The following is a 72,089-nucleotide window of genomic DNA, read 5'->3' on the forward strand; positions in this document are numbered from 1 at the left end:
CCTTCTCATTCTAGGATATTATAAACGACTATTATGCTGCCCTTCTCATTCTCTATCTCAACTGCTTTTCCAGAGAGAGAGAGAGAGACAGAGATAGAGACAGATAGAGAAATAGACAGACAGAGAGAGAGATAGGTAGACAGATAGACAGAGAGAGAGATAATAGACAGACAGATAGATAGACAGATAGACAGATAGATGGACAGACAAACAGATAGAGAGATAAATAGATAGATATAGATAGACAGACAGACAGAAAGAAAGAAAGATAGATAGATAGATAGATAGATAGATAGATAGATAGATAGATAGATAGATAGATAGATAGATAGATAGATGGATAGATAGATAGATAGATAGATAGATAGATAGATAGATAGATAGATAGACAGACAGACAGATAGAGATAGACAGGCAGACAGGCAGAGACAGACAGACAGGGAGACAGGCAAATAGATAGGCACAGACAGACACAGAGGCAGGCAGGCAGATAGATGATAGATAGATAGATAGATAGATAGATAGATAGATAGATAGATAGATAGATGAATAAATGAATTAATAAACAGATGAATCAGTGAATAAGTAAACCTACAATTGAATAGATAAGCAAATAAACTACTAAATAAATAAAAATAAATACATGAATGGGCATATATGTAAATGAATACATACATACTCACACACAGTAGACAGAATAGCTGAAAGTGAATAGGAAAGGATGATAAAAGAACTGGATCATGTCTTTGACTATTTCCCATATGTACAAGCTGTCATTCTCTTTCTCTCTATTGTTTTGGCCAATGAGCCAATATTCTGCCCTATGACCTGCCTCACAGAGGTTAAGCATTTACATTTTTTCAAAGGCTGCTTAAGTCCACACTGAGAGATGTTGACTTTAATGGCAAGAGACACTAAAATTATTTTGTCATCTTACTCATCTCTCATATTTAGATGCAACAACACATACCATATACATGCTACATGCATGTACATTTATACATACCATACATACAATACACATGCATGCTCACTCACACATACATACGCATGCCCACACATACCATACACACATTAGACAATGCATTTTTAATAAAGTTAAGGTAACAATTCAACATTTGATCCTCAACTAATTGATGCAATTGTTTATTAAATACAGTTTAAAATATGCATATTTTAAGATTTACCATGTGTACATTTTCCAAATGCTGTGTAGAACTTTCCCTGAGTACCCATTGTTCACACTGTTGAGAATGGAATCAGCCTTTCATTTCAGCAACTAAAGTCCATCTGCAGAGCTGGGGCTATAAACCAATGAGATTGATTTTCATTCATTCATTCAATAAGCATCTCCTATATATAAAGTTTTACACGAAGTATTGCCGATACTAAGGTGAATCAAAAAATCCTGGCGCTCAAGAAGTTTGCATCATGCTGTAACCCCAGGGATCATTATCCTCCCCCCAAGGTAGGAACATTGCAAATGATTCTAATAATTCTGTCTTCTTTTCCAGTGTTTTGAAAACACCTGTTTTAGACTTCCCTGTAGACTCAATTTATAAGTAATATAATAAAATCATTGAATTATTGGTTTTAGAGTTGGGGATCTCTTACAAATTATCTAGAATTTAGGTTTTGGTGTCAAACCCAAATAGAAATGGGGCTACTAAACCATATGTAAGGATCCTTACAAGTCACATGTTGACTTAGAAAACCACATAGTATCATTATCTGTGCTTTATCATGTTTTTTTTTAACTTATTTGTTGAATGTTTTCCAATTATATTTTAATCTAGTTCATCCTTTTAGGGAAGAATTGTGGGCCACATATATTTAACACTCCTGATCTAGATCAACTTCTGTATTTCATAGATGAAGAAACGGAGGTCCACAGAAAGCAAGTGACTTTCCAATGGTCACATATCTAGTAGTAGGAAAGAAGCTTGTGTTCAAATCCCTGTTGGGCTATTTGGAACTCTGGATGAGGTACATAACTGCTCTGGGATTTAGTTTCCTCATGTGCAAGTAAAGACATTGATTTAAATGGTCTCTGAAGTTCCTTACCGTGAATTTCTATTTCTTCCAACCCTCTTGATTCCTTAGTTCAATGATAATTCCACTGTATGAGACTGCTGTCTCATTACCTCATAGTCATACTTCATTTGTTCCCAAAATAGTCAGAACAATAGCTGACTTTTTCTATACTGCTTTAAGGTATATAAAGTGTTTTTTGCATGTTGTCCATATCTTGATAGAGATGATGAATTCAGGATGCAAAATAAATCATACGTTTGTGATAATAGCCAATGTAGAAATAAGTTTTATTTTACTATGTGTTGGTTACAAAAGCTTTGTTTTTCTTTCTTTTTTATGAGATGAAAGGAGGAAGATAGGGAGAAGAAGCAAAATTAAAAAAAAAAAAAGAAGACGGTCATTGAGGCATTTCTTTAATGCAGACTAGACCAGAGAAAGGTCAGAAAGAAATAAAGACAAACAGGAAAAATCTGAAAGCTACATGTTGAACTTAATTAAAAAGAAAAGCAAGCTACAAATCACAGAGATATGCAGTTTCATAAACCATCTCTTTTTCTTGTTCTGCTATGTATATGGAAATTCCCACTTTGTTATTTGTTGAGTTCAGAGAAAAATAAAATATTTTATATGCAATATTTCATTTTATTCTCTTGACACACTTTAATCCTCTATTTTCATGATAATTCTGTTCTCCAAATAGCTTATGTCCATTTCCAGAAAAAAATCAAATCTACTTTCATAAAAAGGAAGATTTCTCATCCTTTGGCTAACAAAAATGAATGTGCCATGGAGTCTTCACGCACTGCCTTAAAAGGAGCCCACAAAATGGAACAAGTAGACATTTTCTCAAGATAACTTCTTTGAAGAGCAAAACCTTGATTTGGCTGTTGAAATTCTAATCTATTGGTTTAAAAAGTTTGCACCTTATATGGCACACAAACTTAACAGACTCCAGAACATCAAGATAAGCTCCTTAATATCAAAAATTGTTTTGTCTTTGTATCCATAAAGTCTACCACTGAACCATGCATATGGTATATACTTAAACACTTAACATGCATTGGATTTTGTTGACACAAATCTACCATGGAACCCAGGACCAAAATGATAGGTTAGGCCTTTATTTTAAGCCATTGAGTTCATTCCATGATATCTATGCCATTAATCATGGATTTACCACTAAGTACTGTTCTAGGCACTCTTCATTTTTCTCCCCACTATCTTGGTCCTTTTTAGTTCACATGGATTTAATTGTCATCTACATGTCAATAGTTCCAAGATATATTTATCTATTTCTAATTCTTTCCCAAGCTCCAGTTAAACATTACAAACTTCTTCTTGTACATTTCAAAATAGATGGAATCTCATAATGAATCTGATTCAAAACTCTTTATCTTTCCCCAAAACCTAACTCACTCTAAAAGTTCTTATTTCTTTCAATGGACCAAGAGTCTTCTAGTCACCTAGGTCCACAGCTTTGATGGCATTCTTGACTTTGACTTCTCACTCTCACCATGTGCATCCAGTCATTTGGCAGATATTGTTGTTTCTACCTTTAAAATAATTCTCATCTCTCCCCTCCTTTCTGATAACACCACTAGCAACTTAGCTCATGTCCTCATTAGCCCTTACCTTGACTATTACAATAGCCTCTACATTAGTCTTCCTTACTTAAATCTCTCCCATTTTGATTCATTCACCAAGCTGATTGGTAAAATCACCAGTGATTTCCATAAAGTACCTATCTAATCATATCACTCTCCTATTCAATGAACTCCAGTGACTCCTAATTACCACTAGTATTAACTACACATTTCTCTCCTGGGCACTTAAAATGCTTCACAACACAGTTCCTATCTACTTTTTTCCAGTTTTACTAACATTACACTACTCTATTAGCTTCCCGATATTTTAGTCTAGACACATTGGCCTTCTTCCTCTTTCTCAATAATTGCTTTTGCACCACCTAGTTCCCATTCCCAAAATATACTTCTTCCTCACTTTTGCTTCTTAAAATCCATAATTTTCTTCAAGGTTCAGATCAAGTGCCACTTTCTATGGATGACTTTCCCTGGTTTCTGCAACTGCTAGTGCCCTCCCCCAATGTTTCGTTTATACCTATTTATGAGCATAGTATCTCCATTTGCTAGATTGTAAACTCCTTGAAAGCAAGAACCCTTTCACTTCACGGAGTGGTGAATGAATGTTGGTTGGTTGATTCATTTATTATAGAAATGTTTTCACAAAATAGGTAGTTCTCTGTGGAGAGGGCACAGAGAAAAAAGTTCATTATATAATGCATCATTTCTTTCACTCACTCATTTATTCATTGGTTAAGGCTGTACTAGGTACATGGCATTGTGCAAAGGACTGTGGGGGATCCAATGATGCATAAAGCAGCATGCCAGGACCACAGGAGATGGCCTCTCTGTCCCTAGGAACAGAGAATTCCCTATCCATGCAAGATGATGCCCAAGAGACTCTGTGCTAGCAAGAGCACACAGCTGCAATAATGTTTCATAGGATCATAGAATTTAGAACTAGATGTCACCTTAACAGTCACCTTGTCCACTTGTTTATTTTACAAATGATGAAATGGAGTCCTAGAGAAGAGAAGTGGCTTGTCTAAAGTCACACATTAAATGAGTAGATGGCAGGGTTGGGATTCAAATCCAAAACTTCTAACATATTCTTCTTTCATATCTGTGGTAAAGGGGTAGAGAGAAGACTTGGGAGAATGAGAAGGATGTCGTTGGTGCCTGAATAGTACATAGTGCCTTAAGAATTACAAAATACTTTAGATAAATTATTTTCTTTGATTCTCAAACCATCTTGTGAAGTAGAATGAGATTTCTATTTATTTCGTGTGTTATGACAGATGTCCCCCACATGCAGCATGGCTGTGTTGTTGAAAGACTTGAAGAGAGGCATCTCTAGACATCTTGAGCCTCTTTTCCTTTGCCACCCACCTTTTATCAAGGGAGATTTTAATTCCTGCTAGGAGAGGAAATAGAGGGATAAGGCTGGAAGCTTTCCTCTCTTTGGAGAAATGATTTTTAATTAAATTCTAGTCACTTTTATTGTTGGGCAAAAGAAGGATCTCAAATCCTGTATCTAAGGTTCGGCCCTTTTCCCCACCCAATACCAGTTCCACAATGAACACACACAACACAATTGTCAAAGAAACCTATTTATCAAATTCCATAGCAAAATAGAAATTGGAGCAAGTATACATAGGAAAATATATAATGGACAGTACAGAGTGAAGGAGCTCACCCATTGGGAGCAAGGTAACTCAGCTCAACCAAGAGGAAGGGACTCAGATCTAACCCAAGGGGAAATTCCCTGAAGTCTCTAGTGTAGCGAGCTGGGAATAAGAACATGATAGAGACCACAAGCTTCTCAAGTGTTGGCTTCTTCCTAGAGTCTTATTCTCTCTTCAGCAACCTGAAATGGCCTTGACCTTATTCATCTTATCTCTCAAAGGTGGAAGCCAGAAGCAACTTCAGAGTCTGAAGCAACTCAAAGAAAAATTTGATTGAGGTCTTCTGATCCCAAGTCCAGAGCTCCTTTGAGCAAGCCACAAGAACCATGCTAATTATTATCTAATCCTTCCTTTATATATATATATACCACAATTGGTACAAAACATAGATTCAGGCACTTTATTTTAACAAAGTCCATTATGACAGCATATCACTACAGTGAAGCCCCACAGTCCTCAAGACTTGACAACTTGTTATATTCCATGCAGTCTCCAGGACAGAAAAATTTCATTATGAGAAAAAGAAATCTGGACACTTTCCTGGTTGTTTTCTATATTGACATTTCTCCCACATAAGAAATTACTTCAGGAAGGATTTGTGGACAAGAAACCATCAAATAGAGGGCAGCTGGGTAGCTCAGTGGATTAAGAGCCAGGCCTAGAGATGGGAGGTACTAGGTTCAAATCTGGCCTTAGACACTTCCCAGTTGTGTGACCCTGGGCAAGTCACTTGGCCCCCATTGCCTAGCCCTTACCACTCTTCTGCCTTGGAGCCAATGCTCCAGTATTGACAGTATTGACTCCAAGACTGAAGATAAGGGTTGGGAAAAAAAAAAAGAAACCATCAAATAAAGCCTATCAAGTAGAATCTTCTCCCTTCTCCTGCATTGTTGCCAGATTAGAATTGTATAGGATTGCAAGTATGAAAACGTTGCTAAGAACAGGAAAAATGTGTGGTATAGTGGAAAGAATGCTAGATCAGAATTTCAGAAGATGTATGGTCAAATTCCCATTCAACTGCTCACTAAGTAGGTAAATTTGGACAAGTCACTTGACTTTTCTTGGCCTCAGTTTTCTGATCTATAAATTGAGAGACTTAGACTAGTTGATCTTTAGGATCTGTATTAGTTTTAAATCTACAATCTTATGACTATGCCTGTTTACACATACTAAACCATTTGGGGAAGGAGATTTACCCAAATATAAATGAGAACCAAACAATTATTTTCAAAATACCTAGTTCTCTTGGTTTTATCAATTATGTTTCTTCCTGCTAAATCTGACCAATATGTGAAAACATGCCAAAGAGAATGGTGACACTAGGCTATACAGACCAGCTAGCATGGCTGGATCCTGTACTACGTGACCTTCTGCCCCATCTGCAATGAGTGACTCCCCCAGAAGCATCCTTCAGACTTGCCCAGAGAGACTTATGGCAAAAATGGATGACCCAGCTGTTAAAAGAATAGGAAATTACATTATCTAATCTCCAGAGGATAAATGAGAATACTGAGGATTAGAATTGGCAAATAGCATCAAGGCAAGTATTAACAATGATGCTGCTACATATAAGTCATCAGCAGCCCTAAATGTATGCATAGGATCATTATCAGATCCCTCAAATATTGCTGACTTGAGCCATTTTTGTGAATATATGTTCTTCAGGGAATGAAGAAATATCCAAAAAAATGACAACAGCATGTAAGGAATTTGAATGTTTTTACTAGTGGAAAACATATCAACCACTATTCAAATATATTACATATACACTTAGAAGATACCATGGCCAGATTTGTCCAGTTTTTTTCCTCTTCCCTTTGTTTGATGAGAGAGACACAGAGAGGTGTAAATGTACTCTGCCTTTCACATGTGGGCAGTAACTGAGCCTTCTGTCTTAACTGGTCCTTTTATTTGAAGTTGATTATTTAGGAGGAAGTCTTAGAAGGACAAACTATCTTAAGGCAAGGAATGTCCTAAAAAAGGTTTACCAAATAGTTCTCTGGGTAGAAAAAAAAAGGTAGACATAACATACTTTTAAGTTTAATCTGTATTATTGACTTTTTTGCCATCATTTTCTTAAATCTAGACATTCAACAAAACAATGAATAAATCAAGCCCAGATTTATAGTATTTTCTGATTTCTATGTAAATCTTTACATTGAAAATTTAACAATTAGTTCTTGTGAGAGGCTTCATGCTGGCTCCAGCACACCCTTGTAAGCATTATTCTTCCCTCCATATAGCCTATAGTCAAATTAGTTTTGTTGGTGACATATCAATTTTTTGATTCATATTTAGTTCATAGACATTAAAATGTTCAGATCTTTTACAGACAAATGACAGTCTTATTTTGTCTTTCCCATGTTATATTTGTGAAATGGAATTTTTTAAATTAAATTGTAGACTTTACATTTAGCCCCATTATATCTCATCTTCTTAAATTTAGATCCACATTCTAGTATATCAAAATCTTTTTTGATCTCAATTCAGTCATTCAGGGTGTAATCTACGCATTTTATGCCATTTCCAAATTTAATTAGCATTCTATCTCTCCCATTATCTCAGTCACTGATAAAAACACCAAATGACACAGAACCAAGCACATATTTGTAATGCATTCCCCAAGAGACCTCTTTCCAAACTAACATTAAATCAATGATGACTACCTTTTGGTTCCAGCCATTAAACCAATTCTGAATTCATATAATTGTACTATCATCTAGCTCACATCCATTCTTCTTTTCTACAGGAATAGGATGAAAGTTTTTATCAAATGCTTTCCTAAAATCAAGATAAATGCTATCTACAGCATTCCTTTAATCTAGCCATATAGTAACCCTGTCAAAAGAGAAAATGAGGTTAGTCAGGTTTGGCCTGTTCTTGATGAAATTATGCTATGATCTTTGTGATTATTACTTCCTTTTCTCTATATTCACTAATTATCTCCTCAATAAATATATTCTCACAATTTTCCAGGAATTAAAATAAGCTCACTTACCAGTGGCATGACAACTCCTTTCTCTATAATTTTTTTGAAAATTGGGAGAATATTTGTCATCCCATAATGAAGCATCTCTCTTGTTCTCCACAATCTTTCAGAGATCAATGACTGGCTTGGCAATCACATCTGCAAAAATGTCTAAATATCTGATGGTGCTGTTCAATAGGGCCAGGTGACTCATAATTTTCTTTGGATCCCAAGAGTCTTAAGTTAAATAGGTCCTACATAAATTCTTGTAAAAAATTATTTAATTTGTTGAACTATAATTTTGTGTGTTCCTTTGCCTATGAGACCTTATGTCTATCTGCCAACAGGTCCTAATCATTAATCAACAAGCATTAATTAAGTACTTATTCTATTCAAGGAAGTGTGCTCATTCCTAGTGATATAAAGACAAAAAACAAAGTCCCTGGTTTCAAAGAGCTTACATTCCACTGAGGGATAAACATTTACATATATAAATATAAGCAGAATAAATGAAAAATAAATACAGAGTGGTTAAATATGAGGAGATGAGCAGAGAAGACATGAGCAGTTGGAGAGATCAGAAAAGAGTTTATATACAAAGTGATACCTGAGCTGAGACTTGAAGGAAGAAAAAATATTCAAGTGAGGAAGGATTACATCCAAGGGAAATGGTCAATACAAAAACACAGAAACAGGACATGGGCTATTATGTGTGAAGAACAAAAAGGCCAGTCTTGTTGGGCTGAACTGAGGAGAATGGGAAGAAGAATGATTATTTATAAGGCTGAAAAAATTTATCTGATAAAGGTCACTTATCCAAGGCATATAAGGAAGTTCTTATATGTAAGGAAATTCAGAGACCTCAAAAGGTAAAAGATCCAAAGACAAAGGCAATTTTTAAAGGAAGGAATTCAAGCTGTCAACAACCCTATGAAAAAATGCTCATCATTAAAAATCATAAAAATGAAAATTAAACAACCCTGAGGTTCTACCACAACTATCAAATTGGTCAGAATGATGAAAGGAAAATTATAATTGTTAGAGGAACTACAGAGAAAAGAGGTATCATTAAATATACCATTGGTGAAACCATGAACTGGTCCAATCATTCAGAAAAGCAATTTGTAATTATTGAATTAAATTCCTAAAGTTACTAAACTGTGCATGCTCTTTGACTCATTGACTACTAATGTGCCTACATCCCCAAAGATCAAAGAAAAAGAAAAAAATTCATATGTACAATACTATATATGACATTTCTTTTTGTTATAGCAAAAAAAAAAAAAACTAGTATCTAAAGTGGGTACTCATCAACTGGGAAATAGCTAAACATATTATAGCCTGATCAGAACTCTATATTAAGAGATGTTCAAGCCATGATCCATTTCAATCAGCACTCAACTTTCTGAACTTCATTTCCTCTTCTTCCTTGCCAACTAACTGCCTTTCCTGTCTGTCAAGATCCCACTCTCCTAGTCACCTTCTCCCTTTTTCAGCTCCCATTTTTGAATTTTCTTCTTTTATTAGAGTTCCATAAAAACATACACTGTCTCACTTCCTCTGTGTTTGTATCTCCAGCATTTATCACAATGCTTGGCATATGGTTAGCCCTTAATATATGTTTAATTTTTCAATCTACTTGTTGATCATCTATCTATCCACCCTATATATCTGTCATATAAATGGAATGGAATATTGTTGAACCATAATGAATGGTAAAAGGTATGAAATATTATGTTAAGTACTTTGCAAACCTTTAAGTGCTGTATAAAAGCAGCTATTATGATGTCAGAGAAACATGGGAAGACTTATATGAATTGATGTAGAGTGAAGTAAACAGAATGAGGAAAACAATTTATATGACAACAATGTGAAGATGGAACAAATTTTAAAACTAAAGAACTCAGATCATTTCAATGACCAAATCAAATTCCAGAGGACTAATGACCGAGAGATTATGAACTCAAAGTGTAGAGTAAGACATAATTTTCAACATATGGATTTCTTTTGCTTGGCTATGTATGTTTGTTGCAAAAATTTTGTTTTTCCTTTATTCTTAATTTAGTGATAGGGGAAAGATGGGGGCTGACAAAAAATTAGTGAGAAAAGAGTGTCATTGAAGCATGTTTTTAAAATATACAAAAGACAACAGAAGGAAGGCCTGAAGGAATCAAAGACAAGCAAAATAGCTTTGAACCTCACAAGTGGAAATTATGATATACTTAAAAAGAAATAAAAAATCTGTATATGTGTCCCATTCCCAACCTTAGATTTATTTACAATTCTTTCTGTTCTACTATATATTGATATTTTCATTTTAGTTTTATTTTTGTTCAGTTCAAAATGTTAAGTATGACAAAGCAATACATTGAAGCCACAAAGGTAAGTTAAAGTCATGTTATGAAGGGTCTTAACAGTAAAACAGAATGTACAATTGGTCATAAAGGCAACTGGAATTTAAGGAGTGTGGAAGTGACATGTTCAGAACTGTGCTTAAGAAAAATTACTTTGGCTACTGTGTGAAAGATGGATTGGAATGGGGAAATACTTTAAACTGTGGGGGGAAATGAAGAGGCAATTATAATAAACCAAGTGAATGGGTCAGATTGAGAAATCTTGCAGAAGTCAAAAATGGCAATGTATAGAAATTGGTAGGATACATTGGCTGGGGGAGATGGAGGAGTCCATGATAATGCCAAGGTTACAAATTTTGGTGACTGAAACAATGGTGAATCTTCATAAAACATCAAAAGATCATATAGTTAAATGGACTTTTTCTGAAAAATAAATATGAGAGATCTCTTCAAGAAGGAAAAATGTCTCCAACAAGTCAAAGATATTGTTCTGACTACTCTGGGGAAATTATTATGAGTTATAAATTGACATTATAATTTTTGTTGACTGAACTGAACAACAACAATGTTGACTGAAATTACATATCCTTGAGCACTTACTCAAGTTTTCTCATCCTCAAAAAAGGGGGCTTAGACTACATAGCTCTAAGGTCCTTTCTGTCTCTGATTCTATGATCTTAATGATCTCAGAATGTGAATTGGAAGGGAGCTTAGAAAGACAAAACATCCAACTAAACCTAACTAAAAATCCACTCTCTACAATATAGTTAAACAATGGTTTGCTAATTAGCTATTGATTAAAACACCTCCAGCAAGGAGAATACTTCATCTCCAACACTTAGTAAAGATACCTGGAACCTAATAAGGGCTTAATCAACACTTTATCTATATATTAGGATAACCCATTCAACTTTTTGACCATCTTTAATTTTGGAATCTATGGGTTGTTAAGGGAGGACTAGCGCCTCTGCACAGAGGTTACTGAGCCCTTTTCAGGGCTGCTCATCTGCCTTTGGTCCCTACCTTTCACTCATTTCTCACATGTGGCTCCAAGAAGCTATAGCATGTACAGTGGCCATGAGTTGGTACTACCATCATGGCAAATAGGCTAAACCAAATTGAGGGTAAGTGGCAGGTCTCAAACACATTAGTGAGTTAGAGGAGTGTCTATCCCAAGCATGTGAAGACTTCCCCTAGAAGAATGGGCAGATAAGAACACTTTGTTCCAACAGCCAAGAAAGTAGCTAAAGCAGGTAGTGTCTGGTAAATCATCAAAAATGCCAAGGTCATCCACTGAATCCCAGGCCATCAATTATCCTCCTAACTTTTGTCTTGCCATTGGATATGGATGACTCTGAAAGAGAGAGTGACTAATGGCTTTGTGCAACTCTTAAATCCATCTCACAGACATGTCAAGACATGATGTTATAATCCTGTTCAAAACAAAGGGAGAACAATCCTCAACCTGTATTTTTAAGGAAGCATTTCCTTGCATAAAGTAGAAATCCTTCCCCTTTGAAAGTTTTACTCCTTATTTACATCTCATCCCTCTAAAACCTAGCACAACACATCTAATCACTTTTCCACTTCAAATCTTTTCTTCTTCAAAATAAACATCCTCATAGCCTTTTATAAAAAAAAATAGGAAAGCCTATAAGTGGGGAAATCTAGAGAAGAAAGATCTAGAAATAATCCCTTACATTAGTCAAGTTTTCAAAAAATATGAGAACATAAACTTTTGGAGATAAGACTCTCCACTTGTCAAGAACAGCTAAGAAACTGGGAAATCATTTGGCAGAAAAAATGATTTAGACTAGTACCTTACAACATATACCACAATAATTTCTAAATGGACAATTAACTTAAATACAAATTTCACCTCATATTTCTTTGAAAAGATTGAAGTTGAAAATAAAGTAAAATAGACAAAAAGGAAGAAAACTTGAGGCCTTTCAGCAATAGTTCCCTCTCTTCCTTCCTTATTTCATATCACCCAGATGCCTTCTGCCATTATCTCCTACTTCTCCACTATCTCATATAATGGAATGGTCATTCTCCTTAACAGGACAAACTGTTCTATATGCTAAATGATTCCATTCTATTCCATCTTCTTCCCCATTTATCACTGCCACCTTACTTCCTTTTCCACTTATTTGTAATTTATCTACTGGCTGTCTCCCTCCAGCCCTACAAACATGTGCAGGTCTTTCCATTCTCAAAAAACACTCACTTGATCCATCCATCCCCACTGGCTATTGCTTTATACGTCTCCTTCCTTTAATGGCTAAACTCCTTGAGAATGTCATCTAAGATCGGTGCCCTCACTTTCCCTCTTCTCATTCCTTTTACTCCTTCTAGTCTAGCTTCTGACCTCAACCAAAACTACTCTCTCCAAAGTTATTAATGATTTCTTTATTTCCAGGTCTAATAACCTTTTTTCTCAATCCTCACTTCATTACTTAGTAGCCTTTGATACTACCAGTTATTCTCTTCTTGATATTCTCTTCTCTATAGGTTTTTATAATACTTCTCTCTCTAGTTCTCTTACTACCTATCCTACTGCTCTTTCTCAATCTCTTTTCTGCATCTTCCTCCAGATCATGACTGCCAACTGTGGATTTCCCTCAAAGATATGAATTGGGTTCTCTTCTCTTCTCTATATATATTATTTCATTTTCTGATATCACCCCCATAAACCTTTACTAATGATTGTCAGTCCAGTTCTAACTTATCTGCTGACCTCATATCTCCATCTGCCTATTGGATATTTCAAACTAAATGTCTCATAGACATCTTAAACTCAACATATCCAAAATTGTACATCTGTCTTCCTTCATAACTTCCCTATTACTATCAAGAATATCATCGCTCTCTTAGTCACTCAGGTTTGTACTCAAGATGCCATCTTCAACCCTTTCCAATCTTTCACACACACACACACACACACACACACATACACACACACCCCATTGAATTTGTTGCCAAGACCTATAAGTTCTACTTCTATAGCATATCTAATATATGTTCCCTTCTCTGCTCTGACACTGCCTCTATTCAGATGCAATCTTTCATCAGCACATGACTAGACTTTTACAGTAGCCCACTGACTGGTGTCATTCCCAACTTCATTCCAGCTGAATACTCAACTGTTACAGTGATATTCCTTAAGTGCAAGTCTTATCCTATTACTCTCCAACTCAATAAATTCCAGGGGTTCCCTATCATCTCCAGGACTGAATGTAAAAATCCTCTTTTTCATGTTCAAATCCCTTCATAACGTGACCTTTCCCACTACCACCTTTCCAGTCTCTACATCCATGCTCCACATACTCTACCATTCAGTGACACTGGCCTTCTTTCTAGTTCTCACAAGAGATATTCCTAACTAATGGGAATTTTCATAGGTTTTCACCATGCCTGTTGTGCTCTCCCCTTTCATCTCTGCCTCCTGGTTTCTCTGATTTCCTTCACATCCCAGCTAAAATATGAAATTCTTCCTGATCCACCTTGATTCTAATTCCTTCACTCTATTGATTAGATCCAATTATTCTTTTTGTAATTTATTTGTGCATAGTTGTTTTCATGTTGTCTGTCCCATTGAATTTGGAAAGCCTTGAGAACAAGTATTGTCTTTTGCCCTTTTTTTGTAGCCCCATTGTTTAGTATAGATCCTGACTCATGGGCAGTTAGTTCAATCAAAACTGCATATGTAAATTTGAGAATCATCAGTAAAGAGATGATAATTTAGTCTATGGAAATTGATGAGATCACCAAGTGTAATGGTACAGGGGAAAAAAAGAAATTGGTCCAGAACAGAGCCTTCTCAGCAAACCCCAATTAGCAGCATGACCTGACTAAAGATGCAGCAGAGAAGACTAAGATAGAGCAACTGGGTATATTTAATAATACCAAAGACCAACTGATTGACATGGCAGACAATAGGAGACAATTTCTTTCACAACTGTAGTTAGATGGGAAATATGGAACCAAACAACATATAATAACTGTAATAATAATAACATAATAACTGTAAAAGATATGAAACTTTATGATGAAACTTTAAAGCTTTTGCAAGAAAATACCAATTCCACTAGAGTAGAAAGCAACAGAGGAAAATATCTTTGCATTAGGTATCTATAATAAAAGGCTGATAGTCAAGCTATGTAAGTAATTAACCCCATATATTAGAGCATGAACCATTCTCCAATAGATCAGTGGATAAAGGACATGAGTTGTCAAAAGAAGAGTTGCAGTTTACCAACAATTATATGGAAAATTGTTTCAAGGCACAAATAAAAAGAAAAATGCAAATTTAAAGAGCTATAAGATTTTTACCCAAAACTCATCAAACTGGCAAAGATAATAATAGATGGATATGCTAGAATGTTGTGGGGGGAGGGAGGGCCCCTTGGAAAAACATGCAAAACTAATAGATTTTTGTAGATGTAAACTAGTCCAGCTGTCACAGGGGTAAGGGGAATAGTTTGGAATTAGGTGAGAAAAATTGCAAACCTATTCATAATCTTTACCTAGCAATCATATCTTTGAATATATATCATATCCCATGGATGAATATGATAAAAGTATATGTATCAAAATATTCAAATCAGTACTTTTATTGGAAGGGGGAAATGGAAGAAAAATGTATACAAATAAGTGTATAAGACTTGAAAAACATTATGTAAATGTAAGGGAATATTGTTTTATTTAATATTATTTTAATGGAAAATATAAGGAATTGGTGAAAACATGGGAAGACTCATATGAATTGAAATAGCACTTGTATGAAGTAAGCACCATCAAGAGGGCAGTATATGTAAAGACGATAATGAAGTAACCAAAAATATCTCTAACAGTATTTTTAAAAAGCCAAACTGATTCACTGTAATGGCCCATAAGAAAACATCCCTCTCTCCTTTTATTGTTGTTGTTCATCTTTATTTTTGGAGAGGACCAATGACATCATGGGTGATGTTGCTTTTAACAGGGAGACAGAAGACTATAGCTGCAAAATTTTGTATATATTGTCAGTCATGTCAATTTTTCTTAACTGCTCTTTTATACAATGAAGATCTCAGAGGAGGTTCATTGGCAAATAACATTAGTATTATAAAAATAAAGAATTATATTCAAATACATTTAAAGTAAAAGTGAATATCGGTGTGTATAAATCTATGCCAAAATATACATATGTGTGTATGTGATATACAAGGAACTAGGGATATACATATGAATTGGACATGTATATGAGTATATGTTTATCCTCAATTTCTTCCACTGACCCTTCTATGGTGTAGTCACTAGTCTTCTCACCATTCCAGGAACAAACTTAGAGACAAACTGCAGATTGTCCATATTCTTTCTAAAATGAAGTACCTAAAACTCTTTTAATACTCCCAAAGTGATCTAAGGCGAATTTGCTTATTAGCTCCTGCTTTCTGAACACCATGTTTCTCTTCGTGAGACTAAATTCACATTGACTTATTTCATTTTTCACATCACACTAGCAACTCATTATTTTTAAGGTCCTTCACCACGATATTTTTTTTACACGAAAGGGAAGAAAAAAACAAGGATTTATTTAGTATCTACTATGTGGCAAACATTATGCTTTACAAATATTATTTCATTTGATTCTCACAAGACCCCTTGGAGGTACATACTAATATTAACCCCATTTTACAGTTAATAAAAATGAAATAAACAGAGGTTAAATGACTTGTCTGAGGTCACACAGCTAGTAAGTCTTTGAGACTAGATTTGAACTTGGATCTTCTAGGCCCATCTCTGTGTCTACTGCACCATCTAGATGCTTCAACATGAGATATTTAGTCTTCTATTATAATAATTAACATGATTTTAAAAGAAAATTTCTATTTATAGCTTTATATGTGTTCCTGACAAAATTTACTTTATTAAATTCAGGCCCATAAGTCTAGACAGGCTGCCAAGGATCTTTTAGGATCTTGATTCTGTTATTCAGTGTGTTATCTGTCCTAGTTTCATGTCACCTAGAAATTTGACAAGTATATCTTCTGTGCTTATATCCAATTTGTTCATTTTTAACTCTTTGACTTAGGTTTTCCTTCTACGTGGGAAAAACCTAAGCCATTCATAATTTCTCATGCTAGAGCTTGGACCTGTGGTCTGATTGGTATAAGGAACTCCAAGCACAGCCACTCACTCTACTAATACAGGCCTGTATCTTTCCAACTTGGAGAATGAGAGTTTCCTATGACACTGAGAGAATAAAGTGACTTACCCAGTCATATAGCCAGTATGTGTTAGAGGCAGGACTCAAACTCAGATCTTGATGGCTCAAAGGCAAGCTCTCTATCCACTCTCTCCCATGCTTCCTCTTCACTACTTTGTAATAAATGCACTTCTTTATTTTTCCAAAGAGGATCCACCTGATTCCTCTAATCCATTTAATACTTTGCAGATGCCAGGACAACAGTCTGGCTAGCCGTCTGTTCTCCTGAACTTTTGCTGCATGTTCTTCACACTTCCCTCTTAATTCATATATCTTAATGTAGGCTTGAGCTTCACTGCACTAAGTCTTTTGGGATACCATATATATCCATTATGCTTTTTTCCATACATATAAGTCATCACAATTTCTGATTTGATCACCTAAAACCTTGATTTTTCTACAACATGATTCTCCGTCTGAGAAAATATTAGAGTTAAAAGGGTACATTTTTCCAGAAAAAAATAACTTAAAGGACTGTACAATTTCCCTAATTTGATCTATCCCTTTCTTTTCTTCATCTGAGGAGAAAGTTCAACAACTATCCACAATGCCTGCATAAGGTATGACACTGGTAGACTAACTTAAAGTAAATTATGAGGAGATAGGAAAAGGCATACCAGTCAAATAAAGGGGTAAGGGAACATAGTGATTAAAATTGCACAGAGCCAAAATATTGGGCAATATTTATCCCAAGAATTGAGGCAAACAATTATGAGAGTATTTTTGTCAATGTTATACCAACCAACCAGTATGACTGGATCTATGAATGCTCATTGACGACAGAATCTATCCTAAAATATGTGATCCCAGGGACACTTACTTAAAGCAATTATAAAAATAGGCTAATTTCAAACAATCTGTTCTTTCCGTTTTGGCTCTGAAAGAAGGCTACCATGAAAAAGCAATATAAGGATGAGGTACCACCAAATGCTGAACCAAAATGAAAAATTATGTACCCAGAAACACCACATTACTTGCCGTGGCATCTTCCCTTCCCAATGAAATAGTGGCATTTGCAACTAAGAACAGTGGCAACTTGAATGCATAGGAATCAAGAATGGGGGCCAAAACCATAGACTTTTGGAAAGATGATCCAGTGGGGAAAGCAGATATTCACATCCTTAGGATTATTGATTTAGAGGTGGAAGGGACTTCAGAGATCATCTAATCCACTCCTTTAGTTTTGCATACATGGAAACTATGTTCCAAACATAGAAAAAATGTTCAGACATTAAGCGATTTTCCTATGTTCATATAATGAGTAGGATTTGAACCCAAATTTCCTTGAGCCAAAGTCCAATACTCTACCCACTACATAATGCTGCCTTATTTAGTATGTGCTTCCCTTTTTACTTCTACAACCACCACACCACCACTATCCTTTCTCAAACTCTCTTTCATTAAAAATAAAGAACACTTTTCCCTTTTCCTTCCTGTTAGTTCTGCTTAATAAAACCTCAGGACTGAATGGGAAGAAACTACCATTTCTACATTACCATTATAGTTTACATTCATTGAAGGTGAGAAATAATTTCCAGGCACTGACATGTGATCATTTCCTATTATTTCCTGTTATTCTTAATCCTGTTAAGAATGGTGTCCATCCAAAAATCACCAACACTAATATGAAAACTCAGACCTCAACATGGTATTTATTAGTCAAGCTGTTGATGGAATGAAAGAAAGAAGTGAATTCACTTCAGAGCAGGAAAGCATCTCTCTAGTGAGCTGAAATTAGTGATAAGGAATCATAAATCCAGGTTTCTGGACAGAGTACCAGTGCCACTGCTTTGTATATGTTGAATACTCAATGAAGACCTATTGATTGATTGATTGGTGTGAGAATTTTCTTTGAGTTAGGAAGACAATGGACAACTAAAGTTAAAAAATGAAGAACTTTTCATATAATGGATGCCTGAAATCCACTCTTCCCTGAGAGCTCAATTGTTGGACAAAAGTCACTTTGGGACTTTTGGTTATTCAGATAATTGACTTAGTTACCCAATTCCCTCTAATGTGGTAGAATTCATCCATGTTTGTGCATCATTTTTTGTTAAATAATTGTTAAGTAGAAAGCTTTTCATCTGATGTACTTCCTGTAGTCTCATTGCCTTGTTTATATACTTTATGAGTTAGACAGCAAATACTGTTCCATGTAATGAGTTCAGGTTGACAAAGCACTTGGAGATCATCAAATTTAAGGTGATCTATAATGACAGTGCTGCCTTTCCCAGTTCGTATGATCAGCACAAATTAATTTTCACATATCATAAAGCAACATGACCATCACCTGCATGGTTAAGACAACATGTATTCAACCCAACAGTTTCATATGAAGTTAATACATAATTTACCTTGGTTGGGTCATTTATAAAGGACAGTTGGAAGCAACCCTTTGGGGATTGTTTTTGACAGGAACGGGTTAATCTTCTAACCTTTTCCCTTCTTGTTCCAGTCTCAAAGTTGTCAAATGGATAGATAAACATGGTGCTATTTTCCGGTTTTGTTTCAGTATCTGTCACGAGAGTGGGCCAATTTCATACCATTTGCTGCTTTCATTACTGTCTCAAGGTTGTCACAAGAATTGATAAATTTCAGACTGTTTTTCTTGTCCTCATTACAATCTTAAGGTTGTCATGAGAATGAATTGATTTTGTGCCATTTTCTGTTCTCATTACGGTCTTTGTCATGAGAATGGCTTCATTTGGGGCCATTTTTGTTCCTGTAACACTCTTTTGTCATAGGAGAAGGGAGTCTTCAATGAAAATGAGAAGACATCATCTCAGACATTGATATTCAGAAAGAACTTGTTCTCGTGACAGAGATCATAACGAGAACAGAAAATGGTACAGAATGTTTCCATTCTCGTGATGATTTTAAGGTTGTGATTGTGTGACCCTGATACTATCAGGGAAGGCAGACAAAAGGCAGCATTTCCATTTTTACTGCTGTTGTTACAGCTGTTTCTGCCTGTCTGGTGTTGGGAAGGAACCTTCCCATGTTGGTTTCAGGGAGGTCATTCTGTTAAATTAACAGGAGGCACAGAAGGAAAGGTCTACAAAAGAAAGACAGCATCTATTATATTTGATAGGTAAAAGCTCCAGAATAGAGAGCTGTGGCAGATCTTGCCTCCAAGTCAACAATCTTGCTTTCATTATTGCCAGAAGGAGCATCCATGCTAACTTCTTGATTGAAGTAAGTGGAGACATCATTGAAAACATTTGCAAGATGTTCAACCTGCCCATGGTACTGCAACCTTTGGAAGGAATTTACCATTCTTAGTTTCTTCCTTGGGGAGATAATGATTAAGACCTAGTGAACTCAAGGAGCTTCTGTCAGGGAGATAATAAATGGGGAATTCTCCCTAAGATCAACTTTGAGAGCACTTGAATGTAGAATACACTTGATGATCTGTAGTGTTAGAATTCATAGTGCTGAGAGAAAGATCAATGTTCCAAGGTTTTCTGGGATTTTTCTGTTTAAGGATTAGATTTGTAGCTTTGAAAGGAAATCTAAGTACTTTCCATCTATATGAGGCTCTAAGATCAACTCTTATGACTGAGCTTAGAAACCATTGAGTCCATCAGTCAGTCCAGATGATCATATGGTACTTTAAAATTTATAAAGCACTTTTCCTAACAAAGCACATCCCCAATGAGGTAGATAGAACAAGTATCACTTCTTCAATATATCAAGGACATATGATGCTTGTTGGAGTGGGTGTTCCCACCTCCAACACAAATAGTAACTCTTCAACCTATATTTATGTGAAATAGTGAGGCAGTGCTAGGCCTGGAGTCAGCAAAACATGAATCAAACCATCCTCCAGTTGATAAATGGGCAAAAGATATGAACAGACAGTTTTCAAAGAAATCAAAGCCATATTCAAGTATATGAAAAAAATCTCTAAATCGCTACTGATTAGAGAAATGCAAACCAAAACAATTCTGAGCTATCACCTCACACCCATCAGACTGGCTAACATAATGAAAGGGCAAAGTGACAAATGTTGGATGGCATATGGGAAATGGGGACACTAATGCACTGTTGGTGAACTGATCCAACCATCTTGGAGAGCAATTTGGAATCACACTCAGAGAATAATAAAACTGTGAATACTCTTAAACCCAGCAATATTATTGCTGGATCTGTTTTCCAAGGAGATCAGGGAAAGAGGAAAAAAAACCCATATGTTCCAAAATATTTATGGCATCTCCCTTTTCTTCCAGAAAGTGAACAGAACAGTGAAATATGAAAGATTTAATTTATACGACTATATTGGCCATCTTGACAATATCTTTGGTGATACAGGGAAGGTAGGGAAGGAGTGGGACACTAGTGGACAGGATTGTAGACATGAAAAAAGTAAGCTAAACATATAGGAGATTTGTGCTTTCATTTGTGTACTATCTTCTTTTTTCTTTGTATATAGAAATGCTTACTTCATTTGGTTTCATAAAATTTGGAATTAAAAAAAAAAACAAACATGAATCAAAATCCCACCTCAGACACTCACTGCTTGTGAAATGCTAAACAAGTCATTTAGACTTTGTCTGCCTTAGTTCCCTCAACTGTAAAATAGGGAGTATAAAAGGACTTAATGCATAAAGTTATTGTAAGGAACAAATAATATGTGTGTAAAGTGCTTTGCAAAACCTATATAAATGTTAGCTAGAAGAGGAGGAGAGGAGGAAGAGGAGATGGACTTCAGTAGTTGTGAGGGGGCACCTAGGTACCTCAATAGATTGAGAGTCAAGCCTAGAGATAGGAAGTTGAAGGTTCAAATCTGACCTCAGATACTTTCTAGCTGTGTGACCCTGGACAAGTAAGTCATTTAGCCCCCATTGCCTAGTCCTTACTGTTCTTCTGCCTTGGAACCAATACATAATATTGATTCCAAGATGAAAGGTAAGGGTTGAAGAAAAAAAAAGAGTTGTTGTAGCTGAAAAATTCATCACCATGTAGGTAACTAGGAAATGAACTTTTCTGAGCTCAGCAATGCCAGAGGAATTGCAGTCTGTTACTCAAAGCCTTTTCATATTGGTAGACCTTTCAGAACAATAGTCTTGCCTTAAAACTCAGTCATCTCCTTGCTATGTATGATAAGGTGTTGGAAGTATAGTAAAGTATAGGGATCATCATCCCATTTTAAAGATGAAGAAACAAACTCATAGAGGTGACTTGCCTATGACTAATAAGTGATATACCCAGGGCCCAAAGGCAGACTTTCTGATACTAAATTTAGCACTCTCTCTTCCACACTATGAATATAACTCCTTTCCATAAAATTGCATTGGTGTATAAATACGGTTTTAGACAGAGTTAATTAAATGGCTCAGATTATTGTGCCATGGACCTAGAGTTAGGAAAACCTGAGTTTGAATAGTGCTGCTGACATTTACTAGCCTTGTGGCCATGGGAAATGTGGGGATCAGTTTCCCTCATTTGCAAATAGTGAGGGATGGACTCAGGGTTATCTAAGACCCTTCTAGATCTAAGTATGTTCCTATGGTAAGAGGCAGACAGACATTATAAATGAATAAGAATACTAAGAAGAACCCTGCAAAGATGAGAGTCCAATATAGATAACAAAGCAATTGAAAAGCCATTTTAAAATGTAGCTTTAAGATTGTTATAATTCCCCCTTATGAATATCAGGAGTGATGAGAGATGGAAGTTTAAAGATAGGGAATGTCCTCAGAAAGGAATAAGTCAGTTTTACAAAAAGAGGAGACGCGTGATAAAAATCCTGCTCATTGAGATGTCAGAAAGAAATCAAGTTCTCAGTGAAACTGAGGAAGACTTTATTGATTAATTAATGGGTAGGAGACGAACAGGAAGACAAAGATGTGAGAATGAGCCACAATTATGTAACAAGATACAGGTTACCAGGAAGTAAATTACAGGTCCTGTTGGAGATAAAGACAATGAGATTTTCTTGAAATAGACCAAAGAAAATCTACTTCCCAATAGAATGAATGCTGAAGATTCCACTTGACCTTGAGATGGTCTGAGGAGGCATGCGAGACTGGTGTCCACATTTTCTAAGGCCTTCCAAAGGCTTTGCAATATTAAGGGAATTCAAGGTGCATTGTAATGGCTTAAGGCTTTCACCTTGACATAGAGAATAGACAACAAAAGATCTTATAAATATAAATATGGAAGACTATAGTCATCAAACAAAAGCTGTTGCTATATACATGGACAGCCACATTTGGTTAATTATTTGGTCAATACTAGTTATTAATTAGGCACATTTTAATAAGGAGCAAAGATGACTTGGTGACAATAAAAATTCAGAAAAGCTGACAGACAGTATGGAGCAGTAGAAAGAGATCTGGACCACCCCTTCAGAAACTTTCTGGCTATGTGACCAGGATCAGATCTCTGGATAGCTTTGATCATCCATTTTATTATCTATAAAAAAGAGAATATTAATATTTTTACTAATTATCTCCCAGGATTATTGTAATTTTATCATATAGTTATTATTAATAATAATAATACATTTTATTGTTTGGTTTTTATTTGTTTAATTGATTAATAAAATAATTTTTTATTATTGTAACTTTAAATCTGAGTGCTCTATAAACATAAGTTGTTATTCTTACAGACCAAGGAGATATTAAATAGGAGAGAAATTTCGAAGTTACTTCCAGAAAGTCAAGAAATGGCATTCCTGGTGGTGGTTAGTGTTCTGGCCAGATGATTCAAATGGCCTCTTCCCCACCAATCCACATCATCTTATGATATAGATCATCTCTGCCTGGCTTCCTTCTTTCTTCATTAGTACCCCTAAAGTGGCAAACCAGTGATATCCAATATGTACAGAGAAAAGAATCCCAACACTGAAGCTGAGGAGCCAAGTTCAAATCCTACATATGACTGTGTAGACATGAGACTATAAGGAAATCACTTAACTTCCTTGAACATCAAAAGATGAGGAAACCAGACTCGATGAGCTCTAAGCTTCCTTCCAGCTCTAGACCTATGATTGTACTGAGCATTTAGAAAGTGGCTGGGATAAATATTTAACCTTAGATGCCTGGAGCCCTGCACACTGTACTTCCTGCATCATGCACTCTTAACATCCCTGAGGTGGAATGACCTCACAGTAGCTTATTGCTTTTCATTAATTCCTTCGCGTAATTGTACACTTTAGAGCATCTCATTTATCAAACTGTTCTGCTCTTTATGGTATCAAAGGGTCATGTGATATGGGAGAGATCCTCCAACACATCCCCCATTCACAATTCTCCTCCCAGGACCAGAGATATTAGGAGGACTTCGCCAAGCCAGCACATTTTCTCTGTGATAAGTGGCCCTTTTTCCCCTACCTTTGTCCGCTTCAGAAAGCTGTCTGCTCCTTAGAAAGAAGGCAATAATACCTAACTAGCCAGGCTCTCTGGATTGCTAGCTACCCCTAGTCAGTCTGCAGCCTGGGAAGGGATGCACTTATATCAATGATAGATAAATCCCAGCTAGAAATACAGGTCCCTGACAACCTAATCACTGAAACCCTGTCAAGTAACCCCTAATTTTGAAGCGAGTGGTTAATTCCCAGCAAATTGATTTATGCACTGTTTGAGGTTTGGCGAGTCGTGTTGTTCATCTGTTATTACCAGGAACTCAGCTCAGCCTATTCATTTAGACCACTGACACAACACAGTGCATCTCCCAAGAAAATTTCCTTTGTCAGCACATCTAGAATTTGCTAATTAAATCAACGATGACATTATTCACTTTCTCTAGGAAAAAAAAGTCACTCCTCCCCCCTTCTCTTTCCTTTTCTCTCTCTCTCTCTTTCTCTTTCCTGGTCTCTCTTTCAAATTTGACTCTTGTATGCATAGTCTATCTAAAAGTTTTAGTGACCTTTCTTCACAGACATATGGTGCTTTATTTTGTCTGCCTAGCACAGGAAACTGATAGTTAGTTACCCTAGCCAATTTGGTGTTGTTAAACATACACACACACACACACACACACACACACACACTCACACACTACAGTAACCTTTGGGGGGAAATAATATAATGGCTCTACTCTGAATGTTGTTTTTTCTTCACAAACGAGAAGTATGGATTTCATTTACATGATAAGGCTGGCCAGGGAGTATTTTTATTGCCTGTATTATTCCAAGGGAAGCGACTTCAGAATGCAAGGGAGACCAAGTTGTCCTCCAGACTATGTAATAATGGGTTCACAGTATCCTAGCTTCCCTTTCTGTAATTTAAGCTGTAAGAAATTGCAGATGGATCAGAATAACCCATTTAACATATTGAAGAAGTTTCAAATAATAGGGTTTTTTTTTCTTTTCTTGGGCATTTCTCCTCTTTAATTTTTTAAGAGAAAAAAAGCAGAAATAATGATAAAAGATTCTGAGTAGGTTTAATTTTTTTACAAGGAATACCTTCCCTTTTTTAGGACCAGGAGATCATAGAATTTAAATCTGGAAAGTATCTTAGAAAATAGCTAACCTAACATTTTTCTTGTAACAGAAAAGCAAAGATGAATGTTAGAAATGCATTACTTGCCCTAGGTCATGTTGGCAGAGAATCACAAATCCAAAATTTTAACTAAGGACATAGGATCATAAAGTCAGTTAGGAAAGATCTCAGAGGCCAACTGTTCCTTTCTCTCTTCATGTTCTTCTTTTACAGGTAAGTACTAAGAGCCAAAGAGAAGTAAATGATTTCTTAAAGTGTCAGAGGCAGGATTTGAACCCAACTCCTTTGACTCCAGGAGCAGTGCTTTTTCTTGATTACCACCACACTACTTCCCACTATACTATGCTCCTGGGAAGAAAAATATGAGTGCTGAATGAATTGAATTCCTCATGTGAGATATCCCCATCTCTCTATTTTAAAGGTCTCTGAATTTTTAAACCTTTAGCAAATAACAGGATTTTTTTTTAGATAACGGTTAAATATCATCATCAATTTACATTAATTGAATTCTCATAGTGCTCACAGACTGGAGGCATGATGAAAAACATCTATGAATGAGATGGCTAGACCGTTAAAGTTCCTTCCTTTTTCTCCCCTTATGATCTCAGGATCCTGCACAATCTAATTTTAGGCAAAATAAGAGACCAGCTGCCTGATGAGGTATATCAAAAGCCCATTTACTCAAGCATATCCCTTCCAAAGACTTGCTACCCCATCTGAAAATTTCATCTTTCAAGTCATTCCTTTGAATTAAGGCTACAACTTAAAATTCAAATGGGTTACTTAAGCTGTGATCCATTTATATATTATATTATATTATATTATATTATATTATATTATATTATATTATATTATATTATATTATATTATATTATATTATATTATATTATATTATATTATATTATATTATATTATATTATATTATATTATATTATATTATATTATATTATATTATATTATATTATATTATATTATATTACATTACATTACATTATATTACATTATATCATATCATATCATATCATATCATATCATAATATTATGTTATATTGTATTGTATTGTCATTATATATTATTATATTAGGTATTACATAGTAAATATTCTGAGTAGAATCATCATACTATTTACCCCAAAAGGAAACTAGGTTGTATGGTGTGTGTGTGTGTGTCTGTGTGTGTGTGTGTGTGTGTGTGCATGTTTAGCAACACCAAATTGTTAGCATTGTGTAAAGTAATTAGTATATATAGTATACTGGGGATATAAAGAGGAGAAATTGCAGCGGCTTTGTGTTCAAGAAATATACAGTTGAAATAGAAGATAGTGTGGCACATTAGAAAGATCACTGACTATGAGATCACAGGAGTTTGGCTCCAAACCTGACACTTTGTACCTGGATAACTTTAGGCAAGTCACAACCTCTCTGAGCCTCAGGTCCCTCTTTATCTGTAAAATAAGGAAGTTGGACTAAATGACCTTCAAGGACCCTTCAACTTTTAAATCTGTTATCATAATAGTAGAAATAAGAAAATTACTCAGATCAATATGATAGAAGGCAGACTATAATAAGTATAAAGGAAAGGTCCTAACAATGTGTTTTAAATTTTTTGAGGCAGCAAAATGATTCACCTGGAGGGAGAGAGGAGGAAAAAGAGAAGACTTCATGGCCAGAGTGGATTATAATCAAACCATCAAGGTAAGAGTGAAAGATTTCAACAGACAGAGATACGGATGAAATGCCTTCAGGTACAGAGGAGCAGATTGTAAATGAACAGAAATGTTAGAGGGTAAGATGAAACTTAATTACTTTTGCAAGTAAGCAAGTAGCCTGGTTTACGAATGTACAGTATATTTTTCTTATTCTCCTTTCATACTCAAAGAGGACAAATGAAATCATGTGGTTGGAGTCAGGGTACGGTGTGTTCAACTACGGCTGAGCAGTCCAACATGAACTCGAGAGGCTCAACTACGGTCAGACCAAAATAATCCATTTGAACTTTGGGGATAGAAATGTCTCTAGATTTGTACATCTCCTATTTCCAACATGCTAGTAAGATTCTGCTTTGAACAAGGAGCACAGTACCTTCTTTGATACAGGGATGCCATGCCATCCAGGGTGGTCTTGTGCCAGTATTCAGTGCCAGCACGTATTAGAATATAAAATATATTTTAAAAGTAAAACTGGAAAGGAAAGTTGAAGCTAGATTATCGAAGACCTTAATTATTAGGTTTAAGTAGAATATATGTCATTGAGGAAACCATTTTATTCAGCACATGGTATGAAGGATAGATATTGTTTTCTCATTCCTCTGACTTGGTTTGACCTATTTCCAAAATAAATGGTCTTGAGATAAGTCTCTATCTATTATTCTTTTTTTTTAATTTAATATTCTATCTGCTACTGCATAGACTTACAAAATCACTGCTCTTGTAGTTGAATCAAATAAATATTGGAGTATTAGCTCATCTTCTATAGAGATACTGAAAGTAGAAGGCTGACAAATCCAGGAGCAGATAGGATGATGAAGAGAAATGTACCTCACTCTTTTCCCATATGATCCTCTGGGATCCTTTTCTTCATCTACATCTTGATATTTTAGAAGACTTTTATTCAAAGGTTAGACACTATTAGTAGTTGATATTATAGTTGTTGTTATCCCTTTGTATTTAATGTTTTTCTGTGTGGGTGGAAAAATTCCTTTTTTTAAATTTAATATGAGTAGGGAGATGCAAGTTCATTTTATGTTGATTCACAGAAAGCATCTTTGAGTCAACTCCAGGACCTGACTGGATAAAAGGAATGACATGACCCTTATCTTGCTCCCACATAGTTTTAAATTCTATTAGGTCTCTATATTTTGAAAGCTTTTCATTCCATAAAGATTGAAGAGTATTCATACTTGGCATGATAATATCTATTTAAAATGTTGTTTTTAATTTTTTATGGACAAATGTTAGGTTCAAGGAGTCATGGGTAATAATTCTGCCAGTAATAATGCTTTAATTCTAGTACAGTTAATATGTTAGATCCTCTAGGATAAAACAGGCTTTGTACTCACAGTATAGGGATTGGTATTCTGCTCATTCATAAAGGTCAGTGAACTTCTGATATAAAATTCTAGCCACAGGTAATGTCTTCCTAGGTATGGATCAATGAAATTTGCTCTATGGTTTCTACCAGTTATTTTCACAATCTACATTGATCAATAAATCTGACCTTCTAAAGTAGGAGTGGGCAAACTATGACCCACAGACCAAATCAGGCTCACCATCTGTTTCTGTTTGGAAGAAAAAAATAAAAACCACTCAAATCGTTGGAGCTGTATAAAAACAGGCAGAAGGCTGGATTTGGTCCATGGATTGTAGTTTGCTGACCCTTTCTCTAAAAGATAAGCCTGTGTCATTTCTAGTGGCAATGATCTGATTGCAAATTACTATGACAAAAATTACCATGGCAGCTAGATGGCACAGTAGATGCAGTACCAGACCTGGAAAAAAGACGACTCATATTCCTGAGTTCAAATCTGAGCTTGGACACTTGCTAACTCTATGATACTTGGCAAGTTGTTTAACACAGTTGGACTCAGTTTCCTCAACTGTAAAATGATCTGGAGAGGGAATTGGCAGACCACTACAGTATCTTGCTGAGAAAACTGCAAATAGGGTCACAAAGAGTCAGACACAACTGAAATGATTGAACAACAATATCATGATAAATCCTTTTCTATCAAAAAATCTGCTTGACTCAACTGGTTGTCCAAGACTTTTTAGTCTTCATAATAATGTTGCTTGAGTTAATGTGGATGTCACCAATGGTGAACTGCTTTATTCTCTTCTTGGATCTTCGTCTTTTCATAGGCTCCATCAGAAGATAAAGGTCTCTCAGCAATATTCAACAAGTGCAATGGCATCTCCTTCTAAGACTTTACTATTATATTGTGACATTTCTTTGCTCAAAAGTATCTCTGTACTTTTTAACCTATTTATCATATGTTGATATTCTCTATAAGTTCTAGCTGGTATAGTGGATAAAGAGCTAGGGCTTGGAATCAGGAAAACCTGAGTTCAAAACTGCCTTTGAGCACTTGCTAGCTATGTGATTCTGCACACATTATTTAATTTAATTTGCCTGTTTTCTCAATTATAAAATGACAATAATAATACCGCCGCCTCTTTCTCAAGCTTATTGTGAGGATCAAATGAAATAATATTTGTGAAGGTCTTAGCACAATGCCTGGCACACAGTAGGTGCAATACAAATGTTTATTTTCTTCCCTCTTTTGCCCTTTTTTTAAATGAAAATGTACCCATCTTTCTATAGTTGCTTTAAGATGATAAGCCACATGTTTAATATTGTAAGAGTTTTTGTTGGAATGCCTCCCAAATACATTACTGTCAATGTTTCCAAAACTGTCTTGAAAGATTGACATTGCATAGGCTCTAACTGCTGCTGATATATTCATCCCATTGATACTTTACTTCTTAAATTATTATTATTTGAGTTTAGTATATTATTATTGTTTTATCTCATTCTCATTGTTTTTATAAGGTTCAGATAAAAATGATCCAGGGACAAGTTGCTATCCTGCTATTATTATACTATATTAATTATTCTATGAACTATTGGCTAGGTGTGGAAAATAACTCCTATTTATAGTTGAATAAATTATAGAAGATCACCTCATTAAAAGCACTTTCCATACAATCATTCCAGTACAAATCAGACAACAAGGACAATATGCACTTCATCTTCTTCCAACATAATTTTTATCTCCTCTGTTAGTTCTCTAAATTGGGAAAACTTTTTGTATAGCATAATTATTATGAGTTTGTAGTCAGGCAAGATCTGTCGGTACTCAAAATGTTGTTCTTTAATTTGTGTGGATCAATGTTATGCTCAAGATGATTGTGGGCAACAGTTTGGTCTACGGTAATGCTCCAGTTCCTATACAGTTTGTTGATTGAGTTCTCCAGAATCTTTGGGGGTCTGTTTTTGTAGTATGGGAATTTGTGGTCTATCATTCTAGAAAAGACAAAGGTGAGATTCTGGTGTTTACCATTAGTCACTAGGTTATGTCTTGCAATATATTTGTTAGGTGCTAAGATCTTAGAGCCTGCAGTGGTGTGTGCAGAGTTTCTACCATTTCCTTCCATAATCTACATTAATTGCTAACTTTAGGCTATTTAAGGAAAATCCTGGTGGCAAATAGTTTGATCCTCAATCGCCACCATAAAACTTTGCATTTTCATGAGCAAATTGTCATTTTTTTGGCTGTTCCTTTGACACTTAATATATTTTTAACTGAGTTCCTATACATGCCACTCATCAGGACTTTTTGATTGGATTCCTAGGTTTTAGCTGTTCCACAGGTTCCATCCAGAGGTAACCCACTGATGACTACATTTTATAACCCCAATGGCATTTATCTATTATTAACTTGAATTATTTTTTTACTAAAGTGATTTCATCTTTTTCCAAAAGTATTCTGTAGATTTTGCTATTGTTGTTTTTTCTGTTATCTTTAGATTCCATTCATATGGGACTTCAAGGTTTGTGTTGCTGTTCAGTAGTTTTTCAGTCACATCTGACTCTTCATGACCCCATTTGATGTTTTCTTAGCAAAGATGCTGGAGTGGTTTGCCCTTTCCTTCTCCAGTTCATTTTGCAGTTGAGCAAACTGAGCAAACAGGGTTAAGTGACTTGTCCAGGAACACAGAGCTACTAAGTGTCTAAGGTCAGATTTGAACTCAAGAAGATGAGTTTTCCTGACTCCAAGCCTAGCATTCTATCCTCTTAAGGTATGTAAATATACTTGATTTCACTGTATTCCCTCCACCTTCCAATAATAGTCTAGAAACAATAAAATCAATAAGGAGATTTTTGCAATAGTCCAGGAAAAAAAAGGTAACAAAGCCCTGAATAATGCTGTTGCTCATGATCATGATGATGAATATCATTTAATACAGCACTTTTAAGATTTGCAAAACCCTTTACATATATTACTTCATCTGTTCCTAACAACAGCTCAGTCATGTAAGTGCTATAATTATCCCCATTTTATAGATGATGAAATTGAGATTGATAAAAAGTTAAGTGACTTGATCAGGATCACAAAGCTGGTATGTATCTAAAGTAGATTTTGAATTCAGCTCTTTCTGATGCTGAGTCTGGCAGCATGGGTAAAAAAAGAAAGACGAGATGTAAAAGACATTGCAAACATAATGGAGATTTAAGTACTAAATGAGAAGTACTAAAATTTGAAAGTCAGAAAAAGTTTTCTTCTCTGCCCATGAATCTTGTGCCATGCTCCCACGTGGATCTGCATAGTATCTTCTAGTTCCCTAATATATCACAGAACATAGAATGCCAGAACTAGAGGGGACCTTAGAGACCATCTAGTCTAAATGTCTCATTTTACAAATGAGGAATTTGAGGCCCAGAGAAGGTATCAAGATTATATCTATGGTTAATAGCAAAGCCAAAATTCAAATATGGGCTCTCTGACTCCTATATTCTTTCCACCCCATTACCTCTGAAGAGTCCTCATATTGTTGCTTTAAAATGTTAGGGTTCCCCAATAATTCCTTGTTTAATTTATCTATTTGTCTGCTCCAAAACACCCAAGTAATTCATCTCAAATTCATCTACTCAAAATTCCTTGTACCTTCCCAATCTTGAGTCATCGTTAAAATCCCTAAAATTCCCTCTCACCTAAATCTTCCTCTCCCCCCAATACTCCCTCCACACTACCAAGTAATGTGTCTTTTTGTTTTTAATTCTATTTCTGCCATGATGCTTCTAAGATTGATCAGGAAAAAAAAAAACTCTGATTCTCCAAGATTCATCATCATAATTAGAATAGCTCCTTTTCCAATAATCAATGCTTGGTACTGGGACCATGGGCCACCAGTCCTTAAAACTGCCCAGTTCTAGGCAGGAGGATTGACTCTAGGCCATAGGGAAAATTTCTCATTGAGTAGCCATAGAGCCAAAATAGGGGCTTGGGACAGTGGAGAAAGGAGGAAAGGGATCAAATCAAGGCAAGACAAGAAGAATTTCCTAAGAGCTTAACTAGAATCAGGCACTGAGCTAGAAAGGTAGGTGAGTTGTCCTTACTTCACTTTGCTGGAGATAAATATCCAAGTGTCCCACCATGGCTGATCAAACCAATATAGGCTCCAAAGGTTCTACCACAGGTTGGGTTCATAACTCATAAGAACATTTGAGACGGTGATTTCACTAAATTTGCAAATCTCTCATTTCTTTTGAGCTGCTGCAATTCTGCTTTGCTTGCAAGGGGACAGCATCTTCTTTGATGCAGGCACATCATGCCAGACCATCCTGTGCCATGGCTTACAATCACTGCCAAAGTTCTTCAGAGAAACCATTAGAGTGTCCTTGTATTGCATCTTCTGACCTCCACGTGAGTGTTTGCCTTATGTGAGTCCTCTGTAAAGTAGTCTTTCAGACACTGAACTGAATGCTAAGAGCAAGCCTCATCCCCAAAAGACACATACCCATACAAAATAAATATATATAGAGAAAAAGAGTTAATTGGTTAGAAAACCACAAAATATTACATTCTCTGTTGTTATAGGGAACTAAAAGGAAAACTAGACTAGGAAATGGAAAACCAGAATTTATCTTAAATTCAACATGTCCCAAACAGAACTCACTAGTTTTCTCCCTAAATCATTTTCTTTTTCTGATTTTCCTATTACTATTGAAGGCACTATCATTCAGATTCACCTTGGTTTCATCCCTAAATTCTCATTTTCAATGACCACACATAACCAATATTTTGTGTATGGTTTCTACCTTCAGAATGTCTCTTCCATGTATTCCCTTCTCTCCACTCACACAAACTATCACCCTTGTCCAAACTCTTGCTTGCACTATTGAAAAAGCATTCTGATGGGTGTCCCTGTCTCAAGTCTCTCTGAGCTCCAATCCATCTTCCATTCAGCTGCCAGAATGATTTCCCTACAGTGCAGGTTTGACCACCACCCCCAAACCACCGGCCCACTTTAGAATCAAATGAAAAATTCCCTTTTGGGTTTACAAAGTCCTTACCAACCTAACCCCTTCCTACTTTTCCCAACCTTTTACACTTTACTTGCCCATCAGAAGTCTTCAATTCAGGAATTGAATTCCAACAACATTATATCCATTAAGATAATAAATCCATTGACTAAAAATAAATAAATAAATTAACAAATGAATGAATGAATAAACAGATAGATAGATCAATAGATAGATAGATAGATAGATAGATAGATAGATAGATAGATAGATAGATAGATAGATAGATAGATCATAAATCCATTGACTATCTCCCATTCCTGGAATACTCTCCCTCCTAGCCTTATTTTTCTTGACTTCCTTCAAGACCCAGCTTAACTCCCACTTTGTGTAAGAAGCCTGTCCAGATTCTTCCTGCTGCTATTGCCTTCCCTCAAAGATTACTCTCTGTTTACACTGTATATGTTTTGCATAATTATTTGCATGTTGTCTTCTCCATTAGAATGAGAAATCCTTGAGGGCAAGAGATTATTTTTTGCTTTCTTGCATTTCTGGTGCTTAGCTCTGAGCCTTGCACATAGTAAGAGATTGCTTGTTAACTGACTGACTGGTTTTTCCAAGATCACTTTAGGATCTTGGATAAAACATTTAATCTTATCTGGAAAATGAGGGGATTGGATTAGATACTTTGAAAAGTCCTTTCTATTTCCACAATTGTCTGGTTCTAAATTCACAGTATCAGAACTTTAGAGCTGGAGGGGACTTTAAAAGTCATATAAACCAATCCCTTCAGTTTACACTTGAGGAGACCAAGACACAGAGAGGAAAATGAATGCTTAAATTGTCACATAGCTACCAAATGTTAAGGGGAGAATGTGAGTTGGGGGCTTCTTGACACTAAGTATGATATCCACCTCATTCCCTGCCTCTCATAATATACTACAACCTAACTTTGTATTTGCCTAGTTCCCTGAACCCAGAGTGTCCTTATAATTCACTATTTGGGGCTCGATTTATAAAATTTATTGTCTGAGATAGTATATGTTTATCTGTCTACACAGTAGAAGGAAAGCTTTTAGAGTAGAACTTCTTAATCTGGGGTCAATGAACTTAAAGAAAATGTATGTATGTATGTATTGCTGTATTCCAGTTGTAATTGGTTTCTTTTAAAATAATGTTTTTTTTTAATTTAATGAATTTAAAAACAATAATCTTCTCACAAAACATCTGAGAAAGGATCTGCAGGTTCCCCTACAACTGCCAGAAGAGTCCATGATATAAAAAAGTTTTAAAAATCTTGACTTTAAAAGGTCAGAATAAAATCAGTTTGTAGGGTTCTCTTTACACAGTGCCATAAATAATTAGGCCCTCGGCAAGTAAACTTTGCTAATGAAAATGTAATATTAAAGGACTCGAAAGAGAACAGGTGGTAGAGGGAGGAGAAGTTACTGCTTGGGGAATGGCAGCTTGAGTAAAGAAACAGGAAATGAGAAAAAGGCTTCCACATCAAGAGTTGAATCTAGCCATCCCTGGCTAGGGTTTATAAGGTGAGACAATTTGGCATTCTCCCTGGAGGCCCATAATCATTCACATTCAGCTATTTGGGAATTCTGGGAGGAATTAGAGAAGAATTGTAATCTGATCAAGTTAGGAGCCTTGTTGGTCAACTCTGGCTTCGACCTACAGAATGGATTGGGGCAAGGAATAAATGGGCAACTCATGAGAAAATATAACTTTTCATTGCTTCTCACACTGGGAATGGGAAAGGGTAAAAGACCTAAAGGGATTTCAGTCACTTGCCAAAGAGTCCAAATGTGTATTTTTATTATCTTTCCATTTCTAGAGATTGCCTATAGACAGGCTGTGTCTATATGATTCCAAAACAATTGACTGTGAAGTGGGAAATGCTACCTCTCTATCTTTTGTTTTGTCTACACCTATTATCAGGAAAAGGGCTAATGGAATAATTTTCACAGATAAAACAGTGGGGTCTGTTGCTGGGTAGTAATTGTTCTTTGTGACTGATAAGTTCCATCTATCTATCACTTGTCCATTCCTCCTCCTCGGGTCCCAGGATCAATTTCCATTATAATTCTTTTGCTTTTATTGAATATTATTTTGTACAAAATAATTTTATCTTAACTATTTCTTTGCTTTAAAAAAAACAAAAAGGTTACTGCATTTGTTGATTTGATTCTTCATTTCTGAACCTGAAATGGAACCTTCCCCAACTCATTGCTTACTAATCAACTTTTTTTTTTCCAGCTTGTCATTTTGTTTAATGTTGCAAAACAAGGCAGTTTTTTTTTAAAGGCAAGATCTGATTTTGCAAAGAGATGTCTAAACTTAAGTGAAATAATGGATGTAACAAAATACCACCAAATATGACAGCTTTGTTCTGCCAATGTAATTTGCTGATTCTGGAAACCAAATGCAGAACAGGCTGTGCCAGTCTCAGAAAAGAGGCTTGTGTGACAGATATAGACCTGTTTAAATACCGGCATACACTACATTAAATAGCAGACTTCTGCATTCATTTATGTTTTTTATTCACTTGTCATAACCAGTTTTTTTAATACTTCATTGTTCCCACCCGCCTGACGCCCAAGAAGGCAGTCTCTTTTTAAAGGGGGAAGATGGTATGACTTGACAATGCAACCAAATTCTTTTATTTTTAATATTATTTGTGATGATATTTTAGGGAAATGACTATAGTCAAAAGATCATTTTCAGGGAGATGCCAAATGAGTGTTTAGAGAAAAGATGATGATAATAACAGCTTACATATCTAGATTCCCCTAGAGTTGTGTACCACTCTGAAAAAAATTTTTTTTTGAAAGCATTTTTTCTCAACATTACCCCATCCCCTCCCTCAGTCTAAGATCATACAAATACTCCTGGGATTGCAAATATGGTACCTTTTTCCCTTCCACTCTCTTCTCCTGGGTCTACCAGGCACAGGAAAGGAAGCTTGAGAAACATGCCCTTGGCTATAACTGAGCAATAGTTGCTTGGCATTTATTTGTTCCATTACAGTCCTAGAAACATAACAACTATTTTAGAGCAAATAAGACACTCTAGAATTACTTACTCACACTGAATTTTCTTCTTTCCCATATAATGCCATACAGAGAGCCGTCTCAGGCCTTAAAGAAACATTGGACTCTACACTCTGAAGGGCAAAGATCGTGTCATTTTTTTTTTGCTTATTCTTCAACTCCCAAAATGAATAGCTGTGCCCAGTGGGTCCTTAAAGGGTGCTTCCAACAGACTCATTTAATGCTTTTTCCTGGCATGTTCATGGTCAAATCAAAGTGAATACTTCCTATGATGCCACCCACTAAGTGCTTGGCACATTGAGACATTTAATAAGTAATAAATGCTTCTTGAATAAATAAACGAGTGAAAAACTCAAATGTTTAGAAGTATTTTCAATTCAAAATATGAAAAGAATAGACCCTGGGTAAAGAGTTTATTTGTCAGAAAATCCAGCACAAGTAAATGTGAATAAGAGATCTGACATCAGAACTAACTGAAGGTCTACTAAACAATGTTGTCATTTCCCCTGTGCATAGAATACAAATTTCTGAACTGAAGTTACTTAAAACTTTATATTTGGGATCCTTCTGAGCAAGGAAGCATTATCTTGGCAAATCTTTTCTATGGCTTTCATTCATTTATCCATCCAATAAATATTTATTTTGTACCATATTTCAATTATAGTTCAGTGGGTTGTTGATCCAATTATATATCATGTTCTGAAATTAGGCAGCCTTTCTGTACCTGGTTTTCTGATGTGGATGGTTAGGGCAAAGAGTTTTAAGTAACTCTCTCATTTTGGCTGTTATGCAATAGTAAAACAATTCAAATCACATGATTCCAAAGTTAATTGGGATCACTATGACCATTTAATTGGTATTCATCCCAAACCCACAAAAGAATCCAATCTACAATACAACTGACAAAAAGTCATCCAAACTTTACTTGAAGAGTTCCAATAAGAAATCCACCACTTCCTAAAGCAACTCATTCTACTTTTGTCACTTTAAAGTAGCCTTAATTTGTAAGAAATTATTTCCTTAAATTAAGACTTAACTTTTTGAACCTTTCACCTTTTCTCCTCAGTGTACATTCTAGAATCAAATAAAACAAGACTAATGTCTTTTCTACATGACCATCATTTGCAGGTACTTGACAATACCCTTGAGACTACTCTCTGTAAAACTAAACAACACTATTTCTTTCAACCTTTCTATATATGAGATGGCTGGGTGATACAGTGGATTGAGTACTAAACTTGTAATCTGGAAGACCTGAATTCAAAACCTAACTCAAACACATTAGCTGTGCAATCCTAAGCAAATCACTTGACTTGATAGAGTTAAGTGATTTGCACCTACCTCTTAGAAAGAAGCTAGAATTCATTAATATTTAAAAGAAATTGTAACTCTTTAAAGTGTTACATGAATGGTGGCAGCCAGGTGTCAGTGGTTGGAAAGCCAAGCCTAGAGAATAGAAGTCCCGGGTTCAAATTAGATCTCAGACACTTCCTAGCTGGATGATCTGGAACAAGAAATTTAAACTCAATTGCCTAGCTTTTACCACTCTTCTTCCCTGAAGCTGATATTTAACATCAGTTCTAAGATAGATGAGATTGGGTGCATTCAGGGTGCTATGGCTATAGACTCACTGAAAAAAATTGCTGTGAAAAAACTAATTTGGCACAAACTAGGAACAGACCAATATCTTTCACCATTCACTAAGATGCATATGTGATTGAGACACAAAAGGAGATAATATAAGTAAATTAGGAGAACCTGGAACATAGTACCTATCAAATTTATGGAAGGGAGAAGAATTTGTGAATCAGCAAGAGACGGAAAGAGTTGTGAAATGTAAAATGTATAAATTTTTGATATGTTAAGTTGAAAATGTTTTGTACAAATAAAAAAAATGCTGCCAATATTGGAAGGAAAGCAGAAATGGGGGGGGGGGAGTAATTTTATGTAGACAGCCCCTCAGATAGAGGTGTCATATATAAATTTTATAGTAAATCTTCTCAAGTTTATAAGAGTAAGAGGCATCCCCTGATTGATAAATGGGTAAAATATATGAAGGGATAACTTTCAGATGAAGAAATCAAAGCCACATATAGGTATATTTTTAAAAGTGCTCCAAATCACTACTGATTAAAGAAATGCAAACCAAAACAATTCTGAATTATCACCACCAAACTGGCCAAAATAGCAAAAAGGCAAAGTGACCAATGCTGGAGGGGATGTGGAAAAATGAAGACACTAATGCACTATTGGTGGAGCTGTGAACTGCTCTAAACCATTTGGGGGAGCAGTTTGGAATCACACTCAGAGAGTTATAAAACTATGTATACCCTTAAACCCAACAATGCTATTAACGGAAAAGCACTCATATGTTTCAAAATATTTTTAGCAGCTCTCTTTATGGTGGCAAAGAATTGAAAACTGAGGAAATGCCCATCAATTGGGGAATGGCTAAACAAATTGTGGTATATAATTATGATGGAATACTACTGTGCCACAAGAAACAATGGACAAACTGATTTTTTTAACCTGGATAAAGCAATATGAGATAATGAATAGTGAAATGAATAGAACCAGAACATTATACATAAACATGGAACTAATACTAGAAGAATAAACTGAAAATGTTACTTCTGTAATGTAGAAGGTTTGTGGGTGGTAAAAGAAACAGGACCGAGGAGAGACAGCTGATGATTAGGGTTGACTCAGAGTGAGGAGAGGGGTTTTGAACAATTTCCCCCTTCAGTCTTCTCTCCTCAGATATGGATGCTCTCACAGATTGGCTCTTGTTTCCCCTTGCCCTCCTCCACTACTAAAGCCTAAATGTTTCCCTCCTTCTTTAAGCTGTTCCACTCACACTTGATTCAGATTTGGGAAAGGATAACCACTTTAATGTAAATTAATTCAATTAGGGTAATACAAAGGAATGGCTGGCAAGAAGAAGAATGGGAAAGGAAAATGGGGAAAGGGGGTCCCTTTCTCTAACTACCCCTTTCCTCTCTCCTCAAGTTTGGGGAAACTCAGGCTTTGGCAGCCTGAGCCCCCTGAGAGATAATCAGGTTGACTGACCCTGGGTTTGACCCCTTGGCCACAGTTCAGACCCAGGATACCAGGAGTTGAAGTAAAGTCTGACAGAGTCTCAAAATGTCTTTTCTCAGGTCTCTCTTCAGTAGTCTTTTCAATTGAGAAATATTGGGGAGAAGGATTTCCAGTCACTAGCAGGAAAAAGGTGGGTAACCCTCAGGAGAAAGTCTTAACCAGCCCTCTCTCTTCAGCTTCTCCAAACTGAGAGATCAACTGCTGTTCAGAAGGAACCTTCTGGCTTCTCAAGATTCCAGCCTCCTGGGACCCCTCTCCCGATGAGGAGAAAGATTCAACCTGGCACTTTTCCTTTAGTGCCAGCCTCTGTCACACTTCCAGAAAGTGAACAGAAAGATAGAATTGAAACGCTATGTGATGGGAAGTGGATGGGGAGGAGTTAGGACACTAGTGGATGGGTTCTATTATACAAATATAAAGAAAAGTAAATTAAACATATAAGTGATTTGTGATTTAAAAAATCTAAGACAGAAGATAAGGGGTTTTGGTGCTATATAAATGGTAGCTAGTATTAATATTTGGTAAGAACTTGAGCCCTTTTCCTCTTCTGGTTGTCCTCCTTTGTATGCTCTCCAGATTATCAATATCATTACTAAAATGTAGAGTTCTGAGCTGAACACAATACTCCAGATGTAATCTGATAAGCACATAGTACAACTGGATTATCGCCTTCTTATTCTAGAAAGCAATGACTCTTCACATAGTCCAAGATTATTACATTAACTTTCTTGATTACTAGTGTGTTACTCTTATTGAGCCTAATCCATTACAAAGTTTGTCAAACAATCTGCCTTCTGACCATGTCTTCCTCAATTTATACTTGTGAGGTTGATTTCTCTAATTCAAGAGTAAGATAGCATTTATCCCTAAATTCAATCTTATTTGATTCACCTCATTGTTCTAAGATGTCAAGATCTTTTTGATTCTTTACTTTTTCACCTGATGTGTTGTTACCTATTCCTACATGCTCCCTGTCATCTGAAAAATTTTTGAATATGCTATGTATATAACCAATTCATTAATTAAATTTTGACTAGCTCAGGGCCAAGTACAGATTGGTAGTACAAACCACTGGAAAATTCCTTCCAAGTCAACATCAGATCATTAACGACTACCATTTGAATCCAGCCTTTTATCTAGCTCAAATTAATGTAATTATACTATGTTTTAGTTTTAGCTTTCCATTTTTTCACATGTATAATATGGCAAATTTTAGTTTAATTAATGGTTTGCTGATTCCCAGGTAAACTATATCTATAACAATCACCTTCTCTATTAACTGTATAACCCTGCCAAAGAAAAGTAAATAAAGATTAGTCTGGCATTTCTTGTTCTTGATTAACTCATACCAGTTCTTTGTGAACACTGTTTCCTTTTCTAGATATTCACTAACCATGTCTTTGATTAAATAGTGTGGATTTTTTTCCAGGAATTGAATCAAACTTCCCAGTTTATAGTTCATTGGATATATTCTCTTCTCTTTTTGGAAAATTGGGCAAATGTTTGCCCTCCACTCGTCCTGTTACACATTTCTATTAGTCACAATTTTTCAAAAATTACTGTCAATGGTTTAACTATCATATCTTACAAATCTATAACTACCCAAGGATGCATTTTACCTACATCAGGTGCCCTTAAATTTTTTTTAAATCCCCTCACTTAGTATGGGTATCAGTTGATTTTCATTATTTTTGTTGTGTTATTTCCAGTGAAAAAGTCATTCTCCTTGATAAAAAATAAAAACAAATAAAATAAGAACTGAGACTCTCTGACTTCCCTCTTTTATGTTATTATTGTCCCATCCACCATAAGCAATTGTCATATCTTTCTTTTAATCCCATTTTTTCTCTTCAACGTAGCTTTTAAAAAAAAAAGTTCTCTTGTCCTTGTCTTCCCTCATTAGTTTTAGCTTATTCTAAGTTTTAACAAACCTGATCCAATTTGGCACCATGTTTTCAGATTCATCCTCTGACATATAGGTCTCTTCAGATATCTCTCATTTCTCTTTGTCATCTGAATTTTTCCCTTTGTCTCTGTAATTTCCTTCTTGAGAGTTTCCCATGCCTTTTGCCTAAATTCCCTTGTAGTTTTAGTATATGAGATCCTACTTACACTTTCCCTGAGCCCTTTAATTTTGCTTTCTTAAAGTTCATAACTAAATGAGGAACCAAGAAGTCCTAGTCAAATATCTCTACACTGAGGGATCTAGCTTTGCTATCTAAAACAAGACATACATGAAACAATTAAAAGATGTAAGCTAGAGTATCATTCTATAGTACCAATAGACATAAAAGGGCTGAAAGTACTAAATATGAGGGGATAATTAACCAGAGAAAACTTCTTGGAAGAGGTGACACTTGATTCAATGAAGAACTGAGTGTTGTAGATTTGTGGAGGACACTTTAAGTTGATTTCATCGCTTAAATAAGCAACAAATCATCCACATACAAAGAAAATAGAGGATCTGATACGATTGAAGTGGACTGACCAAATCTGGGTCATGATTAAGAGATGAAGCCAGCTAAATATATCCAGTTGAGTATTTAACTAAATGAAGAAACATTATGGAGTCACTCTAGACTCTTAAACAGAGGATTTGCTTAATGAAAATTTTGTTTAAGGAAGAGTATCCTATTGATTAATATGCAGAATGAATTGGAGCAGAAAGGGACTGACTGAAAACAGAGTCTGTCAAGAAGCTGTTATAGTATTCTGAACACAATGTGAGAAGATCTTGGATTAGAATGATGGCTTACAAAAAGAAAGAAAGAAAGAAATTCCAGAGATATAGCAAAGGAAAATTGGCATAAGGCTGAATATGGTACTCTTCAAATCAATTATACAGTCAAAGGTGCAACAAGAGGTCTGATCAGTTTCCAGATGTGTGCTGCTTGCAATACAGAAATACTAGATCTACTGGGAGGGTATTATAACTGATGGCATGCAATGGTTGTATCAAAAGGAACATCTTTCCATTAGACTATCTGGAATTGCTTGAGATTCCTTCCCCTTAGAGAGATTCATCAACAATTTAATTTCTTCATATTTTTAAGCCCACAATTCAAATGCTTCCTCCTTCCAGAAGTCTTTGCCAGATTTCTCAATTTTTAACTGAGTAATGACTTTCCCTACCTTAAATTTTACATAGAACTTTGTAGTTCATTCTGAAGTGTACTAATTGTTATAATATTGTAGATTTAGAGCTGGAGGAAACCTTGTTAAACATATTCTCCATCCCCTTCATTTGACAGATAAGGAAACCAAATCTAAGACACATGAAATGAGTTGTGCATGGTCAGAGTGGCAAAGCAAGGATGTGACCTCAGTTGCTCTGATGTCAAATCCAATGTGTCTTCAACTTTACCCTGCTATTTTCCTGTGATGTGTAATAGCTGTCTCTGCTAGAATAAAAACTCCTTGAGGACAAGCATCATTTCTTACCTAAAGTTATCTCCTTCACTAACTAGCAGAGGGCCCTGTACACAATAAGTGCTTAATAAATGTTTGTTGAAATGAGCTGCAGAACAGCTCTTTGAAAAATTATAAAACTGTCAACAAACTAGTTATCATGTCTCTACATCACTAAAAAGACTGAAGCAAAGGTCAGCAAAGGGCCAAATCATCAAACTAAAGGAAAATAAGTGTAGGCAAGGTTGAAAGAAGAAAAACATCAAAGAGTTTTATTTAATTGCCAAGTAAAATGGCTTTATCTCCATCATCTTAGATGCAGAAGCAGTAGATGGATAATCCCAGAATTAAATAACCCAGACGATCTGGCAGTTTCATGTGAGCAAAAATTTCAGGGTGCCTTTAAATCTATGACTTCATACAGCTGGGAGAATATAATCTCAATCAAACTCTCCCAATCACCAAAAATGCAAATGTAATAAGCTCTGTGTACAGGATTAGCTGCTGGTTCAACCAAGATATAACAGAAAACATCCCAATACTTATCAAAATGAATGGAAACTGCCTAATTCTGGTTATTCAGAGAGACACAATTTATTCTTCCAGAAGGAATCTAAAAGGTATTGCCAACGATTATGAAGTCATGGAAAAAATTGAAGACCAAAGGAACATAAATTATATTTTCCTCACTATTGTCTAATGAAGGTACAGGATGCAGAAGGGTTTGGGGGATTTGGACATGAATAGCAAGCTAAAAAGATGTGATTTGGTCCTCTGGACCACAGTTTAAAATACAGAAATGGCAGATGCCTGGCCAGGGATAGAATACTAAAGAGGGATGATAAGAGTGTTATCACAAGATGTCCTGCAAATCTGATCAAGAGAATGCTAAACTGAGAAGGATAGGAGGGAAGAAAAAAATTTATGTATATATCACATCTCCCAAGTTACATACCAAAAAGGGTAGTACAAAGAATGGAGAATATCCATTGAGATACCCATTTGGTACATGATAAAAATCAATGAAAAAGGTTAATTAGAAAATTCATGATCTCAATTGCCAATATATAAACAAAGAATTTGGGCAAAAATAAGAACTGATAGAAATCCCAATTGAAGGAGACAAATTTGGTCTTATAGGTAACATTAAGACTTAGTGGAATGAAATCTATGGTTGAACCATGACTCTGTAATAAAGTAAAAAAAATAAGAGTATAGCCTGGTGTGACACACTAGATTTTAGATTTCCTTGAGAGATAAGAGGATCCCCTTTATCAGCTATCTTCAAGGAAAGGCTGGAAGGTCATTTGCCAAGAGTATTTTAAAATTTATCATATTCTTCATCTGAAACATACTGGAAAAGTCTACCAAGGTTTTATCCTTAATTCCTCTACCACCATATTTAATTACTTGCCAAATATTTCCATTTTTAGCTCTACAACATCTTATATTCTGTCCCTTCTTTATACTCACTCACATTAGTTCAGTTCCCCATACCCTTTTATTTGAATTATTTCAATAGCTTCCTAATTAGTCTTCTGCCTCAAGAATGTCCCTAATCCAATCCATTCTCTACACAGCTTCCAAAATGATTTTTCATAAACACATTTCTGATGATGTCACTTCCCAACTCAATAAAACAAGAGCCAATGGCATATAAGATGAAATATTAGCTTCCCTGTTTAGCTTTTAAAACCTTTCACAACTTGGCCTCAATCTGTTTCTCCAACCTCATTACACATAACTTTCTTCTTACACTAGAGTGCAGCCAAATCAGACTTCTTTCTGTTCTTTACATATGGCACCTCATCTCCCATCTATGTCCTTGTACTAGTTGACCCACTTTATTAATGCTTTTTCTCTTCACCTCTACTTCATGTAATAGAATTTCTCACTTCAAGATTCAGGTCAAGCACCACTTTCCACCTTTCTCTGTTCCCTGATTGCTAGTTCCTTCCATTACTAGCTAACTTATGGTTAATTACCTTTTCTTTTTTCTGTTAATATTCGTTCTTAGTGTGTTTACATATGTTGATGTTGGTTCTTTTGATAAACTATAAGATCCCTTAGAGTAAGAATTTTCCTTTTATTTTAAATGTTGGTATCCCCAAGGATTACTAGCTTATAGAGGTACCCACTGAAATTTTAACTCCTAGTTTTAATATAAAACATTGTGTAAACCTCATTGAAAACCTTATATTTTATTCGAATTTTGTACATGATTTCAAGCAAGATTAACAATCCTTTTCTATAGCCCTTTAGTAGTTAATGAATCACTGGTGGAATAGTGGATAATTTGCTTGATCTGTAATCGGAACAACCTGAGTTCAAATCTGAGTTTAGACACTTACTATTTGTGTGAGATTGTGTATGTCACTTAATCTTTATTTGCCTCAGTTTCCTCAACTTTAAAATGGGGATAATAACAGTACCTACTTCTCAAGATTGGCTGTGATGATAAAATTAGATAATATTTTTAAAGTGCTTAGCATAGTGCCTGGCACATAGTAGGCAACTAATAAATTCTTGCTACTTTCCTGTATCGCAGACATTGGAAGTTGAGAGGGAGTTCAGAGCCATTGAAACGTACTGGCCTATAGTTGGATAAGGTTGTTCCCTTCTCTTTTTTTCAAAAACTAGGATGGCATTTACCCTTGCCTACTTTCATGGTATCACCTCCATTTTCTATGATAGTTCAGATACCAAAGACAGTGGCTCTGTAATCACCTTGGATATTCTTGCAGCACAAAAGATGCAATTCTTCTCCTTTAGGTGACTTGAACTAATCAAGGGCTACCAGCTTCTCTCTTCTTATTCTTTTATTATGTAGGAAAGATTCTCTTGGATTAGATGGATTCCCTGCATGCTGCCATCTGGGCAGAATGATGCTTTTGAGTGACAGCACATTAAAATGCTTGATATTAAACATACAACTAAACATACAGTTTCATATGGCATTGCATTCCTTCACATAAGCATATGAGCCCCAAGCTCAGGATGTACTTTCTTTTCACATCCAATTCAAAGAATTTCTGGTTTCCTTCAGAGCTTATCACCAAGGCTACCTTCTAGAGGAAACCTATGCTGATTCATCCTCCCCAAGCTCCTGAAGTCCTTACCCCTCTAATTCCTTTATACTTCCTTGGAATATGTTTTGTATTCACTTTGCTGTAGAAAAGTTGTTTACCTCCAACAGAATATAGACTCTTTAATGGAAGAAACATTTTTAATTCCTTTTGTACCTATCTCAGTCACTGGCATGCAGCAAGTGCTACAAAAATGCTTATCAAAAGAATGAAAGAATATCAGAACTGCTTCATAAAAATATCACAGGAAAAGTTCTGACAATCAATATGAGACACGAAATCATTGGGTTTATTTCATTTTAGAATACAATTCATTGCTTTGTCTATATATGCCCATGTAAGTTAAAAGTGTTGGGACACAGGTTTTCTTCCCTCCCCCCAGAATATAGCAGCCCCTCTCAAAACTCCCTGTGCAACCCCACATTATATTTCAAAACAAATATCATTTCAGGATCCCCTCCGCCTCACCCTTAGAAGCCAACCTGAAGATTTGGTTCTTATTTTGACACTTTGTGAATGATGAAGTAGCTCACATTTGTTCATATTTCCAGCATATTTTCCACAAGAAGAGCTATTTGTCAGTTTTGCAGTGTGAGCAAAGATCTATCCTGTTGTTAGACAGAGAAATGGCATGGCTGCTTTGCCAACTTTCTTACTCCTCTTCATATTGAATGAATTCATAATAATATCATTTGGAGTTTTCCTTTGATTACACTCAGTTTTATTGTCACACAAGCTGCTAAGACAAGACAGAACAGAAATCATGTTGATTTTAAGGAAATCCAAAAATTAATCGATTCTTCATTGCATTCTGCCCTGAGCTTGCTTATCACAAAATTAAAATATCAGAAATATTCTTTAAAGTCATTTCAATATAAAATCATCTGAAGATTTTAAGCTATATTAAATGACTTTGAAAGGTATTTTCAAAGGAACATAAACTTAGAGCTCTAGGAGACCTAACTTGGAGGAAATTTAGTCCAATTCCTTCATTGTAGAGATGAAAGAATCAAAGTTCAAAATATTGAAATAATTCATTCAAAGTCATTCATGTCACAAGTATCTGAGCTTAAACTTGAACTTGGCTATTGTTCTCTAAGTTCAGTAGTCTTTCTACTGCCACAGTTCCCTTATTACTTAACAGTAATGGTGTTTCCCACTTATATATGCCAATAAACAAAAAAGTCCAAATGTTAGAATGCCATAATTAATGAAGTCTATTTGTACAAAATACAAAGCAATAAATGTTGTCTTATTCCCAGATTTACACTAATTTGTTTATACAGAATAAGAAATTCTAGTTTTCTCTTTTCTACCCATTCCAATATGCTTGTTTAGATGTCTGTCTCATTTGATTATTTTCTTCAAAATTATGATCTTCAAAGCTTTTACTACATGTTAATTTACAGCAGATAGTATGGTAGATAGAGTGTTGGGCTTGGAGTCAAGAAGATCTAAGTTCAAATCCTGTCTCAAATACTTAGAGGCTTGTTTGACCTGGACATATCACTTAACTCTTCTCTACCTGACTTTCTTCATAGGTAGATAATATTATAATATAATATCTAGAGGATAATAATATCTACCTTTCAAAGTTGTTATGAGGCTCAAATGAGATATATATGTATATTGATAATATATAGATAATGTATGTAGATAATATCTATATCAGTTATGGTGAACCTATGGAATGAATGCCAAAGATGGCATGCAGCACACTCTCTGTGGGCACTCCGCCACCCTCCCTCCCCACTTCCACCCCCAAGAATTTGTTATTAGAAAGGGATAGGGACTCAGGCAGAGCTGTTCCCCTCCCCCTCTCTACTGTGCCTGATGACATTTTTTCATAGCAGCCCAATATGACCACACAGGGTTTAAAATGGGCAGCTCACAGGTGGCAGAACTGGAGGGGAGCAGAGCACTTGGGCTACTCCCTTCTCCTTTCCACACTCACTGAGAATATTCCTCATTTCACCCACCCCTCTGTCCAGCAGTCCAATGGGAGTGTTTTCTCCCTCCCCTGTGTGGAGTAAGAGGCTGGGGGTCAGGGCACACCTAGCACTTGGTGGGGTGGAGGGGCATAGCATGTGGTCTGGGAGGGAGAGAATTACATCTCTAAAAGGTTCTCCATGTCTGATAAATAGAATGTATGTATTTATGTATGATACATTGATAAACCTTAAAGCATAAGAAAATAGCGAGCTATTATTAACAGGACAATATTGAGTTTGAATGAGTCATACATAAATATCTACATAGAGAAACTGAATGAGGACAATATGAAAGTTAAATTAATTCTTAAAATAAAATTGTTCTTTTTCCCTACTTTCTCTTCCTAGAGGGTCCAGTCACCTTACCATTCTTTACTGTGTGTGTTGCCTTCCTCTAAAGAAGGGCTACCTCATCCTCTACATCTCAGTCTACCATCAGACTCATTACAGATTTCCCTTTCTGCCCATTCATAGGCCATGTATGTCAATGAGATGTACTAAATTGTATTGTGAAAAACACTGAACATTTTACTAAATTGCTGAATTTTTATTAAGACACTCAAATAATCAAGGCACTTGTTTGTGGTATGGCCAACTCTGTCCCAAAAAATCAAAATTCTGGTGCAGACCTTGACAGCAGTTGGGATTAATTTTGCTCTAGGTAGACTGATCTGAAGCCTAGCTACTTAAGGTAAGGTAAGAAAAATATGAAAGTGGTTTTTAGAATTTTGTCAGGGAGTTCCTGAGACCCCGGGTAATCTCCCTGGTAGTTGCTTTTGATCTTCTTGTAATTGACTTTTTATCTCTTTTTATCTTCCAGAGTTGCTTTTTACCACCTCAGGAACTTGGGAGAGGAAGGAGGTATTTAATTAATATTAAACTAATATTAAATGTTTTTAGTGAAAGTTTTTTCTAATACTAGGGCCTGGTGGATTCATGGCAGTGCATTAGGAATAGTGAGAAGGATACCATATAGCAATAATGAAGACAATTGGGTTTATGGAAAATATAAAGTATATTTGACAATAAAACCAAGAATCACCTATACACATAGATGGATCTGTGATCTCAATTCCTTGGTCACTCCAATAATGCCAAACCAAAAAGTTGCAAACAAACTTTGATGAACAAATAAGCATCAGACTTAACATGACCTCTCTTGGACATGAAGAGAAAAATGAGGAAGAAACCACAAGATCACTGTTGAGTTTAATATCTAATCATTTGGAATGCAAGATGGTTTTCCTCCATCCCACACCTCAGAGGATGAGCAGATATTCTCTGATTTTTTTCTGCTGGCCATGAGGACACTTTTAATTGACACCTGAACTGGAACATCACAGATATACTAATGAGGTAACACCTGAATCTCAAATCTCTGATGGCTTCCATAGGGATAACTGTGAATCCTAGATGTTCTGTGGAGGGATGCTCTTCCTCCCACCAAGTCGTGAGCTTTAAGCAAATGGCCTCCTGTGTAAGCCAGTATTAGGGATGTGATTTCCTCTTGTTTGGCTTCCTCCCTTTGTCTGGGAGAATTTAAAAGGCAGCTAGTCCCTCCTCAGACATCTGAGTTGTAGGGTATCAACTAATGGAGTAGTTGTTGCAGCAAAAATGACAGCAGCACTGGCCAATCAGACAAAAAGCAAAGAGACCTCCACAGAGAAGAAAACCAATATAAACTTAGAGACTTCACTATTTCTTGCATGACACTCCATCTCTGGAGTGTGGAACTGTTCCCCCTTCCTGGGAATTCTCTCTCTCCTCATCTCTACCTCTCAGTGTTCTTCAAATCACAGCTAAAATCCCAACATCTGTAAGAAGCCTTTTCCAGGCTTTCTTTTCCTTCTTTTGATTTTCTCCAATTTATCATATATATATACATATGTATAGATATATATATAGAGAGAGAGAGATCCAGTTTGTATATAATTGTTGTATGTTGTCTCCACCATCAGACCTTGATCTCTTTGAGAGCAGAGTCTATCTTTTGCTTATCTTTGTAGCTCCAGTATTTAGCACAGTGCTTGACACAAACAAAAAGTGTCTTATTAATTTTTATTGACAAATTGACAATAAAGATAAAGGTTACATGTAATGGAAGTGAAATGTAAAAATAGCTAATGAACAACCTTTTTTACTAATGTCTCAATAAGGATTGCATACTTTCTTCTCAATTATAAACCCTCTATGATTTTTTCTTGCTGAATAGTTCCTTTTCCATATGGGGAATAAAACTGCCTGTTTTATGACTGGTTCATGATTATACCCTAGGTACCTTTTGAAACTTCCTCCTCCCTCAAGCACTCCTTCCTCCCCTTTTGGGGAGGACTTCTTAAACTAGAGACAATAGAATGGTTCTTCTGGAAATAAGATGACTGAAGAATTAAATCCCTTGGAAGCCTCATTCCCCTAGTTGAGGAGATAGATCAACCAGGAGCAATGAACCCAGATCGTAAAATGAGGGTTGGAAAAAGCAAGAGATTGACTTGCCAGCCCCTGTGGCATCAGCCTAGTCATTCTTGGCTTTCTTCCCTTCTTATATCAGTTCTTTCTAATGGACACTTCTACAACTTCACAGCCCTAAGAGACCTTTTAATTCTCAATTTCTGGCTATTTTGGCAGTAGCAAGAAAAGGACTGGAGAGGTGGCAATGAACCCTGGTGGCTACTCAAACAGCAGGATGTCTCCTGATCCTCTTGAAACTTGCTCCTTAGCATCCTAGCTCATCTCTATAATCATTGCACACACCAAAAAAAAAAGTACTCTGTCTTTTTAAGATTTATATGATCAATATGAATTCCAGAGTCTTATCTAGCCAGGTATAAAGGACTTTCTATCTGCTTCCTAGATAATGGTTCTCAATGAGCCACTATGCTTACTTACGTATATGTTATTTTTTGTTTGGTTTGGTTTTTTCTCTATTAGACTATAAGTTTTTTGAGAACAAGAACTATTTCATTTTTGGCACCTAGCACAGTGCCTGGCACATAGTGCTAATAAGTGCCTCTTGATTAATTGATCATAAATTTAAAACTATTTCTATCAATGAAAATCAATTCCTACTCTGCAACATATAACTTTAAGAGGTTTACTTGGGGCACTGGATCACAGTGTTAGACAGAACTTGAACTCAGGTTCTTGATATCAAGTTCAACTCTCTATCCACTAATATCCTCTTGCCTCTTATGAAAATTCACTTGTTCAATTATTTTTAAATATGACAGCTAACTGAGAGCAAGGCCCTAAGGGAAATGGCACTAAATAAGTACATTTTGAGAGGGAAGAGAGCAGGAAAGTGGAGAGAGTTCCAGAAAAAGGAACATTGCCCAAGGAGGCCAGATTCTGATGGAATATTGTAATGACCAACCCTAGGCAAACCAATGCAGATCTCCCTCCTTCTATTCTTTTCCTTCTCCACTCAGTTGCCAAATAATATTTCTGAGACAAAGGTCTAACCATATGACACCTCTACACAAACTTGCAGCAGTTTCATTGCCTACAGAGTAAAACACAAACTAAGCCTGATATTTAAGGACCTTAATAATCTGGCTTCCATCTGTCTTTCCAGATTTATATCATGCTATTCCTTATGAAAAAGCCCTTGTTCCAAACAAAGAGGATTACTTATAAAATTGTTCCCCAAATTCACTATTCCATCTCCACCTCCATGGATTCACACATGCTATCTTCTGTGACTGGAACAGGCATCCTTGTCATCTCCACTCAGAAGAATCCTTCCATCAAGTCTCAGCTGTGGAAAGGAAAACTGAATCAAGCTCTAGACTTTCTGCCAGTGAGTTGGAGCAAACAGCAGTTGAAAGGTTAGAGTGAAATTGATGGACAGCAATGACAGTTGGTAGGGGAAGGGGGATGTGGAAAGTGACAGTTGCCCTCAAAGGTCTCTCTTTCCTGGCCCTTGGACTGGAAGGAGCACTCTCTCCCTGCCTCGGGATAGAAGTACTTCTATTTCTGATTTTCCCAAATGTGTGCTCTGCCTGGATTCCTGTGATCGTGTTATCAAACAAAAGGATTTAAGGGGAGAAGTTTGAACTGTAAGGCCGGTCTTTAGGGGCGTTAGCCTGAAAAGAGAGGCCCAACCAGCTCTGAAGGTCAGAACCTTTTCTTCCTCTTGCTGTCTACCGCTAAAGACTTTGAATTTAAGAAAACTAGCATAGATTAGCTTAGACAGGAATAAAAGAAACCCTCCACCAGCCTGTGAAGACTGGCCTCAGCTCAAAAGCTGAGAGAGACTCAAACCCAATCTAAGGAAATACTGATTCCCTCTTCCCTCTTACCTCCCCAATCCAAACTTGTTATTAAAATTCATCTTTATTTAAATAAACTGCAGTCAGATAAGAGAACTATCTTTTAAGGAGAACATAGAGGGAACTGAACCTAAGGACAGCCAATCAACCACAAACAATTCTTATCCAATGCCTGCCTAGCTACCTTGGTCTGGGGGGAGGTTTGTCCCTCAGGGGTGTCTGTGCCTGCTCTGAGGTATCTTCAACATCAATAAATAGAGAATACATCCCCTCAGGCTATCATAGTTGGCTTATTTCTTGGGAACCCCATTTTTCAAAGATAGCCTCTCAGCAGGAAGTATCTCTTTCCTTTTACCTCACCAGCAGCCATATTCCCTCTATCCCTTCAACTCCTCCATTCCGTGTTACAAAACTTTCCTTATCCCCTGTACTTCTTCAATCCCTACAATCCCTTTAACTATTAAACAGCTCATATGCAACCTCAGTCCTTCCACCTCCTATCCCCTCCCTCTATTCTTCTTTTTTATTTAAAGTTTAATAAATGCATTTTTATATTACAAATATATGAATTCTCTTTTCTCTGTTTGAGGTCTTTTATAACAAAGTAATCATGTAAGTGGAACCGGTAATACAGTGACATTATCTGAAAGTGCATGCACCATTCCACACCTGTAGTATCCTTTACTCTATTTTTTTAATTAATAGAAATCTATTATTATTCCATACTCCACTGAAAAAGAAAAGAAATGTGTATGTAAAAAAGTCTATGTTCTAAGTCCCTCAGCTCTCTGTCATGGATGTTATGTTTCTCCTTTGATCCTCTAGAATCATAAATGGTCATTGCTTTTATCATACTTCCTTCAACTTTCAAAGTTTTTGTTTGTTTTTAGTGTTGTTATTGTATAAATTGTTCTCAGTTATGCACACTTCATTATTCATTAATTTATAGAATTCATATTTCTTAATTTTTTATGACATTGATATTATTGTATAAATTATTCTTTTGATTTTGCTTTCATTACTCTGCAATATGGTTTTCTATCTTACCTCATCATTCAACTGAAACAACTCTCTCCAAAGTCAATCTTAATGGTCTTTTCTTAATCCCCATCATTCTTGACTTCACTTCAGGCTTTGAAACTGTCAGTTATTCTCCCCTCCTGGATAATCTCTCCTGTCTAGCTTGTCATCACATTTATGTCTCTTGATTCTCTTCTTCCCTGCCTGACTATTCCTCAATCTCTTTTGCTGGATCTCCATCCATATCACTCCTACTAACCCTGGGTGTCCCCTGTGGCTCCACCCTAGGCTCTCTTTTCCTGCTATATTCTTTGAATTGGGGAATCTCATTATTTTCCATAGATTCAATTATCTTGAAGTAAATGATTCTTCAATTTATATATCTAGCCCTAGTCTCTCTTCTGAATTCTAGTCCTGAATTACCAACTGCTTTTTTATATTTAGATTTAGATGTCCCTTAGTTATTTCAAACTCAGAATGTCCAAAACAAAATTCTCTAGCTTTCCATCAAACTTTCTACTCTTCCCAATTTCCATACTGCCATGACTCAGTCAATAAATATTTATTAAGCACCTACTATATTCCAGTTCTTGTTATAAATAGTCCCTGCCATTGGAGATCACAATCTATGTTGATGGTACCACCTTCCTCCAAGTCATCCCTGCTTGCAACCTCAATGTTATCAATAATTCCTCCCTCTCATTCAACTCATATATCTAATCTTTTGTCAAATATCATCATTTCTTTGTTCATAACACCTCTCATAAGCATCTGTTTCTCTACATATATGGTTAACACCCAAGTTGTAGTAGGCCTTATGAGTTCTTACTTAGACTATTGCAATACCCTCCTAACTGGTCCTTTCCCTCAAATATCTCCTCATCATATTCAACCTCCATTCACTTATCTGCCTAATTAATTTGATGAAAGCACAGATCTGACCAGGTTTTCTCTCTCTCTCCCCCCCCTTCTCTCTCTCTCTCTCTCTCTCTCTCTCTCTCTCTCTCTCTCTCTCTCTCTCTCTCTCTCTCTCTCTCTCTCTCTCTCTTTCTCTCTTTCTCTCTCTCTCTCTCTCTCCTCTCTCTTTCTCTCTTTCTCTCTCTCTCTCTCTCTCTCTCTCTCTCTCTCTCTCTCTCTCTACTGATCACCTACTATGTGCAAGGTACTAGGTGCTAGGCATGCAAATGTTGCTATTATTCCAGGTTATAAAAATTGAAAAGACCATAGAATCTAAAAAGGAAGAAACAACATGTACACAAATAATTATTCTATAAGTGAGAGTGTTATGTATAAAGAAGAGTAGGTAAAGTGTAATGAGAAATCTGAACAAGTTGAGATCATTTTCAGCTAAGAAAACAAAAGACCACTTAATTTGGTCCTTGGAAGAAAGAGGTGACACTTTTGGTCCAGGCTTAAAAAAAAAAAAAAACTTCATATATCAGAAAGTGGGATTTGAGCTGGATCTCACTCAAAGGTATCCATGGAAATTAAGAGGCAGAGGTAACAGGCAGGGCATGAGTGGCATGGGGAACAGCCAGTACAAAGGAATAGAGATGGAAAATGTAATTTCATGGTCAAGGAACTTCAAGTAGGCAATGTAGTTGAATCATGGAGTATGTGGAAGGGAGTAAGGTAGGAAGGACTGAAAGGTAGAAAAAGTCCAGGTTATGAAGAGTTTTAAATGCCAGAGAACCTTTATATTTCATTCTAAAGATAGCATGATGGGAAAATAATTACCAGAGAAAGGAAGTAAAATGAGATAAGAGGAGAGAGCATTTCCAAAGAGTACTGAGATGTCCTTTTAAATATAGTCTTTAAAGAAACTGAACTGTAAAGTGGAGCAAAATCAACAGAGCTTAATTTTCAAAACAAGTGTATGTCATTTATTTGGAGACCAAATGGACAGGTAGGGAAGCAGAATCAATAAACCTACTTTATGCCTCCTACATGTACATTTTCCAATCCATATATAAAGTCTTTGAGGCTATATGTATTTCTTGAAAAGATGTAATACCATGTGGTTGGTATAGTGGAAAGAGTGCTACACTTGGAGTTAGCAATATCTGGGTTGAAATCCTACCTCTGACATTAATCATGTCACAGTGAGCAAGTCATGTAACTTCTCTGAGCCTCAGTTTCCAATGTTCGTAAAATAAAGAGGTTGAATTAGTTAGCTTCCAAAGTCTCTTCCATTTCTAAATTCCTATGAATCAGTGGTGTCAAACCCAAATAGAAATGGGGGTCTCAAAACCTTACGTAAGAATCCCTATAGAAAACCACATTAATATTATCGGTGTTTTAGAGTATCTTTGTTTATTTTGTTAAATATTTCCCAATTACATTTTTATTTGGTTCCAGAAAGAAGTCAGGAGAATTGTGGGGCACATATGCTTGACACTTCTGCCATGCATGATTCACAAATAAAACAAAAGACTTGTCTATGCCCTCAAAGAGATTGTAGCCTAGTGAATCAATTGAAAACTGAATCTGGCACAATATGGAAAGGGAAGATTTTAAGTTAGTTAGACTTTGAAGAACTTAGACTGATCCTTTAAAGAATGATGCCTCAGGACATCAGTTGATCAGAATCATTCTTACAAGCTTTTCTCCCAAATCTCCCCTGAGATCACATAAATGGCTAACATTCTTTTTTTGTGAGGTTTTTTTTTTCCTTTCAATGTTCAGATAAATAAATGTTGAACTCATTGCCTGCTGCTTATTGAACATACAAGTTGCCAAATGAGGCTGGCTACTCACTGATTTTGTTAAGCTGTGAGTGCCTGAGTTCCATACACAACATATTGCCTCTTGAAACACAATTGAGCAAACCATTTCCACCAAACTCATATGATTCTGAGCTTGCTATTTTGAGGTCTTCTTTGTACATCATATTTTGAATGACAACCTGGTTTAGTGAGAATTCCTATTTCAATTTTTCTCACCTCTGAAAATCCACAACTCTCTCTAAGACTCAGCTCAGATTTTATTTCCTACATGAGGTCTTTTCTGATATCACCCCCAAGGGTGATTGCTCTTTCCTCTTCCCCAAAAAATTTGGCAATTTTTGTTCAAAACAATTTATCTGCTTACATGCTGTTTCCTAATATGTTAGATAAGGACAGAGACTGTTTCCTTTTTCTTTGTATGCCCACCTCCAATCTCTACCACAGTGAATCACACATAGTAGGCACTTAATAAAGGCTTATTGAGTTAAAAGAAATTCCAAGACCTATTTAGCTATTAGCTATCACTTTGTCAGCTAATCACTTTGCCTACTTTTTCTTTCTTTGCCTTCCAAACAATGGGAAGCACTTTTACAACCATAACACCTTACTGATTCAGGGTTTGATTTAGGATTTATTAAGTACCTAGAGTAGTGCATATTTTTTAAAAATTAAAAAAATAAAGTTAATTGTTTCAGTAACCAGAATTGGTTCTCCATTTCAGCTTCAAATCCAGGATAACTAATCAGGCCGAATTGATGGTAGCCTGCTTTATGCATCCAGATCTCAAGGTGGGGGCCCAGAGCAGAAACAATAGCCAATTGCTTTGCAGTGGTACCCATAAAGAAGTAGGCCAATCACAATTAGAATACTTTGGAGGCCATTATTAATATTTTTTTAATCTTTCAAGGATGCTCATGAATACCTGTGGATTCTTGGACTCTCTTCTAGGCTGCACACCTGTGCTTTATTTTGTTCTGAGTACATTCATACTTTTATGCTTTATTTTAAAGATACCCAAGTGTTTGCCTGTGGCCCAAGGTGTCTGCACACATTAGTTTCTTCTGGGCACTGGTGTAGCCTGGCTTTAACCGTTTCTGTAGTGATCCTCACTCAAGTAGTCCAGTGCCCTTTTGAAGGACAAAGTGAAGTCACAGAGAGATAAAGTAGGAGAGGGTGAAACAAGATCCTGAAAATTCCAGTATCAGATTCACAAAGGGCATATCTGGACAAAGCCAGCAACATCACAACTTCAGATCACATCACTGGGGGAAACTTTAAGAAATAAGGGAAAGTACCTCATTATTAATGGTGCAAATTATGCAAGCTTCCCCTCAAAAGAAAAATGAAGAAAAGGGAAAGGACTGAGTTTCAGGGTATCAAAAAAAGTGTTTGGATTTATTTAAGTGAGAAGGATTAGCTTGCATGCTGTTGATTTATAAATGGCAACAACCCGATCCCTTACATTCTCCACTGCAGTCATCTCTTCTGCACAGTAATTCCCAGTGTTCCCTTTTGAAAGCCCTTGATATTCAGTTAGCCCCGAGGTATAATGTTTGATAATATAGCTACTGCTTCTGTCACTGCGTTTTGTACAAACGCATTCTATGTGGCCTAGAATGGTAAAGATTTATGTATGGGTATGGAAAATAAAAATCAGCATTGATTAAAAGCCCCAGATAGACCATCCAATACCGCCCAAAGAACATCCGTTATTTTGCATTTTGACGTGGCGATTGATAACTCATAAATGCAAGCAGGAATGACAAATGCGGATGGAAACCAGCTTTGACAAAAACGATAACAGTATCAGTCTCGAGGGGCGATGGAGGTATAAGCAGGAGCTGTTTAAAATATTTAATCATTTTATGAAGGCTGCAAGATGTTGTTTGACCCTGAAGGAGTGTGAATGTCACATGGATCAGAAATTGCCAAGTCTTTGAAGTGAAATAAAAAAAATGGTGTTATTATAGATCCTTCTTGACATCCTATCATTTTTGTATAGGATTAAAAATATGTATACAAAGCACTAGATAAAGGACTCCAGCAAAGGATGTCTTGGTTGAAGGGAAAGGAAGTAAAGACATCCTGGTTGTGAATTTTTACTTCAAAATCCCAAAGCAGTTCTTTTATTTTTTTTTTTCCCCGAAAGGCATGAATAGATCCAACAGCCCCTAGTAAAAAGGCTCCTTTGGTTTTTAACTAAAGGGTAAATTACCCTTTACTTTTGTTACCTTGGGTCCCGCTGTTGGAAATTTTTACATCTTTTTTCCTGGTGTATTCAGGCTCACTTGGGTATTGTGTTTACAGTACATGTATATGGATAGCCATACAGGACATACCTAGCTATAAATAAACATGGGATATATTTATATACCTGTGTGTGAGGGGGTTTTATTTGGTCCACAGTGAATTGGTAATCTTAGTTCTTATCTACTGTGCTGTTTAAAAATCCTCCAGGTCTACCAGCAGACTGAGACTCTGAGTACTCATGAGTAGCAAAGCCGCAAGTGAATTCTGAAGGAATATTCCCCTCTGACTGAGGATTATCTCATGTTTCACTGTGGAATATCAGTGGATGAAATATTATACTATATGTTTTCTTTTATCTCTTGCATTTCTTTTCTTGTTTTTCCTTAGTCTTGATCCTGCTCCCCCTCCCCTGTTTCTAAATTTTGTTTTGACTGTGGTTTGTGGGTGTTAGGAGTGGTTTGTTTCAGGGGGATTTTTCTTTATCTTTTCTGGGAATGTGTATTTTCTTTCAGAGGCGGGTATTTCATTGTTCTGGAGGCATTGTTTTCCCTTCATTTTGATCTCTTCTCTAGATTCCTTCATGGCTGGGAAATATTACAATTGACATGTATTTTTTTTTTAGTTCTTCCTTGGATTGCCTGTTTGTGTGTACATATGTGTAAAGTCAGAAAAAAAGGAATATGTTTGTGCATACAATTCTCTTCTCCTTAAAGACTGTTTGTTGTTATTTTGCCCCAATCTATATTTTGTGAGCAGGTCAAAGTGTACTTCCCATAGTTTGACATACCATACATGGATTTACTTCTACTTCTTCAGAACCCCATGTGTTTAGAAACACCCATATGCTTCAGTGGCAGCACTCCCACTGTCCTCAAAACCTTAACCTCCCTCCATTTCCTAACACGCAGGTGCTAGTGCACATGCACACTCACACACACTCACACTCTTCTGTGCATGTGGTTCTTTGTGTATTTGGGAAATGGTCATCTGTTTATTTATTTAGGAGGGCACCAAAGTTTCGTTATTAGTGGTAAAGGGGAACTTCTAATATTCATTAGGGCCTTGAACTGATCACTACTTCTATGCCTCACTGATCATAGGTGTGCAAAAGAAGGTCTTTGGAAATATCAATAGTCCTACAAGTTGTTTCACTTGCATCACTAAATCTACACCACATTATTCTTTCTTTCAACAATATTTAATCATGTGTTAGCAGATGTAGAAATGAGAAAATCCATGGTGGTCTTCCTTCTACAAAGCCTAATTCATTATGCTACCATGTTCTTCTTGATATCTCAAAATACCCATCATCATGGGCAAGATCTGGGCTAGCATTCTTTCTGATTAACTATAGCAGAACAATGTTATCTGCACACTTCCAGAATTTGTGTGACCTTCGCTCACAATGAGATAAGAGCAATGGGATGTTTACATTTGTTTATTTGTAAGATTCTTAATGTAGGAAAAAATATATTTATAGTTCCATACAACTAATGCTACACTAAACCAAAGTGTTGATATCATACCCATAGAATTTGGCAATTATTCAGGAGGTTTAGCAGTATTTAGAAATTCATCCATATTGAAGATTCTTGCATTATGGTTAGCTGTGTCTAAAGTTAAAGGCTAATCAGATTTAGTTAATGAGTCTCAATTATTCTCTGCATCAATTTAACATTCCCAATCAAGCATTTTAAGACACTCCATGAGTCTTTCCACTTCTAGCTTTTTCTTCTCTTTGGACAACCATGAATCAATCAATCAACAAGCATTTAATAAGCATGGGTCAGCCACTAGGTTAGGTGCCAGATTTATAAAAAACAAAAATTAAACAGATCTTACCTTCGAGGAACTTCTGCTGGAAAAAGGAAATAACAAGTACATGCATACAAAAGTACAAAATATGTACACTGTAAATATAAAAATAATTTGAGAATGGTGGCTCTAGGAGCTCTGGGCCTCAAGAATGTCCTCAGGTGAGTGGTGGCCCTTGAACAGAGTTATGAAAGGAACAAGCAATTAAGAGGTAATAAAATGGAAAACATGCATTTCAGTCGCGGAGCTATGTGCAAAGGTTTGGATGACCAAATGGTGTGTACAAGAAATAGCAAATAGATCAGCTTGGTTGCACTATAGAATATATGAAGAGTAGTAATAGTGATAATAACAATATCTAACACTTAAATAGTATTTGCTATGGGCCAGGTTCTATGTTAAGCCTTTTTATAAATATTATCCTATTTGAGACTCACAACAGCCCTGGGAGATAGGTGCTATTATTATTCCATTTTACAGAAAAGGAAACCGGAAAATTAAATGACTTGCCCAGAGTCACAACAGCTAGCAAACTATCTGTGGATGGATTTGAACTTGGGTCTTCCTGACTCTAGGCTCCCACATTCTATCTACTGCACCATTTTATTGCTCTGGTGGCCAGCTAATACTAGAAAAGTAGCTTCAAACTGGATTATGAAGAGTCCTTCATTAAAATAAAGGAATTATTATCCATTCATAGAGGCCACAAAAGCATTTCAGTTTTGTTTTGTTTTTAAACAGGGGAGTAACATGATTAGATCAGAATTTAGTAACATCCATTTGGCAGCTGTGTAGGATGCATTGGAAAAGGGAAAGTTCTGGGGCAGGAAGAGCAAAGAGTAGGTTTTTTCAGTAGGACTGGTGAAAGGCAATGAGGGCCTGAGTGAAGGTGGTCATCGTAGTAATGGCATAAAAGTGACAGATATGAGAGATATTGCGACTTGGAATCAATAAGATCTCATAACCAATAGGAATAGGGTTGAGGTGAAGGAGAGTGAAGGGTCAAGGACATCTTTGAGGCTGGAAACTTAAGTGATTGGATTCCTCTAATGTATTCTATGACCCTAACCCAGTGTTCAGATATGCTTCTGCACCACCAAAACAATAAATCCAGCTGAATATTCTGGTTTGTGCAGATTTCATTTCCAAAACAATATCATATTCCATGTATATTACTAACATAATAAACATCCTTTACCACTAGCCCAAATCCTTTGAAACCTCTTTAGAGCCAAAGATCTTGCTTTTTCCTTGTAATCTAGACTTCAATCCAAAGAGCCAAATGAAATTACATTTATATCATTAATCATTAATGATCTAAAACAAAATTTTCTATATTTCTAATTTTCTCAAATCTATTTTCTGAACTTTGCCCATGATTGCAATGATGAACTTTGGCTGAATTTAACTAGTTTTCTAGTCTCTAGTCCCCTCAATTGATTTCTCCTATATATCAGTGATAAACTAAACTTAGCTTCCAGACAGCTTTTCCCATTTCACTCTCCTATTTAAGAACTTCCTACCTGATAAATGTGGTGGCACATGCTTATAATTCCTGCCACTAGAGAAACTGAGGCTGATGGATCTCTTAAGTTAAGGAGTTATGAGCTGCAGTGATCGAAGCCAACTAAGTGACCACACTAAGTTTGGTATTAATATAATGAGCCCTTGGGAGTGAGGTAGAGGGCATCAATCTGTCTTAAGAGGGGGAAAATAGATCACATTGGACATGGTGCAGATTGAAGCATTCCTGCTAAATCAGAGGAGAACCAAGCCTGAGAATAGCTCCTGCACTTTCATCCTAGATCACATAGATCAATTTTAAAAAGTAAATTTAAAAAATAATAAAATTAATTTCTACCTCAAATGCACCCTTCTGCAGGAGGTCTTCTCAGTTTTTTTTTTCCAGCAGTAAGTATCTTCCCTTCTAAGGTCCCCTTGTATCTACTTTGTATGTATATTATATATACCTGAACATGTGATCTCTCCCATTAAAATGTAAGTTTCTTGGGGGCAGGAACTATATTTTATTTTCTTTCTTTCCCTAATGCTTAGTAAAAACTTGTTTAGTACTTGTCAATTAATTGCTTTATTGATCTATTGCTTTTTTTCATCAAATCCAAACATATTTTCCTGGCATTCAAAGTATACCATAAGTATACCCCACCTTCTTAGTATGGTGAGTGGAAAGAACATTGATCCTGTAGTGCAAAGACCTAGATTCAAGTTTTGGTTCTAGTACTTGGGAGTTGTTTGACTATGTAAGTCACTTAGACACAACTTTCTCCAGTCACTGGAAATTGAACCTGTTAAACTTTTCTCCACCTTAGTTTCCTTATCTACAAAGTTAGGGATTTAGATAAAATCGTCTTTCTCTAAGGTTCCTTCTACCTCAAAAGCCTAAGATTCTTCTAATGGATTCTTTAACCCCAAGCTGGTGTTCAGATATGCTTCTGAGACATCAAGAAACCATTCCATCTCAATCTGCTAGGTTGTACAGAAAGCCTTTAGGTAGTGTTATACAAGAATTATGCCAAGGACTTTGTTGGCTTTCATTTCCAAAACAGTACCACATCCTAGATTATTAATCATCCTGAACACTTGGGTCACATATTGACTTGGACCAAGGAAATTTTGCAGACAACCAAAATCTTTGTTGGCATCACAAACCTGAAAGCTGTCCCTGACTTCTGCTACCTTGGCAGGATATAGTCAAAACAGTGCCCTGTTAGCCAAGCCATGAAAAAAAGCTAACCAAAAAGTCAATGCCTCTTTTGGCCAGATCCTCAGAATCTAGCAACATCATAGTGTCCAGCTTTAAACCAAAGGAGAGGTCTATGAAATAATGGCATCCTCTGATCTACCACCTAGTTGTAAAATAACGTAGACTTCTCATAATTTGGTACAAGTCACAGCAGTAATATCTTTTTGCTCTATTTGGCATCAAATAGCAAGGTCAAGCATAAAAAGATCTTTAAGCTCAGTCAATCAAATCAGCATTTCCATGAAAACTCTAGTCAAAGATAGGGCATAGCAGGCATGGCCAGAGTGGTTTACTTTGAACAGAATATGTTCCCAAGATACAAGACAGAGTCACTGATGTTAATGGCCCCTTAAAAAACAATCATAGGCAGTAAAAACTACTTAAAAATCATTACCTGGTTGGTCTGATTGATACTTAGAAGACAACTACTCACTCTGTCACTGGCTTTTTTACTCAAAATCTTTTAGCCAGACATCCCAGGATTATCATTATTTTCACTATATTCCATGTATCTACCTTCAAAAACCTGAAGTTACTTCAATGTGATGACATGGCATCAGAGTAGGATTTTAATTGAATATCATCAATCATCATCTCCCATATTCCATCAGTGACTCTGACTCCACAGAATATCCTGCCTTAAAATCTCATCACCAAGCAGACAGACTCACTTTTTACATTCATTCAACATCTTCTCAACACTCTCAGTCGCCCCTTCTATATAATTGGAGGGCTAGAGGGCCATGCAATAAACTTCTCTCAAGCTTTCTTTTGCGTCATGGGCTCTGCTTAGTTTCAGTTCCACATAACCTCATGCAACCTCATTGAATGTTTCCTAGTTCCCTTAGTGACCCTCCTTACCTCCAATAATTCCAGTACCTCCAATAAGCTCCTTGAGGGCAGGCACTGTCTTGTTTTCTTATTTGTATTCCAATACTCAGTTCAATGTCTAGCATTTTAAAATGTTTGCAGAAATGAAGTCATCAATATATTAGTGGAGAGTGCAGAAGGGACAGAATTTCCACCTATAATTTCATCAATGTAGAAAATTCCTGTTGTAACTTCCCTCCAGTGATACAGATCAGTAACTTGTCTTTGACTTAAGTCTTTGATGATTACTCGTAAATACTAGGAGGTTGTAATTTTCCTAGAATCACACAGTTATTATTTCTTGAAGTCATGGCTTAAACCCAGATCTTCCTTCTTACTTCAGTACTATAACACAGCCTTCCTAACCAGCATTATCATATTTTAATAAGTGGGCATTGACTTATATACCTGAGATATAGGAAAGAATAGTAAAGGTAGCCAAGACATGTCTGGTGGTCTACCTTGCCAAGTGGCAGCTACTTTTTTAAACTAAATATTCTGCTCCTCATTTTCTCTCCTTCTGCTCTTTGGGATATAAAATTAGTGCTATTCCAAAGAATTAGAAATTGAGGGAATGCCCATCAACTAGGGAATGGCTGGACCTGATGAAATACTATTATGCTATAAGAAATAATGAACAGGAGGAATTCAGAAAAACCTGGAAAGGTTTATATGAACTGATGCAGAATGAAATGAACTGAATGAGAGAACATTGTACACAGCAATAGTAATACTGTACTATAAATAACTAGTATGAATAGCTAGTCTCAGTAATACACTGATCCAAGGCTATCCCAAAGGACTCATGATGAAAAATGCCATCTGCCTCCAGAGAAAGAACTGATGGAGTCTGAATAAAGATGAAAGCATACTATTTTTCGTTGTATTTCTTTCTTGTTTATTTTTTTCCACAAAATGATTAATATGGAAATATATTTTAGATGGCTGAACATGTATAACCCATGTCAGATTGCTTGCTGTCTCGAGGAAGAGGGAAGGGAGGAAAGAGAGAGAAAGAATTTGGAACTCAAAAATTTTGTAAATAAATGTCAAAAATTGGTATTACATTAAATTAAGGAAAATAATATATTTTAAAATTAATAAATAAGTAGAATTAGTGCCATTCCTTCTGAGGTTTGTTTGGTTTTTTTTCACCTTTTTCTAGATCAAAGTACTCCATTTCTCATACACTGTAATTATCAGTGTTCCTGAGCTGAAGTCAGACACTTCCTCCTTTTTTTTTGCAGCCTAGCATTTTGCATGCTGCCTAGTACAATGCTTCTGGATTGATTGAATGGTTGGTTGATCTCTACTTGTGTCCTTTCAAAAATAGACATACAACATTCATACTATTGGATTAAAGGACCCAACCAAGATATTTTCATCTGTCAGAAGACTGCCAAGCATATCATGAATGACAAATTGGTCTATGGGTAGTTATCCTAGCTTCTGATGTTAACAAAATTTTGTTTTGTTAACAAAACAGTAGCTTCATTTTTCATCTGTCAGAAGACTACCAAGCATATTATGAGTGACAAATCAGAAATTTTAGAATTGGGAAAGACCCCAAGAAGTTTACTATTCCACGGATTAGAACTATTTTAGACAGTGGAAAAGCTGTCCCAAAGGAAATGCCACAATTTCCCTTAGAGAACAAGTCTCACTTGTGAGAAACTTTTACTTATATCTATTTAAATCCCTCATGGTGCAGTTTAAGCCTGTTTCTACTGGTTCCCCAAGAGAGATCACAGTCCTCTGTCTAATCCACTCCATTCCATCCCATTGGGATCTGTCATTACCCAGCAAATCAACTAAATGCTGTACCTGAACCTCTTTTCAATATTTCTCATTTTTAGTGATTAATATTTTATGTTACCTCATGGTGTGGTGTCAAGAATGCTAGATTTAAAGTCAGAGGGGCTGGACTCCAATCTTGCCTCTGTCATTTCCTACCCTTTGTGACCTTAATCAAGTCATAACTTCTCTGGATTCAATTTCTTCACTTCTAAAATGAGGGTGAGAGAGGATAGACTAGATGATCTTGAAGGTCCCTTCAATGCTAGATTTAAAGTGAGGACTACTTGAGCCCAAATTTTGCCTTAGATACTTACTAGTTGTACAATTCTGGGCAAGTCTCTTGATGTCTCTCAGGCTTAGTTTCCTCATCTGAAAAATGAGGTAAATAATAGCAGCTGTCTCTCAGGATGGTAGTAAGGATAAAATGAGCTAACATATATAATATATTTTACAAATATTAAAGCACTATTTAAATGCTAGTTATAATAATTATTATTGTATAAATTAATATAAATATTGATATATTTATATAACCTAACCCAAAATCTTTTAAAATTTTTATTTTATCTATTACATCTCTATATTATTATATAAAAGATTCTATAATCCTTTGGTTATCTTTCATGCCATCGGAGGACAATCATCCTTTCATCCTTTCTCATGGGATCTCTCTACATGTTTAAACACTGGACTCTTCCTTTCTCCAAATGGTTCTGAATATATCTGATTACAGATATATATATATGTATGTATATATATATATATATAAAGTGTTGGACTTCAGGATATGATTCCGGTTAAGAGTCAAGCCAAGCCAACCAGTGACAAAGATCTAATTTAGTCCTTCTTTGTGAGTAAATTATAAACAATGACCCCCAAACTTTCCCAAACTTTTAGGAAGGTTAGACTATTTGTGCATTTGTCCATTTCTTATGACAGAAACAGAGTTGTAAGTATTAAAATGAAATATTAACAGGACACAAAAATTGCCAGCTCTCTTATGATAGCTCTTAATGGCCAACAAGCCATTCATTCAAAATTTCCTCTACTAAAAATTTACTCATTTATAAAGGCAAACTTTCTATAATTAAGTTCTTTCCCAAAGCTGTTCCATGTGCTTCTGCATCAAGAATTGCCCAGTAACATTTTTACTAAGATCATTTTTTAGAATGTCAGGCACAAACCACCACCACTTAAACACACACACACACACACACACACACACACACACACACACACACACACACATACACATGCACACACGCACACACGAGGAATCATTTCTTTCTGCCATATTTTGAATTTGGTGGAACCACAAAGTAAAGGACATTTGGAAACACAGTATGAAAATACTTTGGCAGATGAAGGACTCTACACATGGCCAGATCATGAGTCTTAAATCCTTCAAGTTTTCTTTTTTCTCTTTTGTTTTTTCCCTTACAGTCCATGGGGAACGACCGTGAATATATAATCTCATTTCATTCAGCCTGACTCTTTGCCTGTCAGATGTTTGTCAAAGCCACGAACCAAGCAATTAATAATAATCCAAACGGAATAGCCCTCAATCAAAATAAAGCAGTATCCAGTTGTTGTAGGGTTTTTTTTTTTTCCCCAAGAGTTTCTAGCTAGAGGTTTCCAGAGCTTTCTAGATCTTTGCGAAGACAAAGAGGTGAATCAATTTGCAGTCAGGCAGTTAGGTGTGGACCTTTGTCTCCTCCTCCTCTTTTTTCCTCCTCTTTCTTCCCCCTCCCCCCATACAGTACTTTCATTTCAATATCCTTGTTACTAAATCTGAGACAATATGTAATTATACAGAAGAAAAATCTGTCAGGGTACCGCTGAAGTTGCTTAAATTGTGCTGATTTACAAAGATGAGAGATTTTCTCCACTCAAAAAAATACCTTTTTTGTGTGTATAATGGCAAACAACCTCCTGCAAAGTCAACTCCTTTTCTGAAAGTCATTGCTAGTTTTATAATTTCTGAGTCATTAGATAACAGATAGAACTCCACACTTAGTGGTTTCAAATGTTTATGGTCTGCAATTCATTCTTAATGAGCTCTCTCCATGTCTTTATTCTTCTTCACACCCTCCTGCTGGGAAATGTCTTACTCTGCCTTGGCTTTTGTTAATGATTCCACAATCATTTCAGAGCCATTTCTTCTGCCTTATGTAATTCTGACACTGCATAAGAGCCTGGCTCCGCAGCCTCACAGTTGGAAATGTAACCTTTAATGTATTAATTTCTCTTGCTCAAAACAATTTAACCTCTGTCTTGGTTTTGTGATTGCTAAGTGTTCCAATTAAATGCCTCTTTCATTTTTTGTCCTGGAGGGCTTGATCTTACCAGGATGATGTTGAACGTACCCTACCTCGCAAATGATGAGCATGCCAGGGGCCCCCTCAAGTGTTCACCACCAATCTATTATCTCTCTCATGAGTGTCTGTCAGGTTTTCAAAACAGCCCCCTCCCCAAAAAGATTAATTAAACTAGTTTTCAGTGCTGGGGAACACCACTGGTTTAGAATGGAAACAAATAATTGGGGAACAAAAAAAGCTGGGGTCTGGAGGGACAACGGTTTCTTTTTTTTCTTTTGTGAAACCCTCTCAATCCTTGAGAACTGATGAATGAATGGATGGCCACTTAAAAATGGAAGCACCTACTTGGAACTTTGACACATGCAGAGAGGCATAAGATTGAGAAAATGAAACACAGACATTTCAGAAGAAAAGAAAGATCTCTAGACTTCTGGCTTTTGTTTATGATTTTCTGAAAAAGCAAATATGGCAAGACGAAGGGTTTGTTGAAGCCATCCCTTCCTAGTAGCATGGGGTGTCGTGATCCTCCACATTTCTTCCAATGGTAGGGGAAAAGATTCCAGTATGAGTTTGCTTAAAGCTCAGTCTCCAAAGCATATTCTTCTCTGGCGTGAGCTCCATCTGTAACTTTCCAGGTTACTGACCCAACTATAGCTAAGCACGAGACATTCCTCAGAATCACAGACTTTCAGAGCTATAAGAATATTAGACTATGTGGTCCAACTCATTTATTACATAGATGAAGTAACTGAGGCTTCAAGTGGTCCAGGAAACATGCTAAAAGAAGAATGGTAATAGATTTTGACTCTCCTATAAGTTCCCAGTTTAATTTGGCTTTCAATCTGTAAGGGAGGGAATTCTCTCTGGGAACACTTTTATTTTGAATTGCCCAGGGAACCAAGACGTTTATTCTTTAGAAAACATCATTTTCCTCTTCCCAAGACCTAACCTCATAAGTCTAATCTGTAAAGCTGTGTCCTCGTGCACAGCCTCAGGATAATTATGAAAACTCTTCCAAACTGAAGTGTCAGTCAAACCAATCAAAGTGATTTCTAGAGGAAAGCAACACCCAAGAACACAACTTTGCTTCCCACACCTACCTACTCTGCTGGAGAAAAATGTTAATAAATGGGGTAATTTTAAACGTAGCTTGAAATGATTTTATTTTGGTAAATTAAACAAAAATATTTCCAATTTTTCTTGTCTGGAAACTGGGAGTATTCCATGTTCAAATTCAATTGGAGAGGTATATAATTTTTTACAAGAAAATAGTGATTTATATATATGTACATAATGATTATATGTGCAGGTTATATAAATGCATACATAATTATATATTTATATATGCTTTACACAAATGAAATTTTTATTTACAACCATTCTATATAATTTTCTTTGTTCATTCACATATGCATATATATGTGTATGTATTATACATATAATATATGTATTATGCCTTGTGTTTGTAAGTGTGCAGATACACACATATATATATACACAGGAGAGGTAACATGTCATAGTGGGCAGAAAGCCAGCCTCAGAGAAAGGAAGACTTGTATTCTAGTTCTACTGGAAACACATCCCAGATGTGTTTTCCTTTGACAAGTCCCATAGCTTCTTAGTTCCTAGGCAGCTCTCTAATGCTATAAATGTTTAACACATATATGTATAATATATAAAGCTATATAATGCTGAGGAAGAGTCATTGATCTACGTTGGTCTAAGAAGTTTCTTCGCTTGAAATTCACTCTACCAATGAAATCACAATTTCTATCTCTATCCTATCTAGCTATTGGTGTGCATAAAAGAAGTAATTAATGTTTATTTTAAAAAATCACCTTGGTTATACATTCCTTGCATACTTGGGTCACACTCATCAGCTTGACCAAATGAAACAATCAGAATTGTTATGAGTGTTATAAATATACAACCTGCTCTTCCATCCCATCCTCATAGCCATCAATCAGTTATGCTCATGAATGAATAAGGTAGCAAACAGAGGAACATATCTCAGAGGAAAAAAAAGAGGATTTAGATATGTTGACATGACTTTGGATAGAAGGAAAAATCCAAGTTTGGTTGAGGCAGCTACTGAATGATTGAGGTATCCTGATAGCCAGCAAGGTGAAGAAGATAAAATACCGAATTTTGCATTGCATAGACCACTGTTCAAATTCCCTCCCCCCCATAGCTTTGTACCCCTGGGTCAATCGGTGACCCTCTCTCCATCTCAGTTTCTCCATCTGTTAAGCAAAGGAGCTGAATTCAGTGACCTCCAAGGTCTCTTCCAGCTCTAAATCTATGATCCTATAAAATATTGAATCACTTATTTCACATTTTTTAAAACTTCAAATCATTTGAGGGCATCCTACCTATACAGTTCAACTTCTTCCCAATTTTAAATATGGAGTAGTTAGAGACCTAGCTTCAAACCCAGGAGGACTTGAGTTCAAGCTCTGCCTCTGACACCTTACTTGACTCTAGGACTCTGAGAAAGTCATTTAGCTTCTTAGTATCCTAGGTATTCTTAAACTATCAGTTGAGGAAAGATGATCACCATAAGTTGTAGAGGAAGTTTCCTCACCTGGTAGATGCCTATATCAACAAAAGCACAGCTTCATTCACTACCCCTCCAATATTAAATATGCTGTTTCTTCCTCAAAAAAAGTTTGGTGGAACAACCTCCAGGAAGTGATGCAGAGCGAAAGGAGCAGAACCAGGAAAACATTGTACACAGAGACATTGTGTGTACACATTGTGGTACAATCGAAGGTAATGGACTTCTCCATTAGTGTCAATGCAATGTCCCTGAACAATCTGCAGGGATCTATAAAACACTATCCACAAGCAGAGGACAAACTGTGAGAGTAAAAACACCAAGGAAAAGCAACTGCTTGACTAAAGGAGTGGAGGGGATATGACTGAGGAGAGACTCTAAATGAACACTCTAATGCAAATACCAACAACATGGAAATGGGTTTGAATCAAGAACACACGTGATACCCAGGGGAATTGCACGTGGGCTATGGGAGAGGTGGTGGAAAAGAAAATGATCTTTGTTTCCAATGAATAATGTTTGGAAATGACCAAATAAAAATTTTAAATAAATAAATAAAAGTTTGGAAACCACCACCACTAGTTTTTTTGTTGTTGTTTTGTTTTCCTTTGCTATAGTCATGGCAGTCAATGGCTTCTCTTGTTCTCTCCCAGAGTGCTGCTCTTTGAAAAGATGGATTTTATCACCTTGTCGGAAGTTTTGAGAGGTGCTGAATCTCTTTGAAACTGTGCAGTTCCATTGTGCACACCACAAAAGCTCTCCCCAACTTGGTGTTTGCTTTTTTCAATACTCCTTTCGTCTCCATGTCGCTGTCTATCCTAGCATTCAAAGAACATCAAGGTGAAAGAATCCAAATCTGCATCCTCTGAGTGGCAATGTCTAAATAAGAGCAGGCTGCCTCACAGAAAGAAAAAAAAGAAAAGAAGGAAGGAAGGAAGAAATCCCCATAAGAACAAACAATATAACAATTCAAAGAAATCTGGAGAACTCCTGAGGTCTAAGAATATAAAGAATTCTCAAGCTGTGATGACAGGAGGGATACCAGTTTCTGAAAATATGTTCAAGGTTGCCATGAGCCTGAACTTATATTAACAACAGTCAAACTTAGACATCTCTATAGGTATCTCTGATTCTTCCCTTTAAATAGGGGAAGCGTCCTCAGAAGCTCAAAGAAAGCACTTTATTAAATCTCCTAGTTAACTTTTCTTACAGCTAGGCTTCAGTCATTCATAACTCCATCTAAGGCTTTTGTTTTGTTTTATTTTTTCACAAACATGCTGTTTGCCATTTCCTTCCCCAGCTCATTTTTCAGATGATGGAACTAAGGCAAACAAGGTTAAGTGAGATTTTCCCAGGATCTCCCAGATATTAGTGCGTATCTGAGGTCAGATTTGAACTCAGGAAGATGAGATTTCCTGACTCCAAGTCTAGCCCTCTCTATCCACTGTGCCAACTAGCTGACCTCCCAATATAATAATTATTCCCATTTCTCAGGTAAGGTACTCGAAGTCCTACTCATAGTCTTTCGGGTTTTGGTGAGGCAATGAAGACTTTTCAACTTATGCTAAAATTTCAACATTCCACATTGGACACATTGGATTCCACAAAGAATAAGTTAGGATAATGGTACCTCCATCTTTGAAGAATTTCTATCTTTCCCTTTCCTTCATTTCTTGAAGCAGACTTTTTTCTTCAGGGTTAATGAGGACCTTTGCTCTT

The sequence above is a fragment of the Monodelphis domestica genome, chromosome 3 (genome assembly GCF_027887165.1).
Source record: "Monodelphis domestica isolate mMonDom1 chromosome 3, mMonDom1.pri, whole genome shotgun sequence".
Taxonomy (NCBI): Eukaryota; Metazoa; Chordata; class Mammalia; order Didelphimorphia; family Didelphidae; genus Monodelphis; species Monodelphis domestica.